This window comes from Podarcis muralis, chromosome 4, assembly GCF_964188315.1.
Source record: "Podarcis muralis chromosome 4, rPodMur119.hap1.1, whole genome shotgun sequence".
Taxonomy (NCBI): domain Eukaryota; kingdom Metazoa; phylum Chordata; class Lepidosauria; order Squamata; family Lacertidae; genus Podarcis; species Podarcis muralis.
In genome coordinates this window covers 67,628,255-67,700,343 of record NC_135658.1, presented here as the reverse complement: position 1 = coordinate 67,700,343, position 72,089 = coordinate 67,628,255, and the positions used below count along the sequence as shown (strand labels likewise).

General features: G+C 42.9%; 1 protein-coding gene and 1 long non-coding RNA gene across 3 annotated transcripts; both read left to right on the top strand.

Annotated features, from left to right (window-relative positions):
- The first annotated feature begins 2,919 nt into the window (after window positions 1-2,919).
- Window positions 2,920-4,270, top strand: LOC144327383 (uncharacterized). Its single transcript, XR_013392469.1, has 2 exons — window positions 2,920-3,118; window positions 3,390-4,270. It is a non-coding gene; the product is annotated as an uncharacterized LOC144327383 (long non-coding RNA).
- Window positions 4,271-25,241: 20,971 nt separating this feature from the next.
- On the top strand, window positions 25,242-68,727 carry EGFL6 (EGF like domain multiple 6). 2 transcript variants are annotated; one of them, XM_028727690.2, is made up of 13 exons: window positions 25,242-25,406; window positions 25,634-25,756; window positions 34,039-34,151; window positions 40,030-40,122; window positions 44,930-45,049; window positions 48,205-48,324; window positions 50,296-50,430; window positions 52,241-52,363; window positions 55,680-56,024; window positions 62,066-62,137; window positions 63,123-63,209; window positions 64,112-64,383; window positions 67,853-68,727. In XM_028727690.2, the coding sequence occupies exons 2-13, from the start codon at window positions 25,677-25,679 to the stop codon at window positions 67,961-67,963; spliced, it is 1,671 nt and encodes a 556-aa protein (XP_028583523.2). In that variant the 5' UTR covers window positions 25,242-25,406; window positions 25,634-25,676; the 3' UTR covers window positions 67,964-68,727. The 2 variants fall into 2 exon arrangements, with proteins under 2 accessions (XP_028583523.2, XP_028583524.2); XM_028727691.2 differs by lacking the exon at window positions 34,039-34,151 and having other exon boundaries at window positions 25,242-25,756.
- Window positions 68,728-72,089: the final 3,362 nt, after the last annotated feature.

The following is a 72,089-nucleotide window of genomic DNA, read 5'->3' as shown; positions in this document are numbered from 1 at the left end:
AGACAGTTCCATAATTTTATTTTATTTTTTAAAAGAAGGAAACAAGGACATGTGTACGTCTCAATAAGGTTTCAAAGATGCATTTTGATCTGCCGTCAAGACAGGGGTGGACACAAAGCCACAGAGACAAATGGGAGCAGCAGCCTGGGGGCGTCCACATTCCTGGAATGTCTGCCTTAGCGAAGCAAATACTTGCAGAGAGAAGACCTTTTTTAAGGGTTTGGAGGAGGTGCACAGAGGCAACATAGCAGCTGGTTGATGACCCTTGAATTAAAAAAAGAAGAAGCCTTAACTGTTAAGTTTCTGACTTGAGATGGTCACCTTGGACATGGGCACACTTAAAAATGGCAGTCATAGGATGGAAGTCTTGCTAATTTAGATTATAGTGTTATACTTCTTTAATTCTCACACACTTAAAGGTAAAGGGACCCCTGACCATTAGGTCCAGTTGTGACCGACTCTGGGGTTGCGGCGCTCATTTCGCTTTATTGGCTGAGGGAGTCAGCATACAGCTTCCGGGTCATGTGGCCAGCATGATTAAGCCGCTTCTGGAAAACCAGAGCAGCACACGGAAACGCCATTTACCTTCCCACCAGAGCGGTACCTATTTATCTACTTGCACTTTGACATGCTTTCGAACTGCTAGGTTGGCAAGAGCAGGGACCGAACAACGGGAGCCCACCCCGTCACGGGGATTCGAACCGCCCACCTTCTGATCGGCAAGTCCTAGGCTCTGTGATTTAACCCACACCGCCACCCACTTCCCTCTCACATACTTAGTGGGGCTTAATTCAGAATGGATATGCATAGGACTGCACTATAGCCAGTGATCTTCTGCATGCAGATGCTCTACCACTGAGCTACAGACTGTCCCCTTCCTTCATTTTGCAGGCTATAGGGGGATATATCTGCTATTATTGTTGCTCTTCCAGTGCAAGCACTTCTGCTGTCCAAATGGAATAAGTTCCCCTCTCCTCCCCTGTCTGCTGTTCTGGGGATTCTCCTGAGCAGAGCAAACTGGTGGTAGTGGGGTTGGCATGCAGCAGGCAGGGGGGGGGGTGTCCCATTGCACTAGTAGGACTCATTATCCTGGCTTTCACCAGTACGACCTAGTTGCATCCAACCCACTGGTTCCGATGTCTTACTGTGCTAAGAATTTCATTGCTGCTACTGTTATGATTTCATTATTGCTTGACTGTGGTTTATTATTGTGTTTGTTTCTTTATAACCTGGTTTTTGACCGAAAGATCTACAAAGTGGTGAATGTGGGCAAATACACTTCTGCAAACTTAAAAACTTTGTTGCAGTTGTGATTAAGGGCTAAGAAGCCAAAGGCAATGGGACAAAAGTAGACTGAGAGAGATAGCATCACCATGAGGGAGGAGGGGATAGAAAGAGAAAATGGGAAAAGTCCTGAAAAGCTGAGAGTCAAAAGAAAGCACAGGAGAAGGCTATGGAAAGCTTTAAAGGCATGGAGAAGGAATTTGTGCTAGATAAAGAATAGAAGGCAGTAAAGAGGAGCGTCATATTGTCTAAGCAACAAAAGAGGTGAATGTTTTGTGGATACGTTTGAGCAGACAGATGTGAAAGAGGAATAAAAAAGAAAATATTACCCCTTTGACTTTTAAACTGAAAACTTAAATATACTTTCCTGTGTTAAACCAAATGAACCAAATGCTTTTACCAAATGACGCATTTGTCATCCTGAACGAACGCATTGCTGGAAAACTTAAACTGAAAGATGAAGTTTTTTTTCAAACCTAAAGCACATCCGTTCCAAAGACTCCCAGTATAGGAAGAAAATAAATCTAAACTTGTCTTGACCCATTCATCTGAGTCACAATGAATTCCTCCAGTTTCTTTCAAAGCACAGAAATCTGCAAGACCTTTTGTGGTTCTCTGTTTCTTGATTCATAGATACATATGAGATTACAAGAGGAGGAACTTACTGCCTTATATGGCTAAATAACTGTCTTGTTTTTGGGGGCAGGAACTAGCTGGCTGCAGATTCCAGAAAGAAAAGTATATGGTGCTACGGCATGCACAAATCAACAACACTCTCAGAATGGTATTCCATGATTGTGCAATTTCTTTGAAACAAATGCTGCTAGGTTTTCCAGGGAAATACCTCCAGCCATTCTGCTTTGTCGTCTTAGTATTTCCCTTTCCTTTTTGCCTCTCTATACAGCTGTTCTTATACACCACTGTAGTTGCTGCTGCTTCCACTATAGGTGTGGAAGATAGGTGTGCATGACAGCATTTGGCAGTTTTTGTGTGCATGTGAGCATTCACAGCCACGACTTGAAATGCTTATTAGCCCTGCAAGCAAATACATCTATGAATGTAACCGGGACTTGCCACATCAAAGCTCCAAAAGAAGGCAATTTCCTCCTGCACTCTTGCCTACCGAGAGATTATGAAATAAAAATGTTTGAGATGCTTCATTGAATCAGGTTTCTAATTCCCTTCATGCCCAGGGTAGTGCGCATACTTCCTCCTGGATTTTATAATCATAACAACCCTGCTGAAAGAACACAGCCCAGTTTCATGGCTGAACTGGCATTGAGCCTAGGCTGCCCCAGTCTACATCAAACACTCCACAGACTGGCTTGGTGCCCTCCAGATGCCCCATCATCTCTGATCGTTGTTCATGCTGTCTGGAGCTGATGGAACCTGCAGTCCAGAACATCTGGAGGTCACAAGGCTAGTAAAAGTGTTCTAGATAAACATTGCTCTGCACTGGCTTTTCATACATTGTTGAATTAAATTAAAATGAAAGTCAGCTGTACAGACAACAACCGTTACAGGCGGGTCCGACATGTGCATGACCATGCATGCACGTATCCTGCTGAATGCCCACGTAAATCAGGAGTTGCCTGTAGTTTGCAACTCAGGGCAGTGTCAGGCAGAATGCTAAGCGGTTACAGACTGGACATTTTATCACACGTCTGCACTTGCTCAGGTATCTTGGGGCAGAGAAAACCTACTCTGAATTATCTTGGCCGTGCGCAATGGCTTAGTGATAAGGTCAGGCAGGAAACACCAATTCCTGGTGCTGTTTCTTCCCTTCCCCTTTTGTTTCATCTCCCGGCCCCCACCCCAACACGTCTGAAGAAAGGTAAGAGCCAATGGCATCTCTGGTCCAAGTTCTTTTTCTTGCAGTGACCAATCAGGTGCCTGAGGGCGTTTATTTAGCCTTTGTATCAATATATTTCAGTTACAAAGCTAAGTTTCTTTATTGCCGTCTTCTTCAAAAGGGCTGCATGCATTGGGCTGAGAATGAGGGGTGGGATTTGTGTGTCTTTCATATGTAGACATGTATATTTTGGTAGTATGCTTAATGCTGGTGGTGTTCCTCTGAAATGCGTATTACATCCTCCTTGCAACAGAAAACAAAGACTGCAGCCTCCTCTTCCTGCTCTTATGAACCAAGCCTGATTGCATAGAAGAGTAAAGAGCGGCCTCTCCTGGCTCAAGGCACAACTCGGATTGCAACTTGAGGAGATTCCTTCCACTCCGCCCTCAACCTCTACTACGCAGCAAATGGCAGAGAAAGGCGTTTTCGAGCATGTGCAATGAACTGCATCAGTGTCAGCTTTGCGTTTGTGATTCAGCTTTGCAATTTTGATTCACCGTTTACAGCAGTTGCCAGTGTGGGATCTCATTAAAAAGATACGGTGCGCATCTAATTTTGCAGGTGCAACTCTCTGCTTGGCAAGGAGTGCTGTACAGAGCTGCCAGCGAATCAATAGAACAACAACAAATGACCAGATTCACACAACAGCAGCCGGCTTCTCAGACCGAGAATTTCAGAGCCTAGGAGAATTATGTACTTCCCATTTTGACTAATCGCTTCTGGCTGCAGTGGAGTCTTTTTAAAGACGCTGAATCTGCGTTAAGCAGCAAGAGAGACACTCTGGGCAGTGCTTATGTCTACATAACAAATGAGCAAAATTCCACTATTCCTTCTAGATTTCACTTCAGCCTCATGTGCCTTTGTTTGCTGTGGGAAAATGAGCGTCGCTGCAGACATTACCTCTTCCACCAGTGCATTGCTATGATGGAAGGAACAGCAACACCCCACTTTTTATGAAACAGTGAATGGTCGTGTCCTGTATCTTTCTTAAAATAACTTTTCATAACTTTATAAACAAGGATCATAAAAATGATAAATGATACAAATAAATAGATCAAGTCTTCTCATGTCATTTGTATGTCACAAAAATAGCACAATAAATTTGTAGTAATATCTACGACATATGGTTCATTATTAGTGGTCAATGTGTGAGTTATTGGTTTGAACAAAACCAAAGGGGAAATTGGATAGATTTGACTGATAACAGTCAAACAGAAGCCCTTGTGGTTGATCTTAGATTAAGTATGAGTAACATTCATTTTTCCTCCTATGTTTACCAGTGAAACGATATAAAGTCTTGGTGTATTGATGAATGTGGGACAGGGGTTCGAAGTGAAAATAATAATTAAAGTTTAAATTTAAATTTAGATCAAACAGATTGAGCCAAATGCTGATGCCTGGTTTTGCTCATTATCGGGACTATTATACTAGCATACGTTAGGAAATTAAACTACACTGGGGTAAAGCCACCTGATAGCACTCCTTTCAGTCTACAAAGCTATTTGTGATTGCAGTCTCTTTCCCACCCTTCCAATACCATTCTGCTATAGGAAGTACCTTATGAGCGGTATCCTAAACCCCAGGCACAGTGCAGAGGATATAGGAGAGGTAAAAAGCAATGGCAGCACAACAGCTTCATGGCAGCTTCTCAGCAAGCATTTCAGTTTCAAATATTATGGTTATTCTTACTTTTAGTTAAGTATTTTTATGTATTTACTTGATTTAGGGGAAACAGTTGCCCCCCTGCCCCCCCCAACAACATCTGGAAGGGCATGCAGGTTCCCTATCCTTGCCCTAGGCCCTCCACAGCCAGCTTGAGAAGAGAGTTATTTGCATGGAAAGGAAAAAGACACCCCCCCACCCAGCGCCTTTTTTTCTGGGGGTATGCAGCAGTACGCATACCCCCAAACATTTTGTGAATCTTGTACTTTTACTGTATTTATTTCCCCCGATATAAATCACTACAAAATGGTGATTTTCTTGAGTCAAAATGAGCGGGTACCCCTAAACATTTTTTAAAGAAAAAAAAGCACTGCCCCCACCCCACCAAAAAGATTCATATTTGCATACAATTTGCATATACTGATTGTTGTGTGTAGATGCAAAGTTATAATGATTGTAATTTAAAACGAAACATAATTCATCTCACCAGAGTGTGAAAGGACTGTGATAGTGAGGAACACTGTGATCTGGTGACCTGGGTACCCGCTCAGTCTGCTACTAGCTGTAGATGGGTGGTTTGAAGGCCCCTCTCATTTCTTATGGTTCCCCATCTATAAACTGGACTTGGAAGAATCAGCCCTTCAGATAGAATACTGTCCTCTGTAATGTAGGACAGATCACCACCTCAAGTAGGGGTCTCTAACAGATTACAGTTCCCTTTCAGGAAAGGAGGACAAGAGTGGTCCAAAATATTGTAGCGTGTCTCATCCAGTGTTTATTTGCTGTCGCTGAGATAGTACAGTGGTACCTCGTGTTGCGAACTGTCCCCCTTATGAATTCTTCGGGTTATGCACTCTGCTAACCCGGAAGTAGATGCCCCTTGTTGCGAACTTTACCCCAGGATGTCAGTGGAAATTGCGCTCTGCCGGCACAGCAGCAGCGGGAGGTGCCATTAGCAGAAGTGCACCTCATGTTATGAGCGGTTTCCAGTTACGAACGGACCTCCAGAACGGATTAAGTTCATAACCGGAGGTACTACTGTATATAAACAAATGGAACTTGCTGCCATCTATTGGTCTTCTTGTGGAATAGCTTTTGCCAGGCCAGTTGTTGCCCCCCCCCCCCCCGCTAATAGCATACGTGCTTTGCTGCCATATTTTATGTGCTCTAAGGAGATTAAAGATGCATATGAAGTGTGACACAAGGTTTTAATCTGTCTCTGACCACTGACTGTAAATTGGCAAAGCTGAACCAATTTCTAAGATGTTCTTCATAAGAAGACTTTATTGTGGGGAGGCATTATCAAGTTACAGATTACTAAAAGCATTATTTGTTTAAGAAACATTTTTTAAATGGCTACATGAGCCTGCCACAGTAAATAAAAGACCACAATGTCATCTTACCAGTCAAGCCATGCAAATAACTGTCTGCTCCTGTTTTTGAACACTGGTAAACACTAGCGGAGGAACGGGAGTGTGGAGGGAGCAGACGGCCCCCAGCACTATTCTGGTAGGGTGCCATTGTGCCCCCCCCCCCGGGCATGCGCCATGCATCCCCGTGCTCGCCGGGTGACACGCCCCCACAGATGTCATGCCACACCCCCAGAACGCGTGTCACACCACTGCGGGTGGCACACCATGTCCTCACAGGTGGTGTACCATGCCCCCGGGGTGCACGCCACGCCCCTGCGGGCAACGTGCCACACCCCCAGGATGTGTGCCACCTCCTGGGGGGCGCCCCCGCCTGCTCTCCACCCCCGGTAGTGAAGCATGCAGCTTCACCACTGCTGGTAAAGAAAGCGCAGCTTGATATTCCTAAGGGATGGAAACACATTTAGTAAGCTGCACACAGCGGCCATGTTCCCACTGATACATTTAAAGCATAATTTACAGCGCTAAGAACAACATGAGTTGCAGAGAAACCTTTTCACAGAGAAGAACCACATCATTGATTTCACTGCATCTGTATAAACTCTGGAAGAACATCCTTCTCATGGAGAACACTGGACAGATTGCAGAAAAAGGGTATCTGAAGCCCCATGACAACTGTAGGAACCTGACACAGCTCTTTCCATATTGAGGGGCAGGGGAGGCTCTATAGAGAACCATAAAGCTATATTTGATGAAGAAAGACAAGAGAAATATCACACAAAGACTTAGGTGACAACCTAATGACAGAATGGTCCCGACTAGTATGGTTAGTCATTTTAATGGAAAAACTGACACAGAAAGCGAGGCACTGAAGATCTGTCTTATTTGCTCATTTTCATTCAGGTGATTTCTCACAGGGTGCCCTCAGGGTGGAAGGACTCATTGTTCTCAACAGCCATCCAAAGGGAGTTTCCTCCAAGTAAATCTCTCAGGTTGGAGTCACTGGCACATGATTAAGGTTACCAGACGTCCCCGTTTCCCGGGGACAGTCCCCGGATTTACAAATCAGTCCCCATAGAAAATCCATTGAAGTTGAAAAGTGTCCCCAGATTCATTGGAAAAAAATCTGGTAACCTTACACTAACTGAAAAGATACCAAGGCGAATGTCATCTGTCTGAAATTAGCCCTGGAGCTGGGGAGGCCATGCCATGGTTTATATAACAATTACATTATAAGCACAACTGTGACTCGCCATTGGGTGTCGCTCTTCTTTCAACTAACAGTAGCACAGGCGAAAGCAGAGAAAAATCATCTGGGTCCTCTCTAAAACAGTTGGAAACACTCCCTTACAAATTGGCAGGGTTGGTGTTTGGATGTGTATTGGAGCCATCCTATGCCGTGCAGCGATATCAAAACCTTTCTCAGCATTTCAGTTAACATGCTCTGCTTGGGTTGTTTTGCTTCTCTCATCCTCTCCTCACTAAGGCACAGCTCGGGGTTCTAACTTTTTTCTTCTGGAAGAATGTTATATATTTCACAATTCACTGAAGGGGGAAACATTCCTGGGGCATTCAGTTTCTTTTGGGAAAGCACCAGTGACTTAGGGTGTCTTTGTGACAGTTGGTGTATTTACAGATATACCATTCACCTAGGTATGCCGAGCTAAAGAAAGGCCTCTGCCATGATCAAGGAGACTCAGAATCACTCACCAGCTATACCCACTGCCTTCCCGGAAGAAGCCCTGTGGCAACTCCTATCAGCTCCAGCCAGCATGGCTGAAGGTTGGGGGTGATGGGAGTTGTAGTCCAATAGCAACTGGAGTCTGCCAAGTTGGGAAAGGCTGGTTTGAGGGCCAGGGAAGTTGGGAAAGGCTGGTTAAAGGAGGCCAGGGAGATATCAAAAGGAATACTCGAACCCCTGCCTGCCATGCAGTGGAACATTTATTATCATTTGCTACCCGCCGATGATGTATCAACCAACTATCCTCTACCATTAGCAAGCCAGACTCCCAGTAAATGACGGGTAACAAAAGTTTAGACTTATTCCCATACACCGCACTGTATGGTTTACATTAGCAAAAGGAAGCTAGCAGATTACTGATGCTGTCTGCTGATTTTCCAGAGATTTGCAAGCATGGAACAGGAAACGACATTTATATGAAAAAGACTTGATGAAGGAAATCCTCCGAAATGAGGTGTGGTTTTACATGTGAGCCATTGCACTGAATTTCCATCAACGGTGGTGCATTTGTTAGGTCTATATCCTGAAGGAAAGAACTGTGCTTGACCCCCTAGCTTGAGCCAGAATCCAGTTCAGTTAAAGTGTTTGTGTTTGTGTTTAAACAATGTTTTTCTTTTTGACTTGAAAGGGACTGCACAATCTAAGGGGCAAACGCTACATGGCACACACTTCTTGGATGTGAATTTTTTTTATGTTCATTTGTTTTAAACCTTTTCTATATTTATAATTCTTGCATAATTGTTTTTACACTTGCCATTGTTTTAACTGTTTTATGTATGTTATTATATTATAAATAGCTTTGGGATCCTCATAAGAAGTGATTCATTAAGTAAATAAATAAATAAACTCCCATCTTTCCTGACCATTGGCCATGCTGGCTGGGGCTGATGGGAGATGGCGTCCAGCAACCTCTGGGGGGGGGGGTTGTCTTTGCTATAGACAACTAAATTACTGACACGGGGACATTTTATTTATTATTTTGCAATTTTGCCGAAAAAACTCAACAACTTTTCTGTCTGGATTTTCACCGTTTGAAATATGGCAACCCTAACAGAGGCCCAAAGACAGAAAGAATTCCAAACAGCACTTGACTGCTGAGGGCGATCTGACTGTGAGAATGAAAACAGTGATGTGAAAGAATGTTACGGACAAGGGTAGCAGGAGAGCAAAACCCAACAATTTTGTTTTGAAAATGAGGAATACCCTTTCACAGGGAACTTGCACAAATGGATACAGCAGAAATTAAACTGACAAAAAAGATAAGAGGCTTTTCATTTGGGGGCCCTGAGGGAATCTAATTAACCACTTTCTAGAGAAACGGCAGCAGTGCCTCACACTGAATCCTCTGTCAGATACTTGGCAAGAAGTCAAATTGCTTTGAAAGAAATTAATGGGGAGGGAAAGCTATAATGTCTGACGATAAAGCAAACTGGCTGGCCTAAGAGCTGTAGGGCCTTTGGTTCTGGAATGCTTGAGTGCATATTGAGAGTGGACCAGTGATGAACCCTAGGATAGTGTTTACAAAAGAACACAAAGAGCATAGTCATAAATCGCCCGCTGCAGCCTGTAATTACTCAAACTCTATTGCAGCAGATTTCCTCTTCATGTGATAAGTACTACTTGAAGCCAAACTAATGAGCAATAATGACCAGAAAATTGATTGGTTGAGGTTACACCTTCTTACATTGGTGATGCAGAGATAGACTCGTTCCTAACTGTGATTAAGCTACTTCCATCGTTCTGGTGTCGACTTCAGTGAGTCCATACTATAGTTTGTCCATTATGAGCTTCTTACTTTACACCCATCCTGCTGTTTAAGGTGATATCTTTGTAATCAAATAGAAGATGCTAAAAACCACGATTGCACTAGGGAGAAAAGAACCCTACCATATAGTTCACTCAACCTGGGAATGAGCTCCAGACAGACTACACTTGCCATGAAAGCTATGGCTATTACATACCCTCCAACATTTCTATGATGAAAATAGGGATGTCCCACTCCATAATGACAACTTTACTATTTATACTCCACACATCTTACTGGGTTGCCCCAGCTACTCTGGGCAGCTTCCAATATATATATAAACATAATAAAACATTTAAAAACTTCCCTATGCAAGATTGCTTTCAGATGGCTTGGGGGGTCAGATAACTCCATAGCCTCCAGCATTTCTCCAATGAAAATTGGGATGTCCTAAGGAAAAGCAGGACATTCCAGGATCAAATCAGGAACTGGGACAGCTTCTCCAAATCAGGAACATCCCTGGAAAATAGGGACACTTTGAGGGTCTGCTATTATTATTACAGCAGAGGCCATGCACAAAGGCTTCTAGAGATGAAGGATAAGCAGCTTTGTGACTGCAGCTGTAGACAAGAAGAGCCCTTACTTATTCTTGCACGTAGTCCAACTTCCTGCTTCTTTCCACCAGTGGTCAACCAGACATCTTCAGAGGGCCCACAAGCTGGACATGAAAGCAAGATCCCTTTCCTCCCATTATTGCACCCCAGGAATGGTATCCAGAGATCTACTCCCTCTGAACCTGGAAGTTGCACATCTAGCAGCCATTGATGCTTGGGTCATCTAAGGAAGTAGCCATCACCACATCTTGTTGCAGCAAATTCTATAACCATGCATTGTGTAAAGAAGTTCTTTCTTTTGTCTAACTTGAAACCATGGTTAAAGCCATTTTTTTAGACCTGAGGGATAGCTCAGTTCGAGCCCCACATGGGGTGAAAGATTTATGCAGCGCAGAGCATTGGACCAGATCCTCATTGTCTCTTCTATCACTATGATCCTCTGTAATGTGTGACACATAGCCACTCTACACCCCAGTGAGAGGCAAAAGGATGAACTCATTCTATGATAAATCAGTTTGTCTGGAGTCTAATGGATAATGCAATAACACGGAGAGCACCAAGGCTTAAGCATTTTCAGGCAGAATGTCTAGAACACCTGGAGCTGGGAGTGATGTTTGTGACTGACGATGACATTTTCCTCAGGCCTTAAATTAAAAATAACTTTGGATAATGATAAAAGTTATGAAAATGCCCTCAGACCTAATTGACAGCTATTAAATGTGCATGTGCAAGCTATTTTTGAAAGATGAAATGTTTGCTCTACATGTTGTGTCTGAATTATTTTACTGCACATTCTTAAGAAGCTCTTTAGAAGCGTTCTGTGGTTTGCCAATAGGGTAAGAAATAGAATCCCGAAGCAGACAGGCACAGAGTGTTTTAAGGAAAGAGCGGGCTTTTATGAGCTGAATCATCATTTGTTTCCTCACTCGCAGAAAGAGTTTTGGCTTGTTTTCACATTTAATCACAAGTGAGGAAATTCAACATTCTTCTACAACCGGTATCCATGGTCAAATAGATTGCTGAATTAAATTATTATTTGAACTGTGACTCTTTCATTTTACACCTACCAGACTGCCAATAGGTCTGGCTCAAAGACATCCCTTGGTTTCTAATGCCATTTTATTCAGGGACTTTGTTATGCTTCGAGCTAAGGCCAGTATTGTTTAATGATAAAATCCCAAATAACCCCAAATATACTTTGCAGGTATTGGCCCAGTTCACACATCACAGTAATGTTTTACTATGAAAGGTGGTGATTGCTCCCACTGTACTTCTTGACTCTGGCCTCTTCTCAAACCACAACATCTGGCTTAAAAGGTAAAAGGTAAAGGACCCCTGGACAGTTAAGTCCATCAAAGGCGACTATGGGGTTGTGATGCTCATCTTACTTTCAGGCCGAGCGAGCCGGCGTTTGTCCACAGACAGCTTTCCAGGTCATGTGGCAAGCATGACTAAACTGCTACTGGCACAACGGAACACCGTGACGTAAGCCAGAGTGCATGGAAACACTGTTTACCTTCCCGCCACAGCTGTACCTATTTATCTACTTGCATTGTTATGCTTTTGAACTGCTAGGTTGGCAGGAGTGGGGACAGAGCAACAGGAGCTCACCGTGTCGTGGGGATTCGAACCGCCAACCTTCTAATTGGCAAGCCCAAGAGCCTCAGTGGTTTAGACCACAGCACCACCTGCGTCCGCATCTGGCTTAGTGTTACATCTGAAACAGGGATTGTTCTTTAGCTTGCTTAATCAAATCATGTTTGGCAAGTCAAGAACAAAGCTCAGCTGAACATCATGGTTTGTTTCACTTCAAACAGACCCTAGTTTGTTTGAAGGCAGCGATCATGTTTTCTTCTTCCCATTGGCTAGAAGAGAGGAGTGAAACAGGAGCCATCTGGTTATTGGGATGTACAAACACTACCCAATGTAGGTTGATGACTGGCCTCTTAGTCATTACATCTCCCCAGTATATTGCTCTAGAACTTGAAGGCTGCTGTCCTAATCACATGTACATGGAATTGAGTCCTACTGAACTGATAGGTCTTATAAATGTTTTTTGTTTTTTTTTTTTTGCTAAAATGTGGGGAATGGATAAGCTAACTTTGCCTGTTTTTAAAGAGCCCACATCCTCCCACTAAAAAATATTACTACAGCCTGGATTAGATATTTTCCTGTCAATCTTAATATTTATGAAAGAAGTCTCTAATAAATCATTTCAATAGGATGGTGAATAATTTCAGTGTAATAATTCAGTAACCGGATCATCTCCTCCTAGCAAGATACACATGGTAAACCTTAAGATGTTGGAGAAAAGCCAGATAGACAAACTTTACAACGGGTAGACAGAGGGGAAATGAACTGATTGTTGACATTTACTCATGTGTACTGTACTAAATCAGACTTTCACAATTATACTGGAAACAAGAGCAGAAATGGATTTTCATGGTGATAGTTACAGTGCAAAACCATAAACTACTGTTACCACTGTTGCAAGAAATTCATCGAGATGTCCCTGAATACAAATTGATTTATCCTTTATTCTGCAAAATACATCACTTTTATGAGAACCTAGCAATTGATTCTGAAGAACATGTCCAAGCATAGTTTTGCAAATTTCCCTTTTAACAATTGCTAGCTCCCTCCAATGAACTATCAAAACTGCTTAATGCTCACCCAAGTTTGTTTGTTTTTTAAGCTGTTTCGGGAATTTGGTGCAAGAGACATGATGCTGAGGGGCTAATGATAAGATGGTGAGGGTCTCATTACCATTAGACACCATAACTAAAAAAATACCTGTCTGTTATAACTTCTCTGGTGTCCTGCACATAATACATAATGAAAACAAAATCAATCAAATAATTCCCCTTCCTAAAGGTAAAGGTAAAGGGACCCCTGACCATTAGTTCCAGTCATGACCGACTCTGGGGTTGCAGCGCTCATCTTGTTTTATTGGCCGAGGGAGCGGCGTACAGCTTCTGGGTCATGTGGTCAGCATGACTAAGCTGCTTCTGGCGAACCAGAGCAGCGCACGGAAACGCCGTTTACCTTCCCACTGGAGCAGTACTTATCTACTTGCACTTTGATGTGCTTTTGAACTGCTAGGTGGGCAGGAGCAGGGACCGAGCAACAGGAGCTCACCCCGTCACAGGAATTCAAACCGCTGACCTTCTGATTGGCAAGTCCCAGACCACAGAGCCACCCGCGTCCCATTCCCCCTCCTACTACACATTTAAAAGGGCATGAGATGTCAATCGGCAAAAGGCCTTGTTGAAGAGGAAGGTTTTTGCCTGGTGCCTAAGAAAATATATTTCCCAGTCTGTGTCTGTGTTGGAATTGTTTCTAGAAGTTAGAATGATTTTATCATTTATGTATTTGCTACCCTGGGCTCCTTTGGGAGGAAGGGCGGGACATAAATTTAGTCACCATCATAATCACCATCACCACCATCATCATCTAGGATGCCTGTTGTACTATTTCTTTACAAAGAAGAAGGGATAGTTGAAAGTAAATGACTTTGACATAGAGGAAACATGATTGGACTTTGTATCTGCTGGGAATGGAGTGGCCATCTTTGTAATGAGATAAGAGGAGGGTTGTTATAAAAAGATTTCATGTTCTTTCTTATTTTGATGCAGCCATTTTAATACCAAATCTTAATAATATAATGGGGGGAGGATTTCTAAAGCATGTTTAATTGCAGAATTGTTTTAAAGTGCACGGCAGGTAAAATTAAACCACTGTAATGGGTTTTCAGTCTCACACTGAAAAAAATGGCTTCATGGGCATACTATGGTGCTTTGAAGTCTTATCACCGCTCAGTTCATGACTTTAAAGGCCCTAGTACGGCAGCCACTTAAATATTACATTCAATTGCTACCCATGGCGAAGCAACTACAGTATAATGGCTCACCACCTAGACCAAAAGCTTTATTCATGACGCTGCAGATCAGGAAACATCTGAAGGCACATGGGGGAAATCACCTGATCCAATGAGGTGAACTGGTGCCTGATCACCTGTCCATGCAGTGACCACTGCCATGTGGAATGGTTTAAAGAAGATTGTAATGAAAACATACCAACCCATATATTACATGAAAAGAAATGTGTTGACCTTCAAGACAAAATTCATGTGTTTATGAATTCAAGGTAGGTGGAACTTTTCATGACATGAAACTGCATATAAGGACATTTGACAAAGCTAGCATCTGTGAGCATGATTTGAGCATGAAAAATATCCCACAATTTCCACCTTGTGTGCTAATGATTCAGCCTTGGCTTCATCTTTGAAGTGGTTGATCTAGAAAGAAGCAACTGATCAGGGTGGGTGGGTTAACTTTTGCAAGAACAAGACTGCTGTAATATTTAGGACTACTATTTATTTTTTATTTTTAGAGGCATCTACAAGGCAAAAAAAAAAGTCAAATCCACAAAGCCTTTCAAGCTAATCACATTGTCAGTTGCAACTGTATAGCCTTTGGAGAATGAGTTAAAAAAAAGCACACAAGTATGCAGATTTGCCTTTTAACTGTGAATGAGAGCAGAGGATTAAGTATATGAAATGAAGTTTTTAAATGTTCAAAGTCTTGAAAAGTTCTTCGTATTTCAAGCATATTTAATTACAATGTAAAGCATTTAGGAGAACTGTAAGAAAATACGTTCTGCGTGTGGATTATTGGGATGCAGGTTCCTATTTCCCCAAAGCAAAAGGGGCTGACAGAGGAAACACACCACCTGATGGGAAATTATTACACTTAATGCACACACCCTTCTGGCAATCATCTTCAAAGCATTTTCTAGCTGCAATCACACTGAAATTGCTGGGCTATGTTGTTGTTCTCATAACTCCAGATGGGAGTTGTAGTCCAAAATGTCTGGAAGGCACCAGGTTGGGTTAAGGGTGGTCTAAGTTGAGCATGAAAGCTTAGAATTGGCAGATGTGTGACCTGTGACAATTACTATTCTCTGTACAGTGGAACTACGGAAATCAAACGCCTGTAAACTTGAACATTTTGGCTCCCAAATGATCAAAAACAGGAAGTGGTTGTTCCAGTTTTCGAATGATTTCCGGAAGCCAAACGTCCAGCGCAGCTTTCGTGGCTTCCGATTGGCTGCAGAGCACTCCTGCATGGCTCAGAAGCCATACCTTGGAAGTCGAACATTTTGGAAGTCGAACAGAGTTCTGGAACAGATTCCGTTTGACTTCCAAAGTACGTCTGTACTTTGTTTCTAGTTCTGCATTTCAGTTTGGAGTGGTGGGGATATGTTATCATTAACTCAATGGCTACATACCTATCCTGATCTATTTGTACAAAGTTTGTGGGGAGATTAGATGACACCAGCTATTTGCAAAGCATTCATTTCGATTTGTTTATAGGGACGTCATACAATGTTCCTTCAAGCAAGCATTATAACACACTTTCCAGTGTATTTTCCCATAACTTTCTTTATCACAAAAAGTATGATCTTGGTCTGTGTGTGGGGTTTTTTGGGGGGGGGGATTTGTTGTCAAATCAAGTTTAATTGTGCAGCCTGAATTAGGATGGAATGCTGCCCAAAACTAGCAACTCTCTGGAAGGACCCTTACTCTCTGTATGTCCCACTTGGATGAAATGGGGAACATTTTGATGGAGATGCCATTGGGTGGATGCTGTGAAAAGCTTCCATTCATGAGTAGCAACAAACCCATGATAAACTCACATGTGGAAGCACTCCCAGTGTGGAAGCAGCCCCAGTACAAATTGCTGTTCTGTTATTAAGTCTGCTGTAAAGCAAAGGAAGCTTTTGCTTAGCTAAATTACCCTGGGATTCTTCATGGCGTTGAGGATAACTATTACTACAGGCACAATGATTTTCTTGCTGATTGCCAAGGCAACACTTAAATATGGCTCTTTGGAACAACTCTCTGCTAACTTTCAGGATATCCCTGGTATGTTGATGGATGGAGTGTGAGAACTGGGTTTCATTTAAATTGCAAGATGAGAATGATTACTGTAACTTGCAATAAACATTCTTCTCTGGAAGGCATGGAAGGATGACATTCAATCCTCCCTCCCCCAGGATCCCATTTTAATTTCCTTCCCCTTTCTTCCCCTCTTCCCACCGACAAAGTTTACTTCAGTTGGAATAAGTTATATATAGACCACACTTATGATTCTATTGTAGTTTTAAGGTGCCTTCTATGTCCACAAGCAAGGTGTTCTGAAGGAGGCTGAAGTTGTGGGTTAAACAAGGGAAATGAATAACCCATAGCTATCCTAAAGGATCATTTGGAAGCTATCATTAGCCATTTTAAAAGATGTTGTATGACAAGAGTTGAGGCGCCGCAGTTGACTGAATATTTCTGTCTGCTCTGCATCATTAGTGAAGCAGTCAGTCATGTAGTTTCACATGTTAGTTTTGGCATACAAAGCATGTACAAGCTGAATTCCAAAATCATAATACCCAAGAATGCACACCACAAGAAGCAATTTCCCCCATACATTTTTGGGGTTTTTTTGGGCAGGCCACTTAAAACTGATCAATTTAGATTAGTTTAGTGATATCAAATGTCTTCTGTGTTAGATGAACAATTCAGCGTTTTGAAACAGGATGAGCCAAAAAACCATTTTCTATGGATCTCCCCCCCCCCATCCCCATCAAACAAGAGAACAACAGGAAAAGTCTATGCGCAAGCATCAGATTGAAAGGTGTCAGAACAGGGTGACCAGCTATTTACCGGTAAATAGCTTAGGAACATATCACAAACTCATTGACCTGGTCACTTGCAGAAGAGTTGGGGGGTGGGGTGGCAATCCACACCCCAGGCAAACAAAATGTAATCAGTCCCCCAAGGAAAATAATGGTTTTCAGCATAGCATGCAGACCCAAATAAAGGAAAGTAAACCTATATGGGAAATGACCTGGATTTGTTCAATTTACATTTCCTGGTTTCCTGTTATTCTTTTTCACATGGTGCTGTTTTATCCATTACCAGCACACCTGGGAGCTAGAGCTCAATCAAACAATCAGGACTAAATGCAAACTGGCACTGGAATTTATTTGTTTTGTTATGGTAGTTGTGTGGTTTCTTGTTTTTTTGTTTTTAAAGCCATTCCTAGATCATGACCCGAGATATAATTTTTAAGCCGAACAGTGCTGCTTCTGGGAAAGAGATTTTCTCCACAGGAAAGCAGTCTCTTAAAGAGCAAGAAATGCACTACGTAAAAGGAGTTCCTGCAGGGGAAATATTGGGTCTGTCTCTCCATGTGTGCAAGTGTCATGGACCAAGGCTGCTTTCATAAAAGCTGTGCTTGCACATAGTTCTAAGCCGTGGTTTAGCATTAACAAGGACAAGGTGCAATAAGCCTCAGGCTCCCACAGCTATATGGAGGAGTTTGGAAACTTTCGTTCTGCTTTAGATTAACCACAGTTTCGCATTACACCCAAACCCTAAACTGTGGCTAATCTTAATCATGTTTTGCTGAAACAAGCCAGCTTTCTAAGATATGGTTGGCTTTTTTCAACCGGCCATAGTTATGGCAAACCACAGTTTATGCAGGTTTGAACATCACAACAAGTTGTAGTTTATCTAAATTGGAAGGTAAGCTTCCAAACTTCTCCTCATGGAGCCACCAAAGAACAGAGCAAGTGCATGAGCCCAAAGTGCAAACAACACCTGTCTGTGGCTAATCTTAGATGCCTTCCCTTTCCACCCCACATTAATAGGGATGAATGCAACCACTGTAGATCTCTGAGCACAGGTGTTGTATGCTGTGGTGGTGATGCGGTCCCACAGAATTTCACCAGAGTGCTGGAGTGGAGCCTCTCTCTGACTGACTCCCAAGACAGCTAGCCAGAGGCAGGTGGAGCGACACAGGGAGGGAAAATAACAGGAGCTGTTTCTGAGGGAGTTAGTTAGTTAGGGCTTGATTTGAGATGGGAAATAGGGATTAGGATTGGGTTTGTCTGAGGGAAAACTGGTTCTGATTTAAGGTGAACAACCACACTATCTATAGCAAGAGGAAAAAGCCTTGCAGCTTACGGCTAGGAAGACCCGGCTGAGTGCCTGGGGAAGGTATACAGATAGGAGTTAACTGGAGGGCTGAGTCTGAGCAAGGAGAGGTAGAACCTGTGGGAATACAGACAACCTGGGTCTCATTCTAGCCAGGAAAAGAAGACTCCCAAACCAGTAACCAGGGGTGAGGCGATCCCCTGGGTCTGTTGTACTCATTAGAAAACCTCAGGAGTAGGATTGTTAAGAGAGTGGGTAACTGACAAACAGTACCCCTTTGCTTGTGAACCAAATAAATAATCTGTGTTAAAAGCACTGACCTGTAGTATCTGCTTGAACTAAGGACCTAGAAACAAGTAACAGAAACGGAAGTGTAACAACTGATTTTGAGTAAAGGGAGTTTAAGAGAATCTGTGCCTGTGTTTAAGCCTCTGGCATCTTTATATTTAGTTTAAATAATAAGATAACGTCTACCTGAAAGAACACATCTCCTGACCCAGCTTTGTTTCACCAACTTCCTGGGTTGTTGTTTTTTAAATAAAACTGTCCTTGTTTGACCAACTCCTGCCTGAGACTCCCTGAATCACAATTTACCTCACACAAGACCCCTAGCCTGTGGTAAACGGTAGGCATTCATTTAATTGGTGTACCGTGAGGTGGCCCACTATGTTTAATCGGGGAGCAGTTAGCAGGGTGAGTCTACATATGCTGACAAGGCCTCACTCCTGGCAGGAGTCATGGTGCAGCATTCTGCACCAACTGCAAATCGAACACAAGGGAAGCCCAGCATAAAGCGCATGGCAGTAATCATGCCTTGAGGTAAACCAGCGCATGAACTACTGTGGCAAGGCTTTCCCAGTCTGGGAATAGCCGTAGCTGTCGAACCAGCTGCAGCAGGTAAAAAGTACTTCTAGCCATTGATGCTCCAGTTACAGAGCTGGATCCAGAATCACCCCTAAAGTGCTAACCTGCTCCTTCAGGAGGAGTGCAACGTTTGTCAAGCATTTGAGGGTGGTCCAAAGACTATAGGCACTAGCAGGTTTTTAATTATTATTTTTTTACTTTAATGTAACTTTGTTCCGGAAACTGGAAGTCAAATGGGTGTTTTCCAACTTGCCCTGTATATATTTCCCCCCAGGTATGTGGCTTTACTGTGCTCAGTGTTCACTCAGGAAAAAACACTTTAATTAAAATATCAATTAGTTATTGGGGCCTATGCAACAAGCGATGCCTTTAGGACTGGAATGTGTGCAAGAGGGAGAGATCCCCGCTAAGAAACTTGTGGGCACGCTACCAAGCGCTGTGGGAAATGGCGAGCAGAGTTACCAGACGTTGAGAGGCAGGAGGAGAAAAATAATGAGGCACTTCAAGGAAAAGAGCAGGGAGGTCTTGCTTCTGACAGGGGTGGTGGGTCGAGGCTAAGCATGAAAAGTCCTTAATGAATCCAGTAGTTGTTTTCTACATTAGGCACCGAGGGAGACAAAAAAAGAGAGAGAGATGTTTATGAATAGCTACCTGGAAGGCAGAGCCAAGCAAAGCAAGGAATGGGTGGAAGAGGAAACCTGTGACTAGAAAGGGTTAACGTTCTGCAGCCCACACAAGCGGGGAGCCCTTTAGATGGAACACTTTATTAAATAGTGCAGACATTTGGGCATAAAAAGCAAGATGGGAGAAGGGTGTCCCACACAATATGTATGAACAGTGTGTGGCAATGCTTCTGACTGAACCTTCATTGACTGGCTCTTAGGAAGTAGCCCCTTCTCAACGGTGTGTGTTGTGGGCCTGTTCAGCTGGACTGCCATTATACTGACCCTGATATTGGTTGGCTTGTGGTTGTGAGTGACATGATGCCGGTGATATAACCTACCTGTCCCCTAAAGCGCTAGTTTGCTAGCAGTCACCGGGGCTAGGTTCAAATCATAAATCATCATCACAGAGGAGAAAGAGACAGCAGGCTGTGCAAATGAAGGATATGTCCTGCAGGGAATCAGTTATGACACCTATGCTATTCTGTATCTACGCAAAACTGCAGGGACAGGCTGTCCATGGATTTGAGGTGTGTTGCCATCACCAGGTGACACCGAACTTTATTTCTTTTTTTCTTCTAACACCAGTGAAACTGTTGAGGCTTTAAATCAGTGCATCTAGTGTCTTAGTGATGGCCACGGTACTTGGATGGCTTTAAAAAATAATTATGACAAATTCATGGAAGATAAGGCTATTAATTGCTACTAGTTATGATGGCTATGTTCTACCTTCACTGCTTTATGTCTCTAAATATCAGTTGCTTCAGTGGTGTTGTGTGTGTAAATGAGCTTTGATAATTGAAAGTTTTTTGGTGCATGGTTTTTCTGCTTTTCTGAAAGAGTACTTAACCATGTACATTGCAGTGAAAAACTACTCAGGGCACCTTCCTTCTCTCCCTCCCTGATTCTGGGATGGACATTCTTTTTCCATCCCGTCTCTGCAATTTTAAAGACCATTTTTTAAAAGGCAGCTAACAGCATGATCCCAGATTCCACTACACAGCAGTATAATGAGAGCACAAGATCCAGCATGTCAGTTCCATTGTTCAGCATTACAGAGCTGTCCCCATTCCCTGTGCAGGAACCGTGGCAATTAACAAGACTGTATTGCTGTACACAGCACTTAGGACAGGGGACCTTTGGCTCTGGCCCACCGGCAAGAGATAAAGGCCGGACTTGCACCATGCATTTAAAGTGGTACCATACCACTTTAAACAGATATGGCTTCCCCCAAAGAATCCTGGTGCAGTTTGTTATAGGTGCTGAGAGCTATTGTTGTTGTTGTTTAGTCATGTCTGACTCTCCGTGACCCCATGGACCAGAGCACGCCAGGCACTCCTGTCTTCCACTGCCTCCCGCAGTTTGGTCAAACTCATGCTGGTAGCTTCGAGAACACTGTCCAACCATCTCGTCCTCTGTCATCCCCTTCTCCTTGTGCCCTCAATCTTTCCCAACATCAGGGTCTTTTCCAGGGAGTCTTCTCTTCTCATGAGGTGGCCAAAGTACTGGAGCCTCAGCTTCAGGATCTGTCCTTCCAGTGAGCACTCAGGGCTGATTTCCTTAAGAATGGAGAGGTTTGATCTTCTTGCAGTCCGTGGGACTCTCAAGAGTCTCCTCCAGCACCATAATTCAAAAGCATCCATTCTTCGGCAATCAGCCTTCTGCTGAGAGCTGTTAGGATACCCCTATTCTCCTCACAGAGCTGCAATTACCAGAGTGGTTTAAAAACCAATCTCTCTTCCCAGGAAACTCTGGGAATTGGAGCTCTATCGGGAGAACAGGGATATTCTAACAACTTTCAGCATCCTTAACTACAGTTCTCAAGATTCTTTGGGGGGAGCCAGGGGCATAGCTAGCTGCTTGGGCACCCGGGGCGGCGTGCACACCCTGCGCCCAGGGTGAACTACAGCTGGGGAGGGCGGTGGGCAGACACAAGCCCCACACTGCCCTTTTGGGCAGTGCGGAGACTGCAGGCGCTTGAGCCACCGTATCACTCCCAGGAGAGATGCGTGGCTTGGGCGCGTTGCAGGCCCCAGGCTTCTGGGCTGCAGGCCTCTGCTCTATTGACTGACTGTATGCCAAAGTTTCTATTGTGCGCAGCTCACAAAATGCTCCTTTCCCTAAGCCCTTGCCAGTTTTGCTGCCTGCCTCTTTCTTCACACTTCCCCAGGCTGCCTACTTATTGCAGGAATGGGAAATGTCTGCTGCCATCCGAATGCTGATAGGACTTCAGTTCCCATCATCCCCAGACAGGATAATGGGAGTTGTAGTTCACCAGCATCTGGATGGCCACATGTTCCCCAGTCCTGATATACTGGGTACTGGCCTCAACTTGTCTCTCTGACCTATGGTTTTTGCTTTCCTCCTCAGTCAGATACTTTGGCTCAGCCAGATTGTTGAAAAAGGGCCAGCGCTGAGGAGACGCAGATCTCTCCACTCTCGTCCAGGGAGGCCCTGACTGACCCGGCATGGGATGGAGTGCCAGATCCCTTCTTCTGTCAGACAGACAGAGAGAGAGGTTCAAGCTCGCCATTAGTAAGGTTTAAGTTTCAAAGGGGGTTGAGTTATGGGACAATCAGTTAACATGAAGCACATTAACCTTGCCAGAGCACAGCTATACATTACAGGCCTCTTTCATTTTTAAATATCATGGAATGATGTTCAAAGGAAGTTAAGAAGGCTACATTTCATTGTAGTAATATATGGGAAAACAGATAGGCAAAAAAAAAATAAAATAATAATCTACCCAAACATGGATTTTCCATGTTACAGAGTGACTTTAGAATACCAATGAATGAATATGAATGAACGAACACACACACACACACACACACACACACACACACACACACACACAGTGGTGTTGTGGGGCAAGAGTGACAGAAATCTAGGCAAACCATGTCCAGAGCAATGAATTAATACTTTCCAAAATTCCTAGCGAAAGCCATGTACAAGTCTTTTCTTTCATTCATTCAAAAAAGCGTTGGGAAGATCCCAAGGGGATGGGTGGCTTACAGAAAAAATAATTGGAAAAAAATAATGTGGGGGTGAATAGAAGTTCAAATAAGGAGGGTGGGCATTATATGTTGGGTTCTACACAAACCAGTTTCTCTCCTGGGGGAAATAGCAGCTGGAGGAGGTTTGTTTTTGTCAGGACTGTGTGGCGAGGGTTAACCCCTCCACACTGTATGCCACGGTGCTGATCCTGAATAGGACAGCCTGTGGCTGTTATTTAAACAGGAGGAACTGGGTACTTTAAATGCAATCATGCATTTAGCATATAGCCTAGTTTGGCCCTGGAGGATTTCATTTACAAATCCTTAAAGCCTGAACATCCTCCCCTTCCTTGTACGACCTGTAGACACAATGCAAAGGAATAGGCAGGAAAAGAATTGAAGAACATAATGTAAACTCCATGTAATCCCAAAGGGGCTTTCACTAGAGTTCAAGCTTTATTGATACAGTAAGAAAATACCAGGAGAAGAGACAGTCCTTGGTGTGTCCTTAGGGATTTGTGGGCAGGTAGGTCTCAGTGCACCAATAACATTTCAGTTCAATGGAGATGTGTGCTTGAATGCATCCACAGCCTTTGCTAGAGATAATCCTAGTACTGGAAACTTATGCTGCATTCAGTCTCTGGGATGGAAGCGAAAGGCAATTTCCCAGAGAATTTCTTGCCATGTCAGCAGTGCAGAACACAAAATTGCACTTTTTTTGTGTGTCCTGCTAGTTTGGAACGAAGACACATGCAGCAATCCTGTTGTCATCAGCCAAATTCTTCTCCATTGACACAACACAGTTAATATTAAAAGCTGATCCCATTCTGAGAAGCAATTGGCTGTCATTCAAATGCCTGGTGGTAAAGAAAGGTTTTTGACTGGTGCTGGAATAAATTCAGAATTGTCCCAGGCAGACGTCACTAGGGAGAGCCACTAAGAAAGCCCTCTCCTTCCTTGTCACTCTCCAAATTTATTTCAGATGAGGCACCTGTAGGTGAGCTAAGGATCTGAGCAGACCTGCAGAAGAGGTATTCCTTAAAGTACAGAGGTCCCAAGCCTAATGCTGTAGACTCTGTCGCAGTTAACAGGGTGGATCTCTGCACTGAACATTGTTCTAATAGCACACATACAGACTTATTCTGAAAATAAGGCACCCGAGTCCAAATGTCCTAAGAGAAGAAAGTGCCACAGGAAATATAGCAATGTTGGTATCCATGCAACTTGAGATAGTTAAATGAGATGGAAGGGAAACAAGGGGCTGGTGCAGGTATACCCTGATCTCTACGTTATTTAAGGAGATTTGATTTTGGGTAGGATTAAACTACATCTTGGCAAAATTCAAATGGCACAATTCAAGTTGTGTGACAAACCCGCTCCCCCCAAAATCAGACCTGTTGTGACAAGTCAATCACGGGGAAAGCAATGGAATGTTTGGGATAACAATTGCTCAGTGTGACATCATATAACTTTTCCCAACATCACAACGACTGCTCAATAAATTGCTGGCATTGCCTAACCACCTCACAAACTTCATGCAAACAAATCAGGATGAATGCTCAATAAAGGAGTCACTTGGAAAAGACTTCAGAGATAAGCTCAGCGGTTCGAATCCCTGCGATGGGGTGAGCTCCCGTTGCTCGGTCCCAGCTCCTGCCCACCTATAGCAGTTCGAAAGCACGTCCAAGTGCAAGTAGATAAATAGGTACCGCTCCGGCAGAAAGGTAAACGGCATTTCCATGCGTTGCTCTGGTTCGCCAGAAGCGGCTTAGTCATGCTGGCTACATGACCGGGAAGCTGTACGCCGGCTCCCTCGGCCAACAAAGAGAGATGAGCGCCGCAACCCCAGAGTCGGCCATGACTGGACCTAATGGTCAGGGGTCCCTTTACCTTTTTAAGGCAGTCCAGACTATTTGAGCAGTATATGCACCTTATGCTCAAAGCACATGACTTCCCCCAAGGAATCTTGGGAACTGAAGTTCATCCTGCAGCTCTCAGCACTCTTAACAAACTACAGCTCCCAGGATCCTTTGGGAGAAAGTCATGCGCACCAACTCTCCAGGGTCTGCGGCGACGAAAGGTGCCTTGGCCCTTTTTAACTTCGGATGCCACGGACTGAACTTGGGACCTTCTGCATCACTAGAGTCCAGTTTTTGGAATGGCAGCAGGTCAAGTTCCCCTTGCACCCGCTGCCAAAAATAAAAAATAAAACTGCACATCTATTACTGTCCCAAGTAATATGAGCGACGCTTTATTCCCTTACCCATTTTGATTGTTATGGTCAATGCTTGTCTCGCATTTGCTTGTTTCTCATTTGTTAATTACCTGATCTCTTGTCTGGGGATACCCAAGCTAAAGCCGCGTGTTTACGATTATTTCAAGCAAGTGCCGCCCCCGCCCCCCGCCCCCACTCGCCCACCTCCATGCAATAAAACCGTTGTTTGCAGCGGGAGGGAAGGGCCTTTGAGCAACGTGGGGGTCTGCCGGGGCGGATCTCCCATGCAAATCTCCGCCCCGCCCCCAGGCCGAGGCATGCAGACCCCGGAGAGGCAAAGCTCAGACCCCAGCGTGGTTTTTCCCGTCTGGATCTAGCGCGGGCTCCTCGGTCCTGCGACTTTGCGCACTTGGTAGCTCTGCTCCCCTGCCCCATGGAAAGGCTGGGAAGAGTCCAATAGCTGCGGGGAAGAAGGACGGCGAGGCCAGCTGCCAGGGAGGAACAGAAGACCCCGAGAAGCGAGGCGGGGTCCCTCAGAGAGAGGGGGGCGTGGGCAGCAGCGTCCCTGGATCGTCGCGCGTAGGTTTGCCTTCCAGTTTCAAACTAAAGGACATCTCTCTGTCTCTCTCTCTCTCCCAGCTCTACCCAACTGCCTCCTGTTGCTGCCTCAGTTTCCTCAGGCATGGTGCTGCTCGCCTGGAATACTTTTCTAATTCTTTCCTGGCTGCCCCTTGTTGCAGGTGGATTCCCCGAAAATGTCAGGTTAGTATCAAAAAGGGGCAGGGGGTTTCTACCGCTTTATATCTGTTCCTTTGGAGCCTGTGTTTTTGTTTTAATGCATATTTTGTGTTTCTCATTTGGTATTTTTATGTCACGAGCCGCCCTGTGATCTTCGGATGGAGCGTGGTGTACAAATTTTATATAAGTAGGTTTAAATAAAATAAGAGAGTGGGTGGGGTGGGGTTTCTCTCTGGCACTTGTCTGCCAGTCTTTGCGGCTAGGAGTCACCCGCCAAGGGCTGGTTCAAAGCAGCATTTAACTCACCTGGAAGCTGAATCTGTGACCTGCCCCTCCTGAAATTTATTCTGATGGGTGCTCTGCAGTGCTTGGTCTGCTAGGGCTTTTTCACGCGGGGTGCCAGAGAGCCTGAGTGAGAAATACAGCAGGGAATTGCAGCTCTGTTAGGGGAATGTGTGCAGAGTTCATTTTCAAGTGATCGCAGCCCGTGCCTGTGGATCTAGGAGACAGGGCTTCCACCTTGCCGGATTTTGTTCGAAAGAACCTTGGGGGGCAAGCAATTCTCTTTTGGGGGAAAACAAACCAGTAGTTTAAAGGTGTGGCTGCTCTGAGGCTAGTGCTGTGGTGAGCCTTCCTAATCTGTACACCTGATTTAGTGAGGATTTTGATGAGAGTAGTGCAGAAGATAATGCCAGAAGTTGTGTCTGCATGCTGTATACCTTAGAAGAGGGGCCAAGGTCAGTGGGCAAGGGATTGCATCTCTCTCTCTCTCTCTCTCTCTCTCTCTCTCTCTCTCACACACACACACACACACACACACACACACGTGTTTCTCCTCTTCCTGATGCCACCCCTCCCTTTCTTCATAGAATTATAGAGCTGGAAGGGATCCTGAGGGTCATCTAGTCTGACCCCCTGGAACGGTAGTGGTTCCTTCCTCTGCTTCCCCTTGCCACGCCCCATTCCTCCTCTCCTTCCCACATTAGTGGGAAGGCAGTTTATCTCCACCTCTTCTGTCTTGCCTCAGTGCCTTGTTCTGAGGAAGGACCAGGGTAAGGTGGGGAGTCCTTAGCATTCTGTGTGTGGTGACTGTGGTGGCACAAGTACCCTCCTGGTCACCACCCCAAGAATGCCTTCATTTGAGGAAAGACACACACACACACACACCTTCCTCACTTGGTGGGTGGGTCATCAGCATCACCAGAGAGCGATAATGTAGTGAGTGATGGACCTGGGGAGGGGGGGCGCATCCGTTTGCTGCTTTCCTGCGTTCATCTCCTGAGACAATTGTCTCATTCTGCTTCGTGGTCATTCCACTTGCAGGGCGGCTCAGTTGTGCCCTGCCTCCTCAACAGCTGATTTCATGTGTTTGCCATAGAATACTGTATGCCATAACATGTAGCTGGACCTTGCAAGGGGTGTTGTATGTTAAGCCTGATCCGGAAGTGTGTGAGGAGTTCTGTCCAAATCAAAGGGGCAGGTGGTGTTCTTAAGCAATAGCCTAACTACCTCATGGGATCCAGATAGACTTACACAGCATTTGAAATTGCATATTGGCAATTGGTTGTTCCCAGTAAACTGTCCTGTCCTGTGTGTTTCTGGCCTGGCCACACAGTATATAAAATGTACTGGCAGCACCCCCAAACATGGGGATAGGTGAGCTGAAATCAAACCTGAAAGTTTAACTCAGTGAGTTAAAAAAAACCTCTGGTAAAACATAGTTTCGAGAGAAAGTACAAATTACCATGATAGAAGTGGTCTGAGTCACTCATTATGTATTAAAATGTACATCTTTAAAAACCTGCATATGAAATGGATAGACTCGTTTAGCTTTATATCCCGCTTGCTCCTGTACCTGCCCAAAAAGCCATAGCTTCCCCACCCTTATTCCAAACCACAGTTTCCAAAAGTGGCCAATATTGACAAGCTGGGATCAATGGGATTATGTGAAGGGGTCAGAAGGGCATCAAAAAGGGTCTAGAGGTAGAAAAGAAGTTTAAGAGGTATAGTGCAAAAACTTTGATTAGGAACTATGAGAAATAAAGGGTATATGCACCGTATATATAATATTGCCAGTGAGGAACCTCTTTATTTAATAAGTTGAATCCACACAATACAAGAGTATTCCTTACATGCTATAATTCCTAGCGATGGCAATTGGTCATTAATAAAGGTTGCTTATATATTGATATTTCATTTACATTTCTATGAATTTTGGTTCTAAGCTCATCAAGCGTCAGTGAGCTCAGATGTTTGGGAAGCCCTGCTCTAAACCTGACTTCCTTAACTTGACACTATTCAGATGTTTTGGACTCCCAACTCCCATCAGCCCTACCCAGCACAGCCCCAAAACATCTGGATGGCACCAGGTAGGGGGAGGCAGCTTAAGCTCCCCCCCCCCAGTGTTATTGGATGCCACCCCTCCCATTTTGATGCTCTGGGGCTTCCTTTAAAATGGTACACCTGCCTGAGTTCTTCCACTTGCTTCTTCCCCTCTTTCCTGTTTACTAACTAAACCTCAGCTCTTTTCCCCTCTCTGAGGTCTGCTGGCTGTTTCTCCTGCCTCCTTTCAAGAAACATGGGAGCTAGAAGCATTCCACACCAGTTGGGGCTCTGGCATTCTTCCTTTCACTCATCCCCATCCAGACTCTACAGTTTTCTCTACCGTAAGGGATTTTGGGTAGGGAAAGCAGAATCACACTACCTTTCTTTGTACAGCAAGGTTTTTACATAGGGAGTGGGGAAGTCACATTTTGACGTAAAGAAATTGGCGGCGACCTCCCTTCCTCAATCCAGGAGGAGGAGTGAGGAAAGCTCTTGAAGAAGATTCCTAGGAGGAGTTTCTGTTCTGAGCCCAGCATCAGCATAGCTGGAAGAAGAGAGGTCTCTAAGGGAAATCTCTTGTCTTGAGACCACTAATGGGAAAAGAGTGTATTTTCCAGCATCTGGTGATTCCTCAGAAGCAGAATGCTCAGAAGCATTTGGACATCAAAGAAGCAAGTGGCAACAACCTCCATTGCATCCCTCTTTGGTTGTCTCCTTTCTACCTTTGTCTCTCACCTGACCCTAGAGGTCCCTGCTCTAGTTTACACCAATGTGTTTTGAAGCCAGTAAATCTAGTATTGGGGCAGTGCTTGAATTACAAGGAGCTGAGGGTGCCTGGTCCCTCCAGTTACTGCTTTTATAAGGCAATGGAAGCATGGTTGGCCAACCATGGGAGTTGAGGTTTTCCTACTTTCCTCTTCCCTCAACATTTCAAGCACTGTGTAGAGCAGTGTTCCCCAACCTTGGGCCTCAAGCTGTTTTTGGACTACAACTCCCATCATCCCTCGCTAGCAAGACCAGTGGTCAAGGATGACGGGAATTGTAGTCCAAAAACAGCTGGAGGCCCAAGGTTGGGGAACACTGGTGTAGAGGGTGATAAAGGAAAATTGAGTAACATATGAGTTTCTTTTAAATTCTCCCGGAAGAATAAATAAAACACGCCATGTCTTATTTAAAAATGCTGTCGATCATTTTGCTACTTGGAGCTCACAAAGATATAAAGCTGTACTACATGCACCACAGGCTCTGAGAGAGAGAGGTTCCAGTGTGTATTTTGAGTTGGTTTCCTTTAAATGAAGTCACCGGAGGCATTACTGTGGTAAAAGTTTTTGTTTTCACATATATGTAGGTTGAGTATAAGCTGAGGGTTCACAGCATTAACACTCCCAACAGATTCTGCTCCCACATTCATGGCTTTTTTAGGGGCTACCAGTGCCACAGTATTGGATTCTTATAAAGGACAAGTTGGGCCTCTGTGTCTCTTTCTACCTTAGTCCCCTTACTACCAGTTTATTGCTCGCTTTCACACCTGCACTTTGATGAAATCACTTCCCACACAAAGGGGGTAAGCTTAGCTCTGATTCCCAAATTGTTCTCTCCTTCCTGAAGAATCCATCCTTTGAGAGGCACCTCCTTGAGGAAAACAAGATAGTTGACCCCTCTGCCAGTGTCATCAAGATAATCTTCAGTGATGCTGCTGGTTCCATTAACCTCCACTGACCAGACCGCTGCAACAGACCTGTCTGGTAACATTCAGACTACTGCCTCCTAATCAATGCTTATGTACTTACCTAGAAGTAAGCCCTATTAATTAGGATTGCACCTTAAAGGAATGAGTTAAAAAATATTTGACCAGGAACATGAAGAAATCATTATCATCTATGGGTGGTTGGAAATAAGAGCAGGAAGTCACAAAATTAGAATCAGCTCGGAAAAAGTGAAGCCAAAATATCTAAAGAGAAGGTTTAAAAAAACACAGGAAATGTGGAAATTTGTAGAAGATAAATGACAATAAATAAAAGGGTTTTTTGGAAACCTCTAGGAAATAAAGCAATAAACTTTTGGGATTTGCATTTAGCAGCAGATTTCAAAAGAAGTAAATACTACATAAGGCAGGCGCTTTGACTGTACTCTATTTGGCGCCTCCTAAAAGCATTTTTGTTTAGACAAATCTACCCAGATTGCTGGTGTGTGTTTAGTTTATTGCTGGTTTTAATTTTTTATTGTTTTAACTGTTTATACTAATAATTTTATTGATTTATTTCTTTTGTAAACTGCTTTGAGGGTTTTTAAAACAATCAAACACTATATAAACTTTAGGAAATAAAGAAATAAATATTTTCTCTAATTTTGTAGCCTATCAAGTTTGTCAAAAACCTTAAGGAATAACTTTAAACTTCTTACTGTACTCTGGAGTAGTTCTTATGACATAAATGTAATTCCTACAAAGTAAGTAGTCTGAGACCTTGTAAGAAAAGCCTCAAGAACTATGTGTCATAATTCCATGGAAACTGAACAGCTCTGACAACATTGCAACTCTGAGCAAGTGAATCCCAAAGCTAAGCAAATGCACAGACCTAAACTAAAAATGGCAGTCAAAGGGAAAGCTAGAGTGAAAAGTTCTCAGCCTTTTCCAACTTTGTAGATGCTGCACTTTGTATGAGTCCTTGCTTTCTTTGCATGCATGCAGGAGGGAATCGGTGTGATGTGCTATCACAGGACCTATTGTACACACATGGTTTGCCTTCTGTGTGAAGAATGATTCCAGAGCCTGTAAGGTTGGCAGCTTTCCTGTAGATTGAAACCATTTTAACACATATATAAAGATTTTCATGCATGGAGATCTGCACTGTCGCCACACACTAATTGCGGCAGATCAGTCAGGCCAATGTGTTTGTGGTTCGAGGACCCGACCCCGGTGAAATGAAATGAAGACACAAGGACACGTGATATAAGGTTAATGGGCTAGGAAAAGGCCACAACTTTATCGCGAGGGGCGAAGGAAGGAAGAATGAGGCCGGGGGAAGGCTGGCGCTGCAGCAAAATGCTGCTGAACACGCCCCCACCGTGGCCCCCGGTTGGATGGCCACCGAGGGGGCGTGAGCGCCAGCCAGGTGAGTGGGCAGCAGGGGGCCGCGCCCCCTGCTAGCCGGAGCTCGAGCCCCGACCACAACCCCTCCCCTCCCCTTCGGGGAGGAGAGTCTTTGTTTCCGATCAGTTAGCAGCTGCAAAGGTAATTGGAACCTGCCAGATTCTGGTAAGCATGGCTTTTTTAAAAACTGAAGTTGGTTCTGCTGTTGGTGAGTCACAAATATACTGCTAAATTTTACCTTGTGAGAAGTTCAGCAGTAATCCTGGTATATGCCTGGACTAGGCAGTGGGGAATGTTGGAACTCTTTTCTTCCTGTTAATGTGCTTAGCATGTTTTATTTATATGCAATGTGGATGTCATTTCCACTCGATTGACCACTACCCCCCTGCAACTCAGAAGTATCTCTTCAGGGTTTCTGTTTTCCTTTTGATAGTCTACAGTATCTCCCCTTAAGCCTGAAAATGTATTGGAAGAAAATCTGGAGCTATTTGATGCCGACATGCGATTTTTGCTTTTAATTTTAAGAGGGAGAATAAACCACAACTTTCTTTTAAAGTATCAGTTGGTTATTATTATTTTTTTGTGAGGTTTAGACTTGGTTGGTGTTTTTTCCCCCTCTTGGAAACTTTCGAGGATTTAATGCACTAAATATGTTTACCAGCAGTGTTTGGAAGCACAACATTGCAGCTTTTTCTAATTTTCATTGTCATCAATATCCCACAATCATTTCCAGTTTAAAAAGACAGCCCAGTCATAAATGTGTTTACTCAGGGCTTCTTTTTTTAAGCTGGAACTTGCCAGAACTCAGTCCTGGCACCTCTCAGGTGGGTGCAATTGCCATTCTAAGAGAAAGAGGGAGGTTGTTCGAAGTGACTTCTGGCACTTCTTTTTCGAGAAAAATAGCACCGTCTTTATTTGGAAACAAGACTCACTGGGTCAAACTGTTGCTGACTTCCTTGTAATTATGATGGCAGCCATGGCATCAGGCAGAATTCCTACACTTAATGGCCAGGAAGTAGCAAACTATATCTTCACACAAGCTGGCAGCCACACATACCCCCACCCTTGACATAGCAAACCACTTTTGAAACAGAGGTGACAATTTAAAAAATCCTATGACGTGGCATAAACACCTGCTGTGTGTGTGTTCTTAAAATCCTACAGGCCCCTGGGTATGCTTGAGATAGCAATTTGGATGCAAGTCCAATGTTCCTACATCCCATGCTGAATATCACTGGTGATTCAGAATATAGGCTGAAGCTGTTGATTCTTTGATGATGATGACATAAACATTTTTTTAATAGTACCATAGAGCGCAAAGTATAATATAATAGTGGGATTTACAATCTATACATCTTTTCTATTTAACCTTTATCATTTAAGATTGAGAATAGTAAGGATAATTTTTTCCAGGGGGGTGGAGGAAGTGAACCATGTTTTTTTCACTCTGCGTTTCCCACTGCTAATAGCAAAGTTATATAGTAACACAATCCACAAAATAATGTTCCCGATAGCCTCTGTTTAGGAATGAATGACAGCAAGATTAAGTGGATTTGTCTTGTTGCTATCAGCTCCATCCAGGCATATTAACCAAGCCATGTAAAAAGTTTTTTTTAATAAAACAAAACAATTTATTTCTCTCATATTTCTTTCCCTAGGAAGCTCTACTACACATAAGGTTTGTGGCTGAATTAATCATGTTTATCTCCAGAGACAATCCATGGTTTCATTTTACCTTTATGAAAGTTCATAGGAAGTTCATAATTGGATGTCCATAACTATTCTATGGAGAGAAGGCCAAAGGAAACGTCACAAGGAGTTCTGTTATTCTCTCGGCTGTATTTTTCCCCTCTTAACCAAAATCAGCTGAAGGAGATTTGACCTGGAAAGTGATCAGAAGGGAAAGTGTTTAAGTCTACTAGGATTTGCAGGTGCTCAGGTTGCCTTTGGTTTAAACCAGGCATAGGCAAACTCGGCCCTCCAGACGTTTTGGGACTACAACTCCCATCATCCCTGACCACTGGTCCTGTTAGCTAGGGATCATGGGAGTTGTAGTCCCAAAACATCTGGAGGGCCGAGTTTGCCTATGCCTGGTTTAAAGAAACAAACCCAAAGCATAGGAGAACGAATCACAGACAGCTTGCAATTTGCCTCTTATTTTATTTATGTACAAACTTTTTTAACAGCACCTTTCTTGATATTTGGTAAAATGTTTTATGCAAACACTATTCTTGCTGCTATGTATAGATTCATATCAGAATTTAACTGCAAAGGTGGCAGAAATGGCTGCAAAACAGGTGCACATTGTTTTATAACCACAGAATCTAGGTTTCTTAGTAGGTTTCATAGGCTGACGCTCAATGTGTGATGCTGAAAACTTACATCTGTGCACCAAAAGTCTTTGTGTGCTTTCAGATTCTGCAAATTAGAACTGGAGGAAAATCATTAGATTTTGTGCTTTTATTTGCTGTTTATTTAATTGAGAACCAGCAGCAACACTGGCTGCTAAGGGCAGAGATGTACATCTTAACGCAGCTGATGTAAATCTTTGGCATTAAGGAAATTTGGATATATATGCAGGACATAGATGGAAGGCCACCTTAGAACCTCATGCCTGTCCCTCTGAAATCCTTGAAAAGGGGCAGAGGATTTAGAAGCTTAACAAATAGAAGATAGCCAGCATTTTTGCTGGAGGAAGCAAGTCAGTTCTGCTGCAGTGTTCCACATAGGCAGATAACACTTGCGATTAAGGTGCTTCAGGAGTGTTTAATTTCAGTTACTTCAACAGAACACCAGTGTGGCCAGCCTACGCAATGGAGAAATGGAACATCTTTCCAGGTCCTGGTGCTGTAGGGGATCCATTAATTCATCTGTTCTATTTTATGCACAGCTCACGAGGTCGTAGGCAGCTCCTAACCATGAATCAACCTGGAGTCTGCCGCTATGGCTCTAAGCTTGACTGCTGCTATGGCTGGAAAAGGAATAGCAAAGGGCACTGTGAAGGTAATAGCAACAACCTTTCATTCTCTTGTCTCCAGAAATATATCCCTAAATTTGAATGGATTTGACTTCCTGACGGGTCTGCCAGTGGTTTCGAAAATAAAGAAATGAAAGCTGCATAGTGCTGTCTGAGGGTTTAAAACGACAAGACAGGGTTAAGTGAAAATGTTCTGCTGCAAGAAAAAAAGTATTCTCATCATTTTAACTGATTTGCTGTATAGCACAGACCAACCATTAATCATTTAACAGATGCCACATACCATAATCTATCCATTTATATACATGGATGAGAAGAAAACAGTCCATTAATATTAACTGATACATATCATATAAGCACTATTGTAGTAATTACCATAACACATAGCATCACAATTACTATATGAAAAAATGCAATTTTGTACATTATTATTTTTAACTTGTGGTATAATGCTTCACCTTGTTTCCACCCTCCCCCTCCTATTAGTCCTGGGCAGATGCGGTACTTTTCAGGGTAGCCAAAATTCCTGATTCCCTGGGTTCATTCCATAACAAGTTCACAAATGTAGTTCACGGAAGAAAAGAGCTGCAGCTATTACACAAAATGAACCACATATCTTGGAGGAGTCTAAGGTGTGACTTGTAGAGTCCACAAATAGACTAGAATATAAAACAAAAAGTTTTATCCTAGGATAGAGTTGCCCAACTAGCCAGAAGACAAGCAAATAAATTGGCTTGGGTGATTTCCCCCACATCCACAGATACTCTGCTTTCATTTGGACAACAACAGTAAGGCCGAAAGTGGGGTCTTGTCGTCTGGGCATACACACTGCCCTGGCTTGCACTCCAGGGAGGTCACTTAAGTGTTGCTAATATAGTTGTTTCACTTCACACCCAGAGCCACACTCCATTCACTCACTCACTCACTCACTCACTCACTCACTCACTCATTCATTTTGATTTGCACATGTATGCCAGGGAGATGTGGCCTAGTGGAACTAGCTTTGCACACGTGATGCAGGCATAGTTTAAAATGGCTCCTGTGTACTACTGAAGATGGTGGATAGGTGACACAGGAAGGAAGGAAGGAAGGAAGGAAGGAAGGAAGGAAGGAAGGAAGGGAGTGCAGTGACACCACCATTTGAAGACACGCCTACTCACCAGTGCCTCCTGGCAGCCTCACCCCACTTGGGGAAAATAAAAGGTGGTGGCAGGGAGTACTGCTTAAACAGTCAGGAAGGTGGAGCCAGAAACGCTCATCTCATGTCAGACCCAGTATTATTATTATTATCTTCTTCAATACAGTGGTACCTTGGTTTATGAACAGTCCTGTTTATGAACTACAGTGGATGCTCGGGTTGCGAACGTGATCCGTGTGGGATGCACGTTTGCAACCCGCATCTGCGCACGTGCATGTCGCGATTCGGTGCTTCAATGCATGCGCAAAGCGTGATTTGGCGCTTCTCCGCATGCGTGACTGCTGAAACCAAGAAGTAACCCGTTCCAGTACTTCCGGGTTTCGGCGGTACGTAACCCAAAAAACTGCAACCTGAAGTGGCTGTAACCTGAGGTATGACTGTATTCAGATTACGAACTCCGCAAAACTGGAAGTAGTGTTCCGGTTTGTGAACTTTAGCTCTGTCGAAGAACAGAAGCTGAACGGTAGAAGGGCACTGGCGGTGGGAGGCCTCATTAGGGAAAGCGCGCCTCGGTTTATGAACGGATTTGGTTTAAGAACGAAGTTCAGAAACAGAGGTACCACTGTATTGCCTTTCATCCGATGGCCACAGGCCGGTTTACATGATTAAAACACCAAAATAGATAATATAGGAACAACTAAAACACCCTTCCCCCAGTTTAATAGGCCAAAGACTGTTTAATTAGCATAGGCCTGGGAGAAGAGGAATGTTTTTGCTTAGCGCCTAAAGATATGTAGCAAAGGCACCGGGAGAGAACGTTCCACAAGTGAGATGCCACCACAGAAAAGGCCTGTTCTCATGTTGCCGCCACCAGACCTCACATGGAGGAGGCTCATGAAGAAGGACCTCAGCATCTTCTCTGTGCTTGATGAAAGAAAAAAGCTGTGTTTCCTTCAGGCTTATTTCCTTGTGTTTTCCCCATCATGCTCAGCTGTGTGGTGAATATGTGAGCTTTGACCTGTAGTCTTTGGTCTGGCTTACTGTCTTGAGACATATAGGTTATTTTTCAAATTCTGGTACTGTTATAGTCTGGATTGCATTGGGATATGTGGAGCCCTGGTATGATATGTGTATAGTATTGCTTGGTGCTAGGATTCCTGTGAACATATGCAGTAGTTGTATATCTTAGAATAACTTTTTATGGGTTCTGCCCATGAGCTCCACCCATTACCCTTCTTTATTATTATTATTATTTTAAGAAGATCACTATGGGATTTCCATGTTCAGTTTTTACCCCAAAGCTGTAGTGTTCGAAATTAAAATACCACAGGGAAAATGCAACCTTTAAGCAAGCCATGCAGAGGTATTTATAGCCAGGTGCTTTTGATTAAGTGGCATATGTTGTCCTCAGGTATTTATGTTAAATGGAGTATTTGCTAGATTTTTAACTGTCTAGCATCCTAATGCAAATGCACCTGAGGATTATCTGTGTTGTTTTCAGCCCTCTGGAGAATTACTTCAACGAAGAACCTATGGTTATTTAATGACTTCTATGATTTTAATAAAAAAATAGTAAAAACACAAGGGAGAGGTTGAAATCTTTCTCCAGCTGGAGTCTGGCAAAGCTGAATGAACTAATAAAATGTTGACTCTTGGAGTCGTCTCTTTCGTAGACGCTGCATCTGCTGTCCTGATGAGCTTAGCTTTGAATATATGGGGCAGATGAACAAAAGTTCACATCATAATTGATATGCTCACCAGACTGTTGTCCAATCAAAATAGCTGCCAAAAGAGCTTTTTCTCCTTGAACCTTTATTAATGCATGTTGCAGATAATAGCTCTAGTTGAAAGCATTGCCATCTGTTGAATAGAGAAGTCCTTTATTAATAATTTTTGTACTGTTTGTATAACCCCAGTTCAGCTGCTTGAGTATATGGTGTGCTAAGAATGGATAATAATGTGAAGTTCTTTTTAAAAAAGCAAGGAAAGCGTCCCACCAAAAAACAATAGAATATCTCTGACTAGTATCCATTTTTCAAAAACTTTACATTCTTCTCTTGGCAGATATCTGGTTTGAGTCCTGCATGATATATGGTGAATATATAAATTAAGATGCAGATGTTCTGTGCTATATAGTCATACCTTGGTTCTCGAACACCTTGGTACTTGTACATTTTGGCTCCCAAACGCCGAAAACCCAGAACTAAGTATTCCAGTTTTCGAACGTCCTTTGGAACCCGAACATTCAATGTGGCTTCTGTGACTTCCAATTTAGTGCAGGAAGCTCCTGCAGCCAATCAGAAGCCGCACCTTGGTTTTTGAACGTTTCCGGAAGTCTTCCAAAAATGGACTTCCAAAATGGATTACATTTGAGAACCAAGCTACGACTATTGTTTTTTCTTTATTACACTGTTCCTTTCATTAGACTACTTTTGGTCAGGATTTTTATAATAAACACCTTTTTCATTAAACCATTTGGAACAAATGATGGTTTAAATTGCCAGATATTGATGTCTAATAGATTTTAGAATAACATTTTGGGAGACTCTGAAATTCAGTCATGTTAAGTTTGGAAACTTCTGAACAGTGGCCAAGGACGTCTACGATTCAGCTAAAAAACAAACTAAATTTCACATGTATAAGACTCTTATTCTGTGGAGTGGAAACCTAAACTCTGTGACCAAAAGCTTTATAGATTTAAATATATGGGTAGGAGATACAGAAATATGGTGCGTATTTTACTTAACCTTGACTGCAGAAGTGTCACTCACTGGGCATGTGAGCATGTTATGGGAGAAACTGCAGCATGGGACTGAAGTTTTTTGCAGGGTGAGGAGCTGGACATTGAAAGAGTTGAGGCAAGTGCTTCAAACGTGCCTGTCCCTACTCTTTTTGTGGATGGATTAGCTGCATGAATTTCTAGCAGTTCAGAGCCAGTTCGTCATCCCACCTCTACTTCATATTTTGGGATTTGCTCAAAAGCCAGGTGGCCCCTCCCTCATGCAGTCAGCTTAGGAGGAGTGTGAAGCTGCCAGTCAGAATTCCACATGGAAGTATTTGCATAGAAGGACAGTCCTCAGTTGGAAGGCACCCTTTATTTGAAGGACTAATTTAACCCATTATAACATCACCTGGGTGGCAGTCTGAAAAGGTCACCTGATCCCAAGTTTCTGTGCTTACAGTGAGATGTATTTCTGTTTCAAGTAAATTATTTGTTTAAAGCATGTGTACCAGAGCAGCTTACATACAATCAGTTAAACAGGGTTTCCCAAACTTGGGGACTCCAGCTATTTTTGAACTACAGTTCCCATCATCCCTGACCACTGGTCCTGTGAGCTAGAGATGATGGGAGTTGCAGTGCAAAAACAGCTGAAGTTCCCAGTTTAGGAACCCCGAGTTAAAACAAGATAGTCTCTGCCTACAAGCTTAACAGTCTAAAAGATACAACACCCAGTGAAAAGGGGTGTGGAGGGGAAGGGGGAGGGAAACAAACTCAGGTGCCAATCATTAAATTCAAAACAGTAGTGCTTGGCATGGCAACAGTCCACAGTTCAGGGAAAGGAGGCCCTTGATGGAGTCTTTCAGCAGAGCTGATGGAATGAGCCCTGCTTCTCACCTCTCCCACTGAAGCAGCCTGCTGGAGTAGCTGCTACTAAAATTACAGTAATTATTTATACATTTACATTAGCACATGCAGGTTATATGCAAATATCTGTGCCATCCCTTTTCTGGTGATGAATTTCCATTTTTTTGGGCAATGTGCAATGAATGAGTTCAGTAATAAAAGACATACAAATACTGGCACCTCTTTTTGTTGTTGTTAAAAAGTGTGGCACTTACTATAACTTCATTATGAGTACCGGCACCTGTTTTTCTAGAAAAAAGGCACTGAGTACAGGTAAGAGTAAAAACTGCTCATGGTCACCAGTTGATCTGAATGTGTATTGTATATGTAATGCCTAATACTTCACTAGACCACTGCTGAAGCACCAGATTAATTGAATTTCAAATTGGCATGGATTTTTTTTTTGGGGGGGGGATATTGGCAGCCATCATTAACTTTGCTGTTAGTCATACCCAGTCATACCCTATAGGAAGAAAATCTAATAAAAGTAAAAAAGACTTCAGTTTTGCAGAGAGATAGCTGTAAACTCTCAGAAAGTAGGGTTTTTGGCAAGCAGGCATTGTGATGCTTGGGTGGTATATTAGATTCTGATATGGAAAAGGGTTCAGGTCCAAATGTGAGCCTCTTTATTCCTCCTGAGCTCTCACTATAATTTCCAGGGGAAATTAAGTCACTCCAGAAAGAATTTGGATCTACAGTAACCTGAAGCGAATCTGGCAATGATTGGAAACAAAATCAAATCAACAACGTTACGTTGAAATAAACATTTTCTGGAGAACATTTATTAAATTCCATAGTAAACAGGAAAGAAAAGAAGTAGGGGAAAGACAATTGTATATTACAAAGAACAAATCATATATAACACAATTACAAGTGTTCTTGGGGTGAGTTTCTGTTGGTTTGATTTTCTAAAGTACAGAGTACATTTGGTTTGGTTTGGTTTTTAAAAAACTTACCCAGATTCTAAATACATGTGGACATTTTTCAGACCAAGGAATTAGACAAACTCTGCTGTTGGTCTTCTTAAATACTTTTCTTATTATCACTGTTTTCAAAATAATAATAATACTGAAGAATATACCAGTTGGGCTATTTTTCTTCTGCGTTTTCACTTCCTATTTCTCTGCTCCTCCTTCTACAGCTACTTGTGAACATGGGTGCAAATATGGTGAATGTATGATGCCAAACAAATGTAAATGCTTTCCTGGATTCACAGGCAAAACCTGCAGCCAAGGTATGTACAATTTATCATTTTTCTTGTAAGCGGAATGCTTCAGCTGTTGCAGCCTTTATTCTCCAGCAGCAGCATGTACATTCTTCAGGAGATGCGCATCCCTGAATTTCAGGGAGACCCTTTGAAAGGTCAAAGGGTTATTTCTGTTATATTTAGATCAAAGACCTCCTCCCATCCCAACACACACACACACACACACACACACACACACACACCTTTAATTTGAGTATGAAGTTGCAGTGATTTGGGTTCCTGCAACTACAATAGGCACATTGTGTTCTTATAAGAACATCTGGTGCCTCTTTCTAAGTGTAAGAAATACAACTTATAGGCTAAGGAATCTTGGAATCAACTCAAGCTAACACCACTTCTGGCATCCCACTACTGTATTGAGCTATGCATTCTCCGTGGGCTAGGAGAAGCTGCGCTCTGGCTTGCAAGGCCACATGAATAAGGGAGCAGAGTCTGATGTCATTAAAGCTGGACTGGAACGGAAGGCCTGCTCAGAAGAACTCTGGCTTTACAGGAGCTGCATGACTGCAGTGTCCCATGAAGGGTGTATGCTAGTTTTTTCCTGATAAAATTTACATGTTTTACTATCGGGCAGGAGGCAAAGAAGTGACAGCATAAGCAGAAGAGCCCAATCTCCCCTTGTCTTTTTTTCCTGTGCTTAAAAGCAGCTGCTGGAGGAAGTGTGACTTTTGGATCAGTACAGCAGCTGTGGGGAAATGGTCATCCTCTGCGCCTGCCTTTTATACTTGCCTTTTGCACTGTTTCCATGATTAAAGTCACCCCTTCACTGAAGCTGGCATTCAAAGTGAAGTAGGGGGAGAAATTTATACAGTGGTACCTCGGGTTACTTAAGCCTCAGGTTACAGACTCCACTAACCCAGAAATAGTACCTCAGGTTAAGAACTTTCCTTCAGGATGAGAACAGAAATCGTGCTCTGGTGGCAGCAGGAGGCCCCATTAGCTAAAGTGGTGCTTCAGGTTAAGAACAGTTTCAGGTTAAGAACGGACCTCCGGAACGAATTAAGTACTTAACCCGAGGTACCACTGTAATATGTATATCTGTGTGTGTCCCCTGCTCTGTGCACCAGTTAAAGTGAGGGAAATGACACACGAATGCCCAGATGCCCCCAGTGCCATGGCTCCAATCTTCTTCATCTCCTTTTCATCAAAGGAAAGGATGTCAAGAGGTCTGATCATAGGTCTTGAATATATCATAAAGTTTGGCTTCTAAGTTTCGTTTATTTTGATGAGAGAAATATGAGCATGTGACTAACCTTGGCTGAATTGGAGCAAACGGCAATTCAGGACCTATACCTAGAAATGTGGAGCGAACATGAACGAGCTCAGTGTCTGCTATATGTGCCTCCCATTACCTGCAATGGATTTTTACACTAGGCAATGCATTTGTGCGCACACGGCAGTTTAAACTGGATTCAGGGCATCCCATAGGTGCATGTTTTTTCTTTGTCCTCATCTTTGTCCACAGCTTAACATTTCCAGTCAATTAATTCAGATGTTTCTGATCCGTGCATAAGCTGGGGATGGGAGTGGGTGGGGGTTCTAATGTAAAATCTCAGGTTCCCTGAGTGTGGGTACACAGAAGTGAATTGTATGGGTGTGACTTTTCAACATACGTGGTGATGTTTTGCTGGGTGCTAACCCTAACCCGCGACGGGGTGAGCTCCCGTTGCTTGGTCCCTGCTCCTGCCAACCTAGCAGTTCGAAAGCACGTCAAAGTGCAAGTAGATAAATAGGTACCCCTCTGGCGGGAAGGTAAACGGTGTTTCCGTGCGCTGCTCTGTTTCGCCAGAAGCGGCTTAGTCATGCTGGCCACATGACCCGGAAGCTGTACGCCGGCTCCCTCGGCCAATAAGGCGAGATGAGCGTCGCAACCCCAGTCGGTCATGACTGGACTTAATGGTCAGGGGTCCCTTTAACCCTAACCCTTTACCTTTAACCCTAACCCTTTGTTTCCACTTGCTCATCGCTTGAGCTCTATCTATCCATTTTGTCTTCATCAGCACAAAGGAAAGGGTGCCACATGCCTATTACTATTGGTTGTTGCTGAAGGTTCCTTGGCAGTGGGAAGGAGGAAAAAAGTTTAAACAGCTGTTTTCTGTTGAACTGCTCTTCTGCAAAACAGCTGTATTAAAAATAAAATTGGCTCGTGCAGGTACAGCAGATGGGGAAGGGGAACAAAAATACTGTCTGCAAATCCCTTTCTCCCAAATCGCTCTCCCTGTCCTGCCTTGTCCGTTTTGTATTTGTGTGTGAAATGTGCAGCTCATGTTCTTCTTCTGAGCCACACCACAGCTTTCCGTGTTGGGAGGGAGCAAGGCTATGGAAAATGGAGGCACTTTGTGTCTTTGCCTGCCAGCCATTCTTCCCCTGGCAAGACACTCCTTTGTGGGTTGCCGGTTCTCTACCTGGTGGTGCTGGGTGGGACACACAAATATATATTCATTTTTGAAACTGCTATTTTGCATGAGTGTGTAATTGGGAAAAAGATGACGCTGCTGTCTTGCCCACTGTGAAACATTGGCTCTGGCGAAACTTTATTACTATGTTATTCCACAGACAAAACAGTTCTTTAAAACAAAAGGTGTGCACTCACAGGTATGCAAACCCCCAGTGGAGCTCAGGTTTCCACAACTTCTGGAGGCCACAGAATTAGTAGCTTGAGGGGAGAGGACAATGTCACTCAGCATGATACATCCCATAAAACACCACCCACTAGTATGGACAGGAAACATTGAGACAGATTTAAATGGAACATGCTGGGGGGGGGGGGTGTCAAAGTATGCATGGATAAATTGGATCCATGCTACACATATGTGCATTAACACCCTGGTGTGTGCACAGCCAAATTGTCTTCGCTCTTTTCTTTCCTCTCCAGTTTCCCTAGGGTAAGAGCTATTTAAATCTTCCAGTCAATATATAGAGGCTGTGTTTTGCCATCTGAGAACTTTCTACAGTGCAAATAACAATCAAAAGTCTTCTTATCCGAAGTGTCTATCCACTCTAATGCAGAGGCTACACATAAGTGCCATCAATTGCCAGAGCTGTGTGGTGGTTTTGCAGAGGCTGCATGTAAAACAACGTTGAGTTATTTTGTCTGTCTTGGGAAAACTTTTTCAGCCTGAAGGTGGATTCTGCGATGGGCGGTAGTACAGGGACTAGCAAATATCCTCCATCATCCAAGTAGGAAGTCAAAACAGTCAAAATAGCTCCTCAACTTCATGAAGGCTTAGGGGATGTGGGTTAGGAAGGCACGTCGATTCCTCTCCACTAGACTCTGCAAGCAGAGAGGTGTGATGAATGCGGCTGGGGCCTGTCGTAACAGAGGCTTCACACTTGGCCTGGGAGTTCTCCTGCCAGGAGTTTGGTGTGTAAAGCCCTGAAACAAAGAGCAGCAGGATGAAAGTGGCTTTCTATCCAAAGTCCCATGAGTTCAATTCTCAGGCTCTGCAGCTACACCAACCTGGAGCTGGCACACAGCAAAAAATGGAAACTGCCTTTGGCGCTACATTCCACCCTGGCTGGCATGAGCTGGCATTGTTTCAAATGTAGTGGTGGCACCATGAATGCCATCTACCCCAGCCCCTCATTAGGACTTTTCTGCTTTGCGAAGATTTATTTTCAGGTTATGAAAATTTGCTTAGGAGTGAACCTAGACATCCAAATTTGCCAGATGGTTAAAACGAAGTATTTAAAACTGGCAAGCTGGCGTTTCTTCATGCCAGTTTGTCGTTACAGATTTAAAAAGCATTTTTTTTAAAAAAGATCTGTTTAAAAAAAATAAAACACGAAAGGAAAACAAATAAAAGCATACCCGCATTTGTAATCTCTAAAAATTGAATCCTGTCAATGTGTCCATCAGATTGAATTAAAGACTGCTTTTCTACATAAAAGAAAACCACGAGGAAATATAACTGACTGGTTAAGATCAATAGTAAAGGCCACTGGAAAGCAGACGATAAGCATTTTCATTGTTCTAGTAGCAAGGCAGTATGCCCGCCTATTCAGGAAGTATAAGAACTTCAAAACAGAAAAGTTGATTTAGATCAATGATATAAAATTGATGCTTCAAGCTTGGCTTTCAATCATTGATTTACAATGGCTTAATAAATCATCCAGCCACAGCCAGGTAAATGAACTAACTTGTTTGCTTGTAAAAGAAATTTACATTTCTTGTAAATGTAACCTCTGGTTACATACTTAATTCATTCCGGAGGTCCGTTCTTAACCTGAAACTGTTTTTAACCTGAAGCACCACTTTAGCTAATGGGGCCTCCCGCTGCTGCCGCACGATTTCTGTTCTCATCCTGAAATAAAGTTCTTAGCCCGAGGTAATATTTTTGGGTTAGCGGAGTCTGTAACCTGAAGCGTATGTAATCTGAAGTGTATGTAACCCGAGGTACCACTGTACAGATATTTACCATACCTAACTGAGAACCTCTGAGCTGTGGAGACAAGACTACGTGGCCATTCAGCATATACACAACAGTGTAGCAGCTGTTTTCTTTCCTCCCTTCCCAGTACAATCTATCTCCTGGTGTGAGACACTTCCCCAGATTCTGTCAGGTGCGGTGGGAACTTCCTGCTAGTGCTCCTAGCACACAGCCCAGCAAATGGTCTGCTGAATTCTTTCTTTCAAGAATCTGGCTTGCTTGAATCCTGGAGACATTTTCTCCATATGGGAATTTAAGCCGTAAAATAGCAACTGCAGTAAGCTATTTTGTTTTCTTCCAAAGATCTACAAACTCATTCCCCCCACCCCCAATTATTTCTGCAGATATCAACGAATGCGGATTGAAGCCACGTCCTTGCGAGCACAGATGTATGAACACGCATGGCAGCTACAAGTGCTATTGTCTCAATGGGTACATGCTCATGCCTGACGGAGCCTGCGCAAGTAAGTGACGGATATTACACAAGATGCAGCACGTGAGATGGGAGTCAAGTCCATATTGTAACTAATCATGAAATAACCTGTGCTTCATAGTATGAAGCAGCTGGTTAATTTATACTGTTGCGAGTTGGTGGTGGTGGGGAGTAGGCCGTATGCCGAGACCCTTCTAACCCTTGGATCCAGCAACTGTTAAAGTACAGTATAAGCCAGGCTAGCTTCCTGGTGACGTAATGGGACATTAAGGGAACAAAGGAAGTGGCTCGGGGCCAGAGGACAAATGGGTGTGTCCCCTACCAGGTGGGTCCCCTCCCTCAACTGGGTGATAGTTAGAAGGACAAAGGCAGAGTGGAGAGCAGAAAGTAGAGTGGTGTTGAGCTAGAAGCAAAGAAGCAGGCGGAAGACATGCTTGATTTCTGCTGGAATCAGTGCCGGATTTACGTATAAGCTAAACAAGCTATAGCTTAGGGCCCCATTCTCTTGGGGGCCTCCAAAAAAAATTAAAGGAAAAAAACCTGGATGTACATTTCCAAAATAAAAAAGAAATAAAATAAAACCTACATACAGCAACAGTGTTTTGTGTTGTGTAGGTCCATAAATTACCATATAGCATATATTCAACACACAAAAACAGTGACAATTTGTTGTTGACAAAGGACAGCTGGACATATAAAGGGCCCCATTACCTTCTGTAGCTTAGGGCCTCATCAAACCTAAATCCGGCCCTGGCTGGAATCCAAGGCTGCGACTATGGGAGAAGGAGAACCTCTTGGGGTGTTCATGCTGTGGTCCCCTCAATCATAGGTTCAGATTGTATATATGTGTAAATAAACCTTACATCATAAAGACACCATGGTCTACACTGTGCCTCATTCAGAAGGAAACACGAACCCTGGGTAAGCGCCTGGAACCCCAGGAGTTGGGGGTGGTGTGCAATAATACAGGAATCTTTCAGTGCTCCAGTGCAATTACATTAAAGGATATGCTGAGCATGGTTTACACTTAAAACTATATAGAGACATAGATCTCGTTTAGTTTGGGGAGCATTTTAAACTTCAGCAAATTAGTGTCTTTTGTTGTTGTTGCACCCCTTAGGAGCCAGTAGTGGGGCATTTCTTTTTTTTAGCTCTGCCCATTTCTTTAACTGCATGTAGATAAATCAGAAGGAACCACATCTGAAAGCGGAGTAGAGCTTTTAAAAGAGAACTTGGATTTATGAACACATTTTCAAAGGTTTCTGTTGCAGAGATTTTCATTTCACACTTACAAATCCCCTTGAGAAAGGAAGCCTTCCCGGCGGGGTGGTGTTAATTTAGAAAGGGGTAAAGGACAAGTTTCTAACCAGATTATTTTCTCTGAATGCAATGCTGAAACTGCCCAAAGAGATAAATAAATGAAAATGTACAATTTACTAGTTTGGAAGTATTAGCAGTAAAAAGGAGAAAGTTTTTAGTGGTTTTGTTGCCCTTTTATAAGGGCTAACTTTTTTTCTTGCAGCTGGCAGGTTGAAAAGCAAAATATAAATACCCAGAAGCAGTTCTTCCTTATGAGTTGTCAGGTGTGGTTTCCAAGCTACAGAACAGTTTAGAGTAGAAGGGAGGAAAGCAGGCAGCTAAGTTGTCACGGAAGCCTTGCAGATGATATCCAGATAAACCTATTTAATGGCTGTAATATAAAAGGGGAAGATGCACATATGTAACTGGATGCACATACTTACCCCTCATATTGGTGGCTAGTGTGTTAGGGTGGTGTGAAGGTCTCTGCCAATGGAGAGGAACTCTTGGGGGTGTGGGGGTGTCTTTTCCATCTTTAATCAAGTGGTGCGATGCTGCTGCTGATGGTTCTTCCCCTTGCAGTAGCCATCAGTAAGACCCAAAATGGGACTCTTCCAGGCAAGGTGCTGGAGGCTTTGGTTCAGCTGGATCCAAGACCTGGGGGTACCCCAAGGGCTACAGTCACTTAACCCCTCACATACAGCTTGCATATCTAACAACAACAGCAACAACAACCCACCTTCTGCCCCACCTGCTCCCCATCTTCTGTCCTGGCTGGTGCAAGCCAGGAGGCCTTTGAATGCAGTGGTAGATCTGCTGGTCTCCAGCCTTATTAGGATTGCGCTGTTATTTGCTGGCTTATTTATTTGTTTATCTAGTGCATTTCCATAGTGCCTGTCAAAACTCCCAGGGTAGGATACATATTAAAACATTTAAACCAATATACATATAAAACGTTAAGTTAGAATGCAGAAATAATTGAAGCAGCTGTTATATAGATCAAACCATAGGTTGTTTTTCAAGAAAACAGCAACGATGCTGGAACGCTTGGGTAAAATTTATTTATTTATTTTTTAAATATTTTATTGCATTTTTTTTAAAAAGAGAAAATCACCCAGTATATAACAAACACAGATATTATAAAGAAAGAAAGAAAAAAGAGATAACAAATCACAACCTTTCATGCATTTTTTCCAAATCTTCTGGACTTCCTCACGTCTCCCTTTCCTGCGTTCTCCGAACAAAAATTATGTTCCGCAATTTGTTACCTTATTTCAGATCTTATGTTCTAAATATAATATGTTATACCTCTAGCTTTAAATATTTCCATGCTTGGGTAAAATTTAAACAAGATCAGCATTAGGCAAACTTACCAAGGAAAGGCCTTTTTATATTGCAGGTGCCACAACTGAAAAGGCCCTCTCACCAGTCACCAGTTGCCTAAGCTCAGGTGCCTAACCTGGGACATATGATGAAGAACTTAAGGTTCATGCAGTCTCATGTGGTAGACATGGTCCTTCAGGCATGCAGGTCCCAACCAATTTAGAGCTCCACAGATAGCTAGCATTATGTTGAACTGTGCCTTGTGAAATGGAACAGCAACCCATTTAGCTGTTTTTAAAACTGGTGGTATGGTTTTGCCACAGCGGTTCCCACTGCCAAAGAGACAAACCACTTTTTAAATCAGAGGCTTGTATCTATTTGGCAGTGGGAATAGCAGCAACCAAATAGCTAAGGTATGTGCTCATGTTCCTCCTCCTCCTTTTTTGCATGCCGGTGCATTAATGCTATTAGGGAAGAGATTTTAAGATCATTATCATCTGTTAATGAAACAAATCCTCTTACGCAGTTTTACCTATGGCTTTGTCAAGTAACATGTTTTTCAAGATTCCAGGAGTTGCGCCATGGTGAATTGTCAATATGGCTGTGAAGAAGTGAAAGATGATGTGCGATGCTTGTGTCCATCGAACGGACTTCAGTTAGCGTCAAATGGAAAAACATGCATAGGTACATCAGCATCCTTTTATGCTTTTGCTGTCATTAGTACAACAGTTCCAAGAGTTCAGCCTGTGCTTGCTGAACACCTTAGAATGACTATACTTTTAGAGCAAGAGTGAGTAAACTTACTGGCTTGGTGGGGCAGGTCCTTATCTGTCCCCACTCTTGCAGGTGAGCTTTGAAGCAGCACCATCTGACTTTCACACAAACAAATCGTGATGAATAAACAGGTGGTCTGGAACTGCCTGCAGAGTTTGGTGGGTTTTTGAAAGTCCCTAAAAACAAGTTTTTCTTCATGTTTTTAGACATCTAATATATCTACTCTCCAACTGTGGCTATGTGAGAAGCCCCAGGAGTAATGGTTTGGAGGTTTTATTCTTTTGGAAAGGGGATACTTCCTCATCCCAATGGGCTCTAGGGATCTTTTAGAACCTAGGTGAATCTTGACAAGCACAGGAAATGAACTCTTAGCTGTGATTACAGTCACTCATAGCCTTTCAAGCAGCCTATTCATTAAACACATCAAACTGGAAGCATAGCTCTGCAAAAGCCTGCCACTTTAGTCATACAGCTACAACAGCAAGCTGTTAATGGATTTCATGACATGAGAGTATTTTTAGGAACTATAGAATGAACCCTTACGGATTCTTGGCTCAGCTGTTGAACAAGAAACATGCCACAGAAGGAAACACTGCTCCTCTTCTCCCAAATTTGTCTGTATAAATGGGATTATTACTGCCCCTGCCATCCTTCCATTGTTTAATTAATGTTTATGTAAGGCTTTTGTCCACAGCATAAAATCTGTTTTATGCTGGAAACACAGTTGAAATCTAACAGCCAAATTCCTCATGCACTCATGTTAGTTGTTTGCATTTTCTTTATTTATAAAATACTTCACTATACTTGGAGCAAGAAAAATAATCCTATCTGGTTGGGAGTTGATGATTCCAAATTAAGGACTGCACTTTAAAAATAATTATAGACATCTGAGTTTTGTAACTCTCTGTTGTATATTGCAATCGTTTATCCATAATGCATGTATTTATAGAAGGCGGGAATTCTAGCCAGGCGTCCATGTGAAAAGAGTGTAAATTGCTTTGTACTTTTTTTGTGCCCATTCAAGCACTGATACAAGCTGTTTCTGTCTTGAGACGAGGAGAAGAGGGTAGTTCTTTCAAGCCTGGAAAGGAAGAGGGATGAGAGTAAAATAGAAGGGGGGAAGGACTTGTCAGGGTCCCAGACACTTCTGTTCTGAGAAACTTGAATGAAGCATAGGATAGGAATTTAATACATAACTTAAATTTACCAGGGACTAGAAAGCTTTGAACATTTGCTGCATAAATCAGTGAGATCAATGAATTTTGCTGAGAGTTCAGCTCCTGTAATTTTAATAAAATAGGCATGCACCTGTTGGATATTGATTTATTATATGTATATCCCACCTTTCTTCTTTGATGGAACTGAAGGAAGCATACAGTGGGGTTCCCAGGTATGGGCCAAACTTGCTTAGCTTCAACAAAGTTGCTATGCTATTGCATGCCTTCACATCATAGCCTGGGTATTAGAACAGTGGACATGTGTTTTTCTTGGTATGTGATCTTGTGTCAGCTCTGAGACTTAACTAGTAATTGACTTTCCAGAAATCAATCCCAACCAGCTGGCCTGGTAATACCTAACATTATTTACACAGCCTAAGAAAGAGGTTCAGAGATCTTAGGCAATAATTTAGGGTTTTTGCTGACTTGGATGGCAACTATGCAGAAGGACTAGGTGGATTTCATCAGAAATTGGTAGGCTTTAATTAGGATAAGCAAAAGTCAAGCTGGATTCCAGAGATGGATTTTGCACCTCTCTAGTATGGGACATATCATTTCAGCATTAGTCATTTTATTCGCAGATGTGACTGTTAAGGGTTTGTTTAACCACCTTTATCCTGATACCTTTTCCTTGACCTTATCAGATTTCATTTTAATATCTTAGATATTAATGAGTGCTCCAGTGGGAAAGCTGTTTGCTCTTTCAACCGCAGATGTGTCAACACATTTGGAAGTTACTATTGCAAGTGTCAAATTGGATATGAGCTGAAATATGTGAGTGGTCGATATGACTGTGTAGGTAAGAATTAGATTCTAGTTTTCCTCTCGTGTGTGTGTACACATGCACATATATGCACATATTTTCCTTTTCTCATAAACTTGGCTGATTTTGCTGTGTTTTTGAACTGTAGTGTAAATTTTGCTTGTGCTTGTATAAACTAATGCCCTGGAAACCACTTTTGGACCACTTTTGGAACTTTATTGAGTCTCTACTACCTAGTGGCAAATAAATTAAAATACACACCTCTCTTTATATATTCTCTTTCTAGACTGATACGTGGAACCTGTAACACAATACAGTGGTGCCTCACAAGACGAAATTAATTCGTTCCGCAAGTTTTTTCTTCTTGCGAGTTTTTCGTCTTGCGAAGCACGGTTTCCCATAGGAATGCATTGAAAATCAATTAATGCGTTCCTATGGAGACCGCTTGCCAGGCTGGCGGTGCGGAGAAGGGCTTTTCTCCCCACTGCAAGCCTTCAGGACAGGTACGGGAACAGAGGGGAAGGCGTGCAGCGCTTCTCCTCTGTTCCCAGGCTTGCGGTGGGAGGAGGGTTTTTCCTCCCCACCGCCAACATTCAGAACAGCCTTCCGAAGCCTGGTGGCGGGAGGAGGTCTCTCCGCCCTGCTGCCAGCCTTCGGAGGAGGTCCGAGGACAGTGGGGAAGACGCGCTGCGCTTCCCCGCTGTCCCGGAGATTTCCCTATGGGCTTTCGTCTTGCAAAGGAAGCCCATAGGGAAATTCGTTTTGCGAAGCGCCTCCAAAACGGAAAACCCTTTCGTCTAGCGGGTTTTCCGTCTTGCGAGGCGTTCGTCTTGCGGGGCACCACTGTATTACAGTGTATCCTCTCTCCTGAAATGAGCACTCTCCTTCAGAGTCCCCACCACACTTTCCTGCCAAGCAGAACATTCCATTCCCCGATTCCTGCGCCCAATATTCCAGTTTTATGTTTTCAGCTGTCACTCCACATTGAGAGGCTACTCAGTAAAGTGCATTCTCATGGCACTTTTGGGTGTGTTGGCTTCTTAGGTTTGGTTTTTTAAAAATTGTTGTACGTCTGCAAGCCTTGGGAATTCCTCCAACATGATATCTCTTCCTTATTTCTCATTGGCCCTGTTTTAGCTACAAGCTTGGTGGTACTCGCCACCGGAAGGAATGATGGAGCATTCCTTTGTATTGTAGCTTCATCAGAGAATAACATCAATAAACTATCAAGTCTAGGGAATCTAAACGTTTGTTTGCCCCGTGGATTTTCATTAATTTCTAATGAAAAATAGTTTCCAAGACTGTTTTGATGCCATGTGGAAGACTGCATACAAAACTTAACATCTGTACAGTCATTTGTCCTGGCAGACAACACTTTATGCTTTGTAATTATTTTTGTTTTAAAAAAAATCAATAAAATTTGTAATTTTTTTTTAAAAAAGTTTGTTTAGGAATTCTCTGCCCCCTGCCTCCTAGTTTTTGACCAAATGCTTATCCCTGTTAATGGTCTAGTGCCAGTCCCCAGAGTGATGTAAACCAGAGAAAGACAATAAATGGGCAGTTCGTTCAAATAGAATTTTTGAATTAATACTCATTTATTGTTAAGATCCCCTCCTTCTTTATATTCATTGACAAATGCAGTCTTTAACCATAGCACTTACAAAGAGGCTTGTCAACATTTTCTTCTGATACGGTTCCCGTGCTTGTATGACAGGCAGGAATTAAACAGGTGCAGCTTTTCTCAGCATGAAAATAATGTTTAATTTGTTTTAAATCTCTGACTTCTCTCTATCTTCAATTATTTGTTTTCTCCTGCCTGCCCCCCCCCCGCCCCCTATTCCTCTAGATATAAATGAATGTACTACAACTATACCTAAGTGTAACATCCATGCAGAGTGCCTCAATACTCAAGGATCCTTCAAGTGCAAATGTAAACCAGGCTACAGAGGCAATGGATATGAATGCTCTGGTAAGTGAAATTGATTGATTGATTGATTGATTGATTCTAACACTTTTCTCAAACGATGGGAAGTTGGGACATTTTCAGAATGTACTATGTCTTTTTGTTTCCTATAAGATCCTGTGAACTGCTGACTGCTATCAGGAATCTGGTCAAGGGGCATCATTAAATTTCTCTTTTATGTTCTTTTCTTTTCTGACAGTTGGTCTAGAAATTTAATAAACAAATAACCAGAAATCCTGGTAAAGTGGGGAATTTGAGGTTGGAGCAGGAGAGAGAGATACTTGATACTCTGCGAAGGTGAACATGACCACAATCTTCATGTGGTTGCATAGGTTCAACTTATTTTATATTTGCTGCTCTGTTTTGTTGTTCTGGCTTTAGGAAATCAGGGGGGCATGACCCATAAGTGCATTTCTTTCTTTTGTATTTACTGTGAAATAAGAACAAGCCTTGCACTTTCACCATGGAAATGTGTCTTCAGTTCTTGTTAACTTTCCTAGTACAGGCCAGCCCAAGACATTTCACCACCTGAGGTGAACTACAAAATGTCCCCTTCCTCACTAGGGAAGAAGGTGTGAGTTCTGCCACTGACATTGGCCAGGGCGGAAGGTGATGGGGTGGCTTTATCCCATGTTGCTGTGCTTTCTCCAGTCTGGTGCAGCATAGAGACCCATATTTATCACAAAACAAATGTTTTTGGAGAATTTCCTCAGTGTCATAAGTCGTGCTTTTGGTTTCATTGAATACTGTATACTAAACACTGATTTAACGATGCACACTGTGGAAATTTAATCCCACCTAAAGGGGGATTATAATTACAGTGTGAATATTAGCTCTTTCCACCTCATTTGACATACCTTTCCATAGTTCAGTCTAGACATGGCTTGCGTGATTGCCTGAGGAACAAACATTTTTACCGTGTCAAACTGATTTACCCTGCTAGAACCCAAGGTGGAAAAAAGCTGATTTGGTGGGGGTGGGGTGAGGACCGTGAACATATTGAACATTGGTTTCAGCCTATGAACTGTGGCATCTTCAGTGTTGTCTGGATCTGGCTGAGGAATCTGACATGAGTGGACCTGCAGGGATTGGATGTCCTAGATGAGTGCATCCAATCCCCCAAACTGAGCACCATGTCATGCCCCCTTGATTTCCCAAAGCCAGAACAACTTTGCTGCGCAGTAAGAATATTTCATTACTTATAGAAAGACTTCAAAGCAAGAAGTGCTAGCAGATGTTCTGGTTTGCTGGGCAGTCATTCTGTCTTGAAAACCTCAGCAGACTCTTTATTAAAACGCATGGGGTTTGCCTTTCTTATTTCTGAGAGGAAATTTGTAGGGAATTGGGGGTTTCCAGCCAATTTTTCCTTGCTGTACCCTGAATAAAGATTTCAGTGAACCATGTCGGTTAAATTTCACAGTGTACATCTTTTAACAAAACTCTGAAATGGAGGCATCTGGGCAAAACTAACCAGGAAATATTGTTCATAGGAAAGATTGAAACTGCAATGCTGTTTCTAACTTTACAGTTTCTAACTTGTTAAGACTGAATGCTGTTACAATATGTGCCAACGAAACAGAACAGCCTTCTTTTATTTCTGTCCTGGTTGATTGGGAAGAAATTATCTAACCAAGTATGTTAGACAAATATTCTCAATGTTATCTCTCTTTAGCAATACATATGGAATATGATATAGGTTTGTAGCAGGTTATCTTCCCATACTACTGCTACTTTTGTTGTTTAGTCATTTAGTCGTGTCCGACTTTTCGTGACCTCATGGACCAGAGCACGCCAGGCACTCCTGTCTTCCACTGCCTCCCGCAGTTTGGTCAAACTCATACTGGTAGCTTCGAGAACACTGTCCAACCATCTCGTCCTCTGTTGTCCCCTTCTCCTTGTGGTCTCAATCTTTCCCAACTGTTACTATTTAAACCCAAATGAGCCTATGTGAAATATCACATTTTCTATTTTATTCCCATGAATTACAATTATGGTGAAATCATATTTTTCCCTGAACAGATGGGTCACAGACATTAATCATGAGCAGAAAGGACATGTCTTGCTGTGCAGAAACTATCTGGCTTCTTCTCTAAACACACAAAGTTAAAAATATGGCATAAGGTCAAATCTGTCAGCCGCTGGACTAACTATATATTTGTCTTTTCAGCTTCATTTAATGGTCTTTCCCTGTTTTGTCAACATAGATGTTTAAGTCACAAAGCATTACTTTTCTCACTAGCTTGGATGCCATTCTAGTACAAAGAACTTCATTGCAAGATCTTGGGGATTCAGGCCAGTGCGAATGTTATCCAGAGATTCCAGAGCCATATAGACTCAGAGCTGATTCTCATCTTAACCTCTTAATGAATCAAGTCTGTACTGGTGGAATGCCTTCTGGATGCTATTACAGGCAAAGGTAGCTAGTAGGGATGGTTGAGGAATTCACTGCTTGTAAATTCTGATACGAACTAGCCTGATTTGCACCTCTTTAACTAATGTTAAAGATTGCAACGTTGCTTTCCAACAGGTTTCATGCTTCTCTGAATGCTGCGACAGTACGTGCATCAAGATAAAACGTGTTTAGAAATGCATGTTTTGATTTATTTATTTTTAATGCCAGTTTTCCTGCAGATTTTTAAACTGCACGGGTTACAGTGGAAACACGACAGAATGGACCTAATGAGTGGACAAATGCAGAAATGATATGGACCAGAAATAAGACTGATCCATACACCCGTAGTAGCTGAGGATTGTTCCCAAAGCTTACTTTGTCCTCTGGGAGACATAATTGGAAGCAGCTATCCATAGCTATTCCCATTGATCCCCATGGACTGTGGTCCTTGCTTTCTCGTGACAATTGGCAGGTTCCTGATAGGGAAGAGCAACTGCTGGGAATACTCCGCAGAATTTGTTATTTTCCTTTGTGACTGATTTGAGCTCTATAGTGCTTGACACCTGGCTGACCACAATACATGCTGATGAATTGTGTTTGACTTGTTGCTGACAAGTTATTCCAGCCCAGTGGTCAGACACAAAACTAAGAAATAGTCACTTACCTTTTTAATAGGATTGACAAAGAAAACATTCACTGCTGCCCAGGTCTTCTACTCTGTGTACTCTTGGCTCTACATAGAGACATCTTTACAGATAATATACATTGCTTTGAATTTATTGTATTTCAAATACATTTTCAACATTGCCAACTGGTGTTTCATCATGTTGAGAAGCACTAATATTCTGCAAAAACCTAAAACCCTTAAAGTGTAAGCTAAGTCAAGCATATTTTGTGTTTTCTTGGTTCTCTACCCCATCCCCTGCTCAGTTATTCATGAAAACTATGTGAAAGACATTCCCAGAATCTCTGGAGTTGCCAAAGAGAAGCTCAAGAAGCTGCTTGTGCACAAAAACAGTGTGAAAAAGCATGGGGACATAAAAAATGTGATCCCAGAACCGCCTGTGACCCCGGCTTCTAAAGTTCACGTAAGACCGTTAGACTACGAAGACAGTGTGCACACAGAAGGTGCCTATGGTGAACAGGGGGAAAGTACTGAAGATGTCAGAAGAGAAGGGAAAATAGAAGAGGAAGAGGAAGTTGAGAAAGGAGGAGAAAGGGAAGACCTTGAAAACCAAACTGGTCATGAGAAGAAACTTCGAGGAGATGTATTTTGTAAGTTTCACCTTTAATTCCCCACCCCACCCCAATGTCTAAGATGATGTTGAATTTTGAGAAGCATTTATTACCTTCTGTGGTGGGATGGGTTTTTCCCCCTCTTGTTTTATCAACAAAACCCAATTTCTACTCCACAATTTAATGCTACCATTTAATAGCACTTACCTTAACTTACCAAGAACCCTGATAACCGTGGGATATAGGAGTGAAACAAAGCCATTTCAATATAGGGTGGGATTCAACTGAGTTGTTGTGTGCTGACACAGAATTCCACTCACACAATGAGACTCTCCATCTCTCTGCCCTCATATGCCTCTCTGTGCCCCATAAATCCTCTCTGGAGGATTGGGGTGAGGGAAAACCTAGAACAGGGTATGGGGCTTGCAGGGGAGGAAAGAAGGGAAAAGTCCCATTGTTGTGAGCAGATCTCATTCCCCCACACATACCCCACTTAGTTGAATTTCAGCCATAGCTGCTATAGTTGACAAATACATTCATGCTTATTTATTACAAGATTATATAGTGCACACGTTCGTGTGGTTACTGTGGTATAGTGCTGTTTCTTTAAATTGGTATATGTTTTGTTACTTAAATCTGGCTTATTTTACACTACTAAACCAAGATAGCTTTGAGGAGCCTTATCAAAAGTATCTTGCCTGATTGCCCTTGCCCACTATAACCGAAGACTTTTGTTAAAGCCCCTGTTTCAACCTTTACGGACCTATTAAATGCAGGTATGTTTTTCCTGTCCTATCCTAGAGTCTTCCACTGGCTCTCCTACAAGACACCAGCACCTAGCATTCCAAACTGCCTCTCACTTCTTCTCCCTCAGTACTGTAGACCAGACATTGCCCACCCCTGCTATACAGCCTCTGCAGATGGAATGAGGCATGCATGCAGTGTGCATCTAAGCCCTCAGTGCAAACATATGGATCCCAGTCTGTCCTGCTACCCCCACTCGTGCATGCAGTAGATCAGGAAGAGAAACCAGGTTTGCAGGACCTGAATTGGCTATGCAAACTGCATGGTTGGCTTCCACGTGTAAACTTGGGGCTGTCCTTGAAAGAAAGATGTGTGTATCTTTTCTCAAAACACTTCCTTTGCTTCTAGTTTAGTTGGAAAGCACTAAATCAGTGGCCATGACAATCTGTCATGCAAGCCCACCCTTATTTCACTTAAATCCTCAGGATTTCAAGTTGCCATTTTATTCATATGTGTGTGGTTGTTGTTTTTTAAGTGAACCTTGTTTGGCATAGAATCAGCTGTTTCGTTTTTGTGATGCACAAACTGTTTTTCTTTCTGTCTATACTAATTATATTTCTTTTGCTTGAAAACATCCAAATGCCCACATCACTATAACAAAACACAATCTGGATAAATGAGATTGTTTGAATCGCGGCCTTTAAAATCCTTTTAGTGTTGGTGCTTTAGAGCATAGTTAGCTTAAACAAATAAGGAAACAGTTTACAATACATGCCTTCGCTGTTTTCAAATATTTGTTGATTGACTTTGCATGTTGATTGGACCAGGATAAACTCAGGGGGACTTATGATCCTCATTTATCAAAACTAGGAAGGCGGTAAGATATTTAATGATTTCTCAGTGATTGCAATATGTTTCTTTGCTGACATATACCAAGCAAGGAAGAGGGATCAAGAACATTTATTTTTGGCTCGGTTCTCCTCCAACAGCATATCATAGAGTGGCCCTTTTGGATAATTCTATGGTTTGCGTTACATGCAAAAGCGTCAGGTTCATATGCTTCTGCTCCTCATCTTTATCCTCCTCTGATATGGCCATGAAGAGAAGATCAGAAGCTTTCTCTCCCACTTTTAAAGTAACCGACAGTCCCTTGTATTCAAATGTGGGAAACCTGCTTGGTTTAAACTAGCTTTCCACAACCTGATACCCTCTAGATCAGTGTTTCTTAAACTTGGGTCTCCAGCTATTTTTGGACTACAACTCCCATCATCCCGAACTAACAGGGTAGTGGTCAGGGATGATGGGAACTGTAGTCCAAAAACAGCTGAAGACCCAAGTTTGGAAAACACTGCCCTAGATATTTTAGAGTACTGTACAGCTCCCACTGGCCTGGCTATTCTGGCTGAAGCTGATGGGAGCTGTAATCCAAAAAATCTGGAAGACATCAGGTTGAAGAAGGCTTGTCTAAATTAGCATATGATCCTGGCCTGCTCAGTAAAAATCAGCCAGAGTCCCCCAAACTCTGATTAGATTAGATGAGTCATGACTGCACCAAAAGATAAAGGTGAAGGATACTTGTGAATCCAAAGCTTGAGCACCTAATGTTAAGCCATAGTTTAGAGTCACATCTGAACCAGGCTCGTCTCCTCATGGTTTTGTGACATAAGAAGGAGCTGAATTTTGGTGAAGCTGTGAGGAGAATTTTGGAAGTTTTTACTTTTGTTTTAGATTAACCACACCTTGTGGTTCATTTTAACTATAGTTTGTAGAAAGCTGCTTCAACCCTGGTTTGAGAATCTGGATTGTTTAGGGATGAAAAAACACACCAGGGGAGTGAATGGGAGGCAAAGCCAAGGCTTATTCTCATAATGCTAAACCATAGTTTAGTGTTATGCCTGAAAACAGGTATTGTGTGTCCATAACGCTCCTAGCAGCTGCCAGAAACATGTGGCAGGTACTTGAGTTGGCACCGCACAACTCAAAGCTAAGAACTGAAACACATGTTATGGTTGCCACAAGGAAGCTGCCTAAAATGATCTCAGAGCCAATTATCCCAGCCAAAAAGAAAGAAAGAAAGAAAGAAAGAAAGAAAGAAAAGGTTTCCTCCCACCCAGTACAGTGGTACCTCGGGTTACATACACTTCAGGTTACATACACTTCAGGTTACATACGCTTCAGGTTACAGACTCCGCTAACCCAGAAATATTACCTTGGGTTAAGAACTTTGCTTCAGGATGAGAACAGAAATTGTGCTCTGGCAGCGCGGCAGCAGCAGGAGGCCCCATTAGCTAAAGTGGTGCTTCAGGTTAAGAACAGTTTTGGGTTAAGAACGGACATCCAGAATGAATTAAGTACTTAACCCGGGGTACCACTGTATTTTAAATTTAGGCCCAGCAAAGAAAATGGAGCTCTGCTATGACAAGTGAAGACACATTCTAAGATTTCTTCCTTACATGACTCAAATTAACCTTTTGAACGAATGAATGCTCCTTGCAGAATTCGTACATTTATTGCAACTCCAATCTGTCGTCTGGGACAGCTTTCTTACCATAAATTGGCAGTGTTCAGTCCTATGTCTCTCTCTTAAAAAAACAACAACTAATACAGAGCATAGTAGGCTCCCATTATCACTAAATTATGGTATTTCCATACGTAAAACTTGCACCAAAAACCAGCTTTGTACAGTTGTAGTGGATGCATGAGGTTTGATCAAATGCATTTTTAATGGTGTGGGTGAGATCTGGGCGGCGGCGGGGGGGGGGGCGGTCTGTAATGACTCACTGCTCTGGTTATTGTATGCTAAAATACTGCTTTATCGTTCTTATATCATATTCCATTGAAGTGTCTAATTTATATTTATTTACCTGCTGAAGTGCCAGAGAGTGTTACAAAGTAATTTGACCAAAGCTCTTCCAGATGGTGCCCTAAAGATTTATTCTGTGCTGTGTTTGTCATCCCAATCTTGTGGTTCCTCAGATGTTTGGCCAAAATGACCTCCTCTTTAGTTGATGCCAAGAACGTACAGAAATCAGGCAGCAGGAAGCACTTGAATGGAACACAAATCACCATCCGTGGTGATTAAGAACAACTACTGGGGTCACTGACACTGTTGATCTGAACTTTACTGTTTCAGAAGTAATTTCTGGCTTCACCTTCAGATATGTCCTACATGCAAATCCTTCATTAGCACTGTCACTAGGCCTTGATACTCACAGGCCCCCAGGCTTAAGGCAGCAACTTTTGGCACAAGCAAGGGCTCAGATATGCTCACGGATATACATTTTCTTTTGCCTTCAATAGTGCCCCCCCCCATGTCATATCTTTGAGTTTCAAACTGAGCATCAAAAACAGCTTGTGGGGAGATGTTGCAGAGAGGAGGAGGGAATGTTTGCTATTTGAGAATAATTAATCCAAACATGCCAAGTTGTGCAGTTCTCTGGATTATATCCATAGTTTCTAAGGAACATTTTGGCTGAAATGCTGCATAAACAAGTCTTGAATCCCAGCGACATCAATAGGATTTAAGCAACCTAACTGTTATGCTTTAGATGGAACACCAAACTGTGGTTTTGTGTTATGCATACAACAAACTTTGGTATAATATCTTCCCCATATTCACCTTGAGTGCTGCAGTTTCTTAATTTATTTTTAGATTCGAGGCATGGTTTGCATTACATTTGAACCCAACAAGCTATGCCTTCCTCAAGCCATAGTTTGTCTGTACTCTAGAACCACAAACTGTGGTTGGTGATCGTGGCATGCAGGCAGTCTTAAGTTTTGACCAAACCATAGTTTGTCCAATTCAGATGAAAAAGCAAGCTATGCTTTGCTGAGAATCCAGAAATAAGAAAATTGCTGTTAATGAGGAGGAGGAGAAAAAGAAGCATGCAAACCCCCAGGCTCAAACCTGCTCATGGAAAAAAAAAAAGCAAAACTATGGTTTGGCATTATGTCTGAACCAAGTCTACATTCAGGTTTGCCGTTGTACCTATATCCAGAATCAATATTCTTCTACAGTTGTTCAGAAACTACAGTTGGGCATGCCAGCAAATTGAGGTATAAAATATCGTCAACAAGCCATTTTTCCTTCACTTAAAAACATTCTGTAATTCAGAAGGAATAATTAATTCTGACTGGTGGTGTTTCAGTTATCTCTCCACCACCCCCACCACCCCCACCATGTGAAGTGAACTTAGTATCTCATAGTTAAGTCACTTTCCAGTTTAGTCATAGCTCTTTCCCTTACCTCATACAGTTATATGAAATAAACTTTTTTAGAGGCTTACGCATTTGATATACTTCCTTCTAATTCAAGTAACAGAAGTCTAGGTGATTTAAACCATAGTCTTAGTAACGTGAATCTTGCAATGATATTAGACAAGAGAAGCTTTTGGCAATACATTATATTCTATACAGTATTTCCTGGATCATCTTTCCTACGTTCTGTTGAGCATATTTAACTGCCTTGAGGGTCTTATGTCTTTCTACATGTGTACTTGTCTTTTCAAGTAACATCTGTCAAAGGTTTCACATATGGCCCCCAAAGAGACCTGTCTGTTTTCAGTTTTGCAAAGTGCTAAAGAAGAGCCTTATGTACCAAATAATCTCCATGAACCTTAACACATGTTTATACGGGAATGGCTTGTTGCCGAACCAGGCCCTGGGTTAGTTTTCGTGCCTGAACCAAACTTCCATCCGTTTGTCACATCCATGTACGTGGAGGTGATAACTCAGAATGTGGTCTTCAGGCACATACTGCAGTTCTACTGCTAAAGCTAACTGGGTATAGCCCAAAAAAAATTCCTGGATGAGACTACCTAGGGGATCACAAGCTACTCTGAGCTTTTAGGAGTAAGTGTAAGGCTGTCCTGGGTCCTGCATTGGAAATACCTTTTGAGTTATAACTCCTTACAAATATTGCTTTGCCAACACACAGTATTTTGCCCTGTCCCACAAAATGCATGTTCCAATCAGTAGCTCAAACATTGCAGCACAAAAACCTGATAATTGCATAAAAGAATGAACATGTTTTGGTGTTGCATTTGAATTTGAGCTCCTTCAGGTCTGTAGCATTTCATCTAATAAGGGATATTATCTGGAGATCAATTAGCCATGAGTTAGTTTTAGACACTGGAGATAACTTAGCCATGTGTTAGTTTTGGACACACAATTTTTTAAAAAATTGTCATGTAAACACAACTGGTAAGTATATGTGCCATATAATTTGTTACATTGTGAAACCTTGGTGGTGTGTGATGTACAAATATTTCAGTTAATTCATATTTGGATTAACTGGTTGTTTTTTGGAACTAACAATATATGTTTCAATCATTCAGCTAAAGAAGCTGTTGCGTTTGGGCCTCTCCCAGCACAAAGGAAACTTCCAGTACAAAGAGCAGAGCTGGAAGGTAGGCAGATTTTAAAAGGATTACTTTTGTTTTCCTCTAGTGGTGGTGTCTTTTCATGGGATCCTTCACTGGGTGAACTTTAGGACATTAAAAATGACAATAAACAGCCTTTTTTGACAGACAGAATCCAACACTGCAATCCTAACTATGTCTACTCAGAGGTAAGTCCTATTGAATTCAGTTGGGCTCACTCTCGGGTAAGTGGTTCAGAATTGCAGCCTTAGATTAGTTAAGTACTTGTAAGATCTTCTATGGGTCTGTTTATAAAATTCATATTTTTTCAAGCCTGTCCCTCCATCAGTCAAACTCATAGTACTTGTTACGTCCTATAAATCTTCCTGTGCTTCTATCTGGACATCCTTCTACTTGTGTGTGTGGTTCCAATTTTTCATGTGTACCATATCCCATTTAACTTAATTGATTTTGACTGTGCTGGTTTCAGCCTGACTGCAGTTTATCAAGAAATATTACTGAAATATGAGATGAGGTACACTGGTACACCAAGATTCTTATCCAGAGCTTATCTAGGCAGCATCACCTTCCACTGGATTCCACTTCTCCTGGAAATAGGGCAAAAAGATACAACAAGAGATTGGTACAACTAGCACTCTTTGCTGATCCTAGTTTGCAGTTCAGAATAGCAGCGATGAGCATAGACAACTGCATCATGTCTGCATTATTTGCAAATATTGAAATACACACTGCTAGCAACGTGTGAACAAGTCAGACAGTTCTATGTCTGAAAGCAATATATTCAGTGCAATATATTATCCTGGCTAAGTGGGAATAGTTTGTCCATGAACAGCTCCAATGCAGCTGAGTGAATAAATATATATAGCTTATCTTAGGGGAGAAGGACTGAAAGGGAAGAGAGTTTTGCCTTGCTTTACAGCATTTTAAAAATGCTTCATTCACTATGTGTAATACAACACCTTGTATTTCCTTTCTCTGAATACCTCATCTCTGTTTCTGGACCTCACCAAAGTGGACTGCAGCTTTGGGCAAGGGTCTTGTGCCTGGCAGCAAGATATAAATGATGACTTTGACTGGAATCCTGCAGATCATGATAATGGTAATACTCCTAGATATGCAATGCCTCCCCCATCCCTTGGCTTCACTTGGCTTCCTCTGTGTGTCCCCTCCTAGTTAAGAGGTGGAGTTTGATCACTAGAGAAAACCCAGGAAATGTGCTTATATATCAGATCATTCGTCAGTTTAGAAAATAGACCATGGCGTATTGGACCAAGATCAAGAGTTTTCCTTGCGTGCTCAAATGCAGCGTTTTCCCCAGGGGTTTGTTTTTGACCAAACCAGGAAACTGTGGTTTAATCTCTGGCTATAAACCATGGTTTGATCCTGGTTAGATATCTTATAGATGGACATTAAACAACAGTTTAACAGAGAGCCAGTGTGGTGTAGTGGTTAAGAGTGGTAGATTTGTAATCTGGGGAACCGGGTTCGCGTCTCCGCTCCTCCATATGCAGCTGCCTCTCAGCTCCACTCACCTCACAGAGTGTTTGTTGTCGGGAAGGAAGGGAAAGGAGAATGTTAACCGCTTTGAGACTCCTTCGGGTAGTGATAAATCGGGATATCAAATCCAAACTCTTCTTCTTCTTCTTTCCAGATGTAATGAGAAATTGGTTTATAACAAACCCCAGAGGGTTTGTATTATGGATGGGGAGAGGGAAGGAGAGAGTGCATGAACATATTTGTTATCATTGCAACAAATCATGAATTTCTAGACCCAGAAAGTCACTTGTGATCCAGACCAATGTATGTCTTTGGTTTCATCTGCTGCCTGATCATTTTTATCTGGAGATGTCAGGATTTGGACCCGAGACCTTCTGCATGCAAAGCATAAGCAATATCACTGAACTATCGTCCTTCCCCTGTGGTAAATAACCAAAATATTTAAGATGAAAAAAAAGTAACATTCCATTTCTCACTTTCTAAACCCCAAATATCTCTCTCTAGGTGATGGATATTACATGATGGTGCCTGGGTTCGTGGGTCACAAGAAGGATGTTGGTCGTTTGAAACTTCTTCTCACTGATCTTGAGCCAAAAAGCATATATTGTCTGATTTTTAGTTACCGACTTGCAGGAGAAAGAGTAGGGAAACTACATGTGATCCTAGGCAGCAGCGGCAGCAGCAGCAGTCCTTCCTGGTCACAGAGTGTGGGAGATGATGAGCAGTGGAGGACTGGACAAATGGAAGTCCACACAGGGGCTGAAACAACGATGAATGTAAGTTAAAGATTAAAAACCACCTGCAATGACCAGTGTAACTAGTTGCAGTTTGCTCTGGCTGCTGGCAAGTTGTAATTATGGCTATATGGTACCTCTGGTTAAGAACGTAAGAAGTGCCTTGGATCAGACCAAAGCCCAGTATACCTGAAGGAGCATCTCCACCCCCATCATTCAGCCTGGACACTGAGGTCCACTTCCGAGAGTCTTCTGGTGGTTCCCTCACTGCAAGAAGTGAAGTTACAAGGAACCAGGTAGAGAGCCCTTTCAGTGGTACCCTCCCTGTGGAAGGTCCTCCCATCAGATATCAAGGAGATAAAGAACTACACTTTTGGAAGACATCTGAAGGCAGCCCTGTATTGGGAAGTTTTTCATGTTTGACATTTGATCACGTTTTTATATTTTGCAAGGGAAACCCAACCAGATTGGGCGGGGTATAAATAATGAAACTTCCGCTATTTACCCCAAGCAACTAGTACTCAGTGGCATATTGTTATTGTTGTTGTTGTTGTTAGTTCAGCATCTTTTTCTCACAATGGCAAACCAGGTGCCTGTGGGAAGCTCATAAACATCACATGATCGAAACACCACTCTTCCCCACATATTCTCCCCAGCAACTGGCATTCAGAGACAGGCCACCTCTGATCATAGCTCTCAACTTTTCCCTTTCCTTGCGAGGAATCCTATTCGGAATAAAGGAATTTCCCTTAATAAAAGGGAAACGTTGACAGCTATGCCTCTGATGCTGGAGGGTAGTACGCAGCCATCATGGCTAAGTAGTCACTGATAGCATTGTTCTCTATGATTTGTCTAAGACCCATCCATGTTGGTGGTGTAATGAATTCCACTGTTTTAACTATGCAGTGTGTGAAGCGGTACTTCCTTTAGCCTTCCCTAAAATATTCCAACATTCACCTTCACTGGATGAAGCTGGGTTCTAGTATGAAAGGACGCAGAAAGGTCCAGAGACAATATGCCACTGAGTACTAGTTGCTTGGGGGAAATAGCAGAAGAGTCCTGTTGCCCTTCAAGACCTCCTTGGGGGTTTCTTGGAGACATCTAGTTTGCTGCTATGGGAAGAACAGTGCTGGACTAAATGGATCTGTTGGTCTGATCCAGCAAAAGGTGGTTCCTACGTTCTTATTCTATGGACCTGATTGTAGCATGATGGTCTCAAGGCTTCAGAGATAAATGTCTTACTGCAAATTTATATATATATATATATATATATATATATATATATATATATATATATATATATAAAATTTGGGGACTGGAGTATTCGCATCAGAGGCCATTGGAAGGTGAGGAGGCTGGAAACATTTGTTGGGCCTGTTACCTATTTCTCTTGCCCATATCTCCACTAACAACTGGGCCTATTAAATACATCTGGACAAAGGAGAAAGAGTATGGCATGCTGGGCAAAGATGGAATAACAAAATGGCAGAATTGGGCTTTGTGAAATGGTATGGGAATGTTAAGAGGGGCAGTTGTGGTTTCGGTTTTTAGTTTTCGCTTTTAAAATAGGGAGAGGCGTTAAAGTGACAAATACATTCCAAAACAAAAAAATATTCCTTCCAGTAGCACCTTAAAGACCAACTAAGTTAGTTCTTGGTATGAGCTTTCGTGTGCATGCACAGTTCTTCAGATACCAGTGTGCATGCACACGAAAGCTCATACCTAGAACTAACTTAGTTGGTCTTTAAGGTGCTACTGGAAGGAATATTTTTTTGTTTTGACTATGGCAGACCAACACGGCTACCTACCGTATTTTTCGCACCATAGGACGCACTTTTTCCCTCCTAAAAAGCAAGGGAAAATGTGTGTGCGTCCTATGGAGCGAATGCAGGCTTTCGCTGAAGCCTGGAGAGTGAGAGGGGTCGGTGCGCACGGACCCCTCTCGCTCTCCAGGCTTCAGGAAGCTATCCGCTAGCCGTGGGAGACCCAGTTAGCGGAGACCTTGCCGGCACCCAGAAGCTTGGGGCGCGCTGAGCTCTGCACGCCCCAAGCTTCGGGATTAGCGCTCCGCTAGCCGTGTCTAGGCTGCGGATAGCAGCCTGCTTCCCCGAGCGTCGGGCACCCTGAAAGCAGAGCGCCCGGCGCTTCGGGAACACACCCGCAGCGTGGAGAGCCTTGCAGGAGTTCCCCGCAAGGCTCCCCACGCTGCGGATAGCAGCCTGCTTCCCGGAGCGTCGGGCGCCCTGAAAGCAGAGCGCCCGCGCTTCGGGAACACACCCGCAGCGTGGAGAGCCTTGCAGGAGTTCCCCGCAAGGCTCCCCACGCTGCGGATAGCAGCCTGCTTCCCGGAGCGTCGGGCACCCTGAAAGCAGAGCGCCCGCGCTTCGGGAACACACCCGCAGCGTGGAGAGCCTTGCAGGAGTTCCCCGCAAGGCTCCCCACGCTGCGGATAGCAGCCTGCCGCCCGGCGCAAGGGGCGCCCTGAAGCAGAGCGCCCCTCACACCAGGCATACATCCGCAGCGTGGAGAGCCCTGCAGCAGTTCCCCGCAAGGCTCCCCAAGCTGCGGACAGCAGCCTGCTTCCCGGAGCGTCGGGCGCCCTGAAATCAGAGCGCCCGGCGCTTCGGGAACACATCCGCTGCGTGGAGAGCCTTGCAGGAGTTCCCCGCAAGGCTCCCCACGCTGCGGATAGCAGCCTGCCGCCCGGCGGGAGGGGCGCCCTGAAGTAGAGCGCCCCTCGCGCCAGGCATACATCCGCAGTGTGGGGAGCCCTGCAGCAGTTCCCCGCAAGGCTCCCCAAGCTGCGGATAGCAGCCTGCCGCCCGGCGGGTGGGGCGCCCTGAAGCAGAGCGCCCCGCGCGCTAGGCAGACATCAGCCAGCCCCACAAGCTCGGGGGACAGCAGGGAGGCGCAGCGCCACTATCCCGCTGTTCCTCGACCTGGTTCGGTTTCCCTGACCTGCTTTTGGGGGGGAAATAAAGGGAAAATTTTTTTCCTTTATTTCTCCCCCAAAAAACTAGGTGCGTCCTATGGTCCGGTGCGTCCAATCGTGCGAAAAATACGGTATCTGTAACTAAATACATTCCACTAATTTTTAGCTCAACAAAAGGGGTTTCGGTATAAAGAAATATAAACCAAAAACATACTAAGCAAAAAATTCCTTGACAATGCCGTTAAGGAGTTAAGGTTGAATCAATGATCATGCATAAGAACAGAGGACAAATTTGCACTGCAGCATACTAAAGGGCATGAGCAGAATTGGAATACGGTATTTATTTGTGTTGGCTTTGTAAAACTGAATTTTATATCTTTAGATCTTATTTTGAAAATCTTCTTGATCCATAGAGAAGCATAAGATGTCTCATTATTTCAGTGAATTTTTCGATATGGTGGTAATAATAATAAAAATGTGAATGTAGCACAGTTCAGTTTTCTAACTTATGAGCATCTAGTACCTCTTGATAATTTGCACTTCTTCTGTTAATAATGTTTTCCCCACTCATTTTTTTAGATCGCTTTTGAGGCAGAACGTGGAAAAGGTAAAACTGGAGAAATTGGAGTGGACAATGTTACACTGTTTTCTGGCCTGTGTCCTGAAGACCATTTGACATTGGATATCTGAGCGTACTATTTTAAATACTATTATATTATTTGTTGTACCGGTCCAGAATTTTGTATCGTTGTGAGCTAGATAAAGTGCAGATCTGGAAACCAAACTTCAATACAGACAGATAAACCGACAGGTAAAAAAATGTCTCCAGTTAGAAACTACATTTGTATATAAAATATACTAAACTTTGGTTTATGTGTAGCTCTACTGTATTATATCATTTGTGGTCAGGGTCTTATATAATGTGAAAATATTTTGCCTAGATTTCCTGCAAAAAAAAAAAGTGTTTTACATATAATTTCTTTGAAAGAAAATGCCTATTGTCGTATATTCCCCAAGTTCTCCTACAGGAATGTGAAACAGGATCTTCAAAAGGATATGTCATTTCTTGTAACACTTAGGACTCCTACAGTTTGCTACAGCTCTGTGGGTACCCTGGTGTACGCCTGGTGGTTGCTGCAGTAAATAAGTAAAGCATTATACATGTCTCCAAAGACACATGGATGTGTTGGCCAGACAGTTACCTGATGAGTATCTGCCCACCACACTTTCAATGTTAACTGACGCAAACACCAATAATATTTGAACTCTGGAATCATTTTTCTGCCTAAATATTGCAACTGTCTGAATTTATTTTTGTCCTAAAATAAAAAGTCAGCTTCTCTACTTCCCTTGTAAATCCAACTACAGCTATTTTAAAAGATGCTTTTTTGAAAAAAAATGCCAGTGGATTTGGCAGGGCAAGTGTTTTTATAAATAAATGAAACTATACCATACTGATTTTGGTGAAACTTTTCTTTATGGGGAAACTCAGCCAGATGGGTGGGGTATAAATAATTTATTATTATTATTATTATTATTATTATTATTATTATTATTATTACTACTACTACTACTACTACTACTACTATTTGGTAAAAGTGATGTCACAGGCACATAAGGCCACAAATCAGTCCTAAATATCCAAGCAATGGTTGTTGAGTTGCTGGGGCAACCCAGTCAGATGGGTGAGGTACAAATAATAAAATTAGTGTTTATTATGATGTTGTAGTGGGACACGGGTGGCGCTGTGGGTTAAAGCCTCAGCGCCTAGGACTTGCCGATCGAAAGGTCAGCGGTTCAAATCCCCGCGGCGGGGTGCGCTCCCGCCGTTCGGTCCCAGCGCCTGCCAACCTAGCAGTTTGAAAGCACCTTCGGGTGCAAGTAGATAAATAGGGACCGCTTACCAGCGGGAAGGTAAACGGCGTTCCGTGTGCTGCGCTGGCTCGCCAGATGCAGCTTGTCACGCTGGCCACGTGACCCGGAAGTGTCTGCGGACAGCGCTGGCTCCCGGCCTATAGAGTGAGATGAGCGCACAACCCTAGAGTCTGTCAAGACTGGCCCGTACGGGCAGGGGTACCTTTACCTTTACCTATGATGTTGTAATTGACAGTGCTGGGCACCCATGGAGCACAGTGGCAAGTTAAAGCAGACAGAGACTATATGCATTCATATAGGTCATTTCCCCCTTTCGTAGCCAACAATGTTGGGTCACAAAAACAGATAATTCCCAATTCCTGCGTTTGCATGAACACCTGGGAGAAGAGTTCTGATGTGCAAAACCTTTCTTATTTCTTTCATTATGGAAGACAGTGCTGTGCACATATTCTTGTGACTCCCCCAAGTGAAGTGGTTGGGCCATGCTTGCTAGGGCTTTGTAAGTGGATCAGTGTGGTTTTGCAGCTTCATGGGGAGGAAAAATATGAAGGTCACAATAATACAGGGAAATAAATATGCTTGAAGCCATGGAAATCAACCTTTCACTGGTATCTGAGAAACAATGCGTTGGTTCTCTCCGCCTTGTATATATTTATTCATCATTAAGTTGATCATATTTATCCATGATTGCTGAGGAGAAAATATATAATTAATGTCAAAATCAACAAATTGCACTGATTTACCCCCACTGTATTTTCCTCTAAACTGAAGACATATAAATGGTTTTGTGTGGGTTTTTTAAAAAAAATTGCTAGCATTAACTAGGAATTATTATTTTTCATATGTATGGATGGTTACCAAAATAAGCGAAAAGGAATACTGTTGAATGATGTGTATGAGTTACAGATATTGCTCTTGGAACTTATCCAATTATATTTTATAAATAACTAGATTTGTTTTGAAAGTGTAATAGCACATCTGGAGACAGATTTGAGCTGAGAAAGGAAAACATTTCCTAAAGATGTCTGAGCGATACAAAGTGATAATTACAAACTTGAAAAATTCAGTCAGTTCATGAGAAAGCATTTACTTTATGTGTGTCTTTGTAAACTATGTATGCTGATCAGCTTTTAATTAGAATTCGACTGATATTGTGCAAAGGAGTATAAATGTACAAGCTTTTCTGGAAGAGCAAAAGCAGCTATGTTCCTTTTGTTAATACAAGAACGTAAGATAAGTCCCTCTGAATCAGACTAAATGCCCATCTAGACCAGGATTCTGTTCTCACAAGATGCCTTGAGAAGTTCAGAAGCAGGACATGAGCACAACAGCACACTTATGTTCATGATGCTCAGCGACTGGTATGCAGAGACATCCTGATACTGGAGGCAATTCATAGCAATCATTCCTAGTTAACCATTGATAGCTTATCCTCCATGAATTTCATAGAATCATAGAATCATAGAGTTGGAAGAGACCACAAGGGCCATCGAGTCCAACCCCCTGCCAAGCAGGAAACACCATCAGAGCACTCCTGACATATGGTTGTCAAGCCTCTGCTTAAAGACCTCCAAAGACGGAGACTCCACCACACTCCTTGGCAGCAAATTCCACTGTCGAACAGCTCTTACTGTCAGGAAGTTCTTCCTAATGTTTAGGTGGAATCTTCTTTCTTGTAGTTTGGATCCATTGCTCCGTGTCCGCTTCTCTGGAGCAGCAGAAAACAACCTTTCTCCCTCCTCTATGTGACATCCTTTTATATATTTGAACATGGCTATCATATCACCCCTTAACCTCCTCTTCTCCAGGCTAAACATGCCCAGCTCCCTTAGCCGTTCCTCATAAGGCATCGTTTCCAGGCCTTTGACCATTTTGGTTGCCCTCCTCTGGACACGTTCCAGTTTGTCAGTGTCCTTCTTGAACTGTGGTGCCCAGAACTGGACACAGTACTCCAGGTGAGGTCTGACCAGAGCAGAATACAGTGGCACTATTACTTCCCTTGATCTAGATGCTATACTCCTATTGATGCAGCCCAGAATTGCATTGGCAGATTGCATTGACAATTGCATTGACAATTGCATTGTCTAATCCCCTTTTAAACCAAACCAAATTGGTGGAAAAGATGGAAGGAAATCTTGATTTTCTATTGCATACCATCATGCAGTTTGCATAGTGCTTGCATCTATGGTTGCCAGCTGCCCCTACTCCAGGACACATGGGCTTCTCCTTTTGTTCCAGTGACCTCTCCAGGGTGCCTGGCAGCTGGTCCACTGTCCACCTGTGTCATCACCTTTTCTGGGCAATGGGCATCTGATATCCTGCTGCTCCAACTGTGGCAACTCCAGCTAGCCTTTCCAACGCTGGAAAACTGCTCGGTGAACTGGTGACAGAGATCAGAAGGAGGGAGAGAGATGGCTTGTGGGAGGAATATGTGGAATTAAAATGTACTTTGTCAACCTGTGCGGGGTGGGAGAGGAGAAGGCTGGCAAGTGGCGAGATGTGCAGATAAAAGGAGGTAGAAAGAAGACACTATGGAACCAGCAGGAGAAAGCCAAAAAGTAAGAGGCTGGAAGGGGATAACCATTTGAAACTCCCCAGTCATCCTTTTAAGTTGTGGATCAAAAGAGTCACATGCCAGTTTATTGTTCCTTAGTTACTCCTATGTCCCAGATGGGGTCCTTTATTTTTATTGCTCTGTCTCAGCTGGTACCCACCAGTGTAACAGGCAACTATGGTCAAGTCGCCAGTGGTAACTCACACGAGACTCCACAGTCTTGCATCCTCACTATAATATGCAAAAAGGTTTCTGTGTTTAGATTGATGTCCATGGGCACTTTCTGCACTATGGTTAAAAACACTGGTTTTGCCAGAAGTGACTTAGTTGTGCTGGCCACATGACCTGGAAAAACTGTGCGGACAAACGCCGGCTCCCTCGGCCTGT

Coding starts and splice junctions, on each gene's coding strand:
- EGFL6 (XM_028727690.2), top strand. CDS start 25,677: ATGGTGCTGCTCGCCTGGAATACTTTTCTAATTCTTTCCTGGCTGCCC. Junction 34,152..40,029: donor TAGCAAAGGGCACTGTGAAG/GTAATAGCAACA, acceptor CTCCTTCTACAG/CTACTTGTGAACATGGGTGC. Junction 50,431..52,240: donor TGGTCGATATGACTGTGTAG/GTAAGAATTAGA, acceptor CTATTCCTCTAG/ATATAAATGAATGTACTACA.